The 60,948-nt window shown below is 38.9% G+C and overlaps 1 protein-coding gene across 4 annotated transcripts; it reads right to left on the bottom strand.

Annotated features, from left to right (window-relative positions):
• Positions 1-745: 745 nt before the first annotated feature.
• PI4K2B (phosphatidylinositol 4-kinase type 2 beta) lies at positions 746-29,283 on the bottom strand. 4 transcript variants are annotated; one of them, XR_003520755.1, is made up of 11 exons: positions 28,790-29,283; positions 21,155-21,291; positions 19,296-19,496; positions 18,542-18,673; positions 16,771-16,924; positions 15,157-15,218; positions 13,473-13,572; positions 10,049-10,182; positions 9,415-9,474; positions 8,056-8,206; positions 3,047-3,169 (listed from the first exon to the last, which is right to left on the bottom strand). XR_003520755.1 is itself a non-coding variant. In XM_027598774.2 (10 exons), exons 1-10 carry the CDS (start codon positions 29,097-29,099, stop codon positions 2,996-2,998), a joined length of 1,464 nt encoding a protein of 487 aa, XP_027454575.1. In that variant the 5' UTR covers positions 29,100-29,283; the 3' UTR covers positions 746-2,995. The 4 variants fall into 4 exon arrangements, 3 of the variants coding, with proteins under 3 accessions (XP_027454575.1, XP_027454576.1, XP_027454577.1); XM_027598774.2 differs by lacking the exon at positions 8,056-8,206 and having other exon boundaries at positions 746-3,169; XM_027598775.2 differs by lacking the exon at positions 8,056-8,206 and having other exon boundaries at positions 746-3,169; positions 16,771-16,909.
• Positions 29,284-60,948: the final 31,665 nt, after the last annotated feature.

The following is a 60,948-nucleotide window of genomic DNA, read 5'->3' as shown; positions in this document are numbered from 1 at the left end:
CCTTACTTTGCCTCTGCTCGCTCCTCTAAAACCTCTGTTCCCCTGTGATCTTACTGCTATTGATGGTTTTAGCCCGAACTGCTCAGATTCTGGGATTCACAGGGTTACTTACCACCTAATTTTAGCGAAGATGGTGTCACAGTGTTTTCTTCTTTTGCTATAACATCGCGCCTGGGGGTTTGGGGAGATTAAAAAACCACCCGCTGTTGCTACCATGGCACCTCCTAAAATTGATTCTTTATTTTAAAATAATTTGTATTTTTCTGTTATATTATAATGCCCAGGATGGGGCAGACTATGCTACAGCAACACATAAATTCCAGACTTCCGTGACTCAACACAAGCACTTATTTCTTGCTCACATCAGTCGGCATGCTCTCCTGGTGGTTCGCCAAGCCATGACCGACAGGCCCCGGCTGCAGGCATTCTGCGAATTCTTTGTATATATGCCAACAGGAAGAGAAGAGGTGGTCAATCATGGCCACTGCAGGTGAAGGCAGTGAGTTTTACTGCCAGATCTGGAAGTCACGTTGATCACTCGTCCCCACGTGTCACTGGCCCCGGACGAACTGCGACAGAGGCTGGGCAGAGGTAAGAGCGACACTACGAATCTTTGCCACAACTCTGTACTGTTGCCCAAGCACCTCTGGGAGAAAAGACAGACTATCAAACGTAAGACCCTGCCTAGCTCTTCATGCGTCTGTAAGAGGATTTCGGATGTAATGTGATTAAAGAACACTCGCTATCTGTTTTTAATAAGGCTTTAATTCCATCAGTACAGAACTTTAAATAAAAAAAAAAATTGTGACTCAAACTGTTTTCAAGTCTGCAAAAAACCTTCCAAAGGTTTTCCACAGCCTCCAACCACTGACAAATTCAGGGGAGAATAAGAAAGCATATAATTAAACAAAAGTAAAATGTCTCCAATTATAAAGGTTCCAGTTAAATATGGCTTTTAGAATTTTAAAGAATTAAACTATACCACTAATATATGAGGGAAATGGTGGTTTGGCATCATTCATAAACATAAATGTGTTCACAAATATTCTAAATATTCAATATACATACTTCAGGAGAACCGTGACCTTAAGCAATGATTAGTCTACCAAGTTTGACACTATAAATACACTCACTGAAAAAAATTAACACAATATTTAAATAAGAATCAAGTTCATGAAAATTTACAAAATATAACCAATGTACTCTGACTTATGATCATATCTTAAATATTTCAACTTTACTGTTCTAGCCTGATGAGGCCATTTAAAAAATAGTTCCACACTATTTTTAACTTCAGGATATAAAACAGTAGGAATTTACTAAGTTTTCCATTATAAAAATTAATATAGCAATTCTCAAAATACTAAAAAAACCATTTTATGAAAGCAGTACTCACATCATAACAACTTATTTAAGAACACATCTTCAAAAGGCACATTTTAATCACTAGTATTTATCTGAAGATGGTAGTTGAGTTTTGAATTTCCAGTCAGTTTCCCATGCTCTCAGCATGAAGACGGCAGGAGCTCAGGGGAGGCAGGGGACCATGAGTGTCCAGGGGGCGTGTACTGAGGCAGCAGTGTTCTTACTCGCCACATCCACAGAGACCAGGAGAAAGAGGTGAAGGAAGGGGGATCTGCAGACCTGTCTTCTGCCCTAATTTAACCTTCATGAAATATTTTTTACACGAAAATATTTAATTAAAAAAAAAAAATCACAAGACAGAAAGCTAAAAAACCAAAAGGCCCAGACCTCAAACTGCCAGTTTAGTTTGAGTGGTAATGTTACTTGTTTGTGGCCTGAAGAAAAGAATGAAGCTTCTGGTTCCTTGTAATCAAATCTTTGGACTGGGCTCGTCTCAATTTAAATCACTTGGTGAGTTAAAGGTGCTACAAAGTCCTAGGATGTCTGGTATACTGATTTTCAAAGTCAGATATAAATGACTTTACGGTTATCTTTGTCATGCTCCCCGTTAGTTAGGGCTGATATTTTAAAGTCGACTGTTAATTAAACTAACACTGGTAATTTCAAATACCCTACAATATGACTGTTATTTTTAAGGACTTACGCCCTAGAACCCCAAAATGCAATCCAATATACACTTTGAGGTATGGTTTACTTTTCAGTGAAGTTAATACCAACTGAACTATAAACTGAGTAAGATCAGTACTCTAAAGTACTAACTGATTGCGTAACTGATCCCATACAAGAAACAAAAGGGACTTTTAATGCTATTTTGGAATTTCAAAATATTGGAGATCTGCCTTAATTTCATGTTAGTCCCCTCCAGTCTCAGTTGAGTGTTTCCATTTTTTTTTTTTAAAAAGGGGGAATATCTTTAGATTTGTTTCCTTACTATAACAAAATAATTGACCAAAAATATTCTGAAGTACAGAAAATAAAATGGTCACTTTTTACTCAACGAAAATATAACTTTCTGGTCCCTAACAATGGTCACTTTAGGGACTTATTCAAGTTCTAAAATAGCAGCTTTTTCAATTAAGGCAACATCGCTCTATTCTTACCTGTTTTTCTATTAACCACTTATTAAAGTTCGTAAGAGCAGTTTCACCCTCAAAGGCCTTTTATAATGTAAGAAGAGTGAACATGAACATCCTTCTCAATGTTTAAAAAAGAATATAAAAAGTTATTCAAAGTCAACAAATACCTTATTTTTCTACTTGGAATTCTAAAGTAATTACAGTCATTTCAGAACGTATAAACCATGAAATACCTTTTAAACTAACATCAACAACAAAAAATACAATTTTTCTACAAAAATACATATAGGAGATTTATCACTGCTTCCCTGAAATAGAAATTTAATATTTGGACAAAAAGACTGTAAACTTTTGATTACATTCAAAAGATAACCTTTTAAAGACTTACATTATTTGAGGTTTTGGCAATGGGAGCTCTGAACAGCAGATTTGCATTACTGTATTGTTTTAACAATATCGTGCCAAACGGTTTGTTTCTTTTACTCTTACATCTGCTACCAGGAGGAAAAGAATGGCTTCCTGCAGTGGACAGTCTGGGTGAACGCACTGCTCAGATGCACGATTCGACCCTGACTTCCACCTTGACTGCGTTCCACAAGCACACACGGCATCTGCACCAGTTGCACAGGACTCTTCCTGTCTTTCAGTGCCTGGGTAAGATTTAAGATCTGTGCAAAGAAGAGATATTTTCACTAGTTCATATAAGATAAAAAAACCTTCCTTCAGTTCAATGACACGATTTTAACCATTTATTCATAACTATAATTTTTATTTCATCCATTTATGCCCAACAGACCGAATAAAGTAAATGGCTCCACATTATCCATTTGACATAGAAGCTAAACGAAGACTGGTCTAAGTTGTCTGCTTGTTCCATAATTTGGCTATTGTTGATAGTGCTGCTATAAACATCAGGGGGCATGTAACCCTTCAAATCAGTATTTTTGTATTCTTTGTGTAAATTCCTGATAGTGCAATTGCTGGGTCATAGTGTAGTTCTATTTTTAACTTTTTGAGGAACCTATGTACTGTTTTCCAGAGTGGCTGCACCAGCTTGCATTCCCGCCAGCAGTGTATGGAAGGAGCCCAAATGGCCACCGCTGATGAATGGGTAAAGAAGATGTGGAATATATACACACACACACACACACACACACACACACACACACACACACACACACACACAATGGATTATTACTCAGCCATAAGAAAAAATGAAGTTTGCCATTTTCGGCGGCGTGGATGGAGCTAGAGAGTATTATGCTAAGCAAAATAAGTCAGAGAAAGACAAATACCATATGATTTCACTCATATGTGAAATTTAAGAAACAAAACAAATGATCATAGGGGAAAAAAAGAGAGAGGCAAACCAAGAAACAGACTCTTAACTATAGAGAACAAACTGATAGTTACCAGAGGGGAAGTGGGTGGGGGCATGAGGGAAACAGGGGATGGGATTAAAGAGGGCACTTGTGATGAACACCAAGTATTGTATGGAAGGGTTGAATCACTCAATCGTATACCTGAAACTAATATTACACTGTATGTTAGCTGGAATTAATAAAAACTTAAAAACAATAGTCTGCTTTTAACTACATACTTGCCTTATCCACTCATCCAACAAAATAATTATTGCATGCCTACTACGTGCTAGGCTCTAAGCGCTGGGGCTACAACAGGAAAAAAACAAACAAAATCCCTGCTTCCATAAGGCTTACATTTTAGCAGGGGGAGGAGTCACTAAGCATGAATCAGTAAATTATACCAAGTATTACAGGGGAAAAGTGTGATGGGAAAGCATGAGGCAAGGCAAAGGGGTTAAAGATTTAGGGAAGGTAGCCATTTAAAATAAAGTTTCATTTAAGAGTTTACTAGGAAGAATAAAATATATTACATTCCATGTTTAAACATACTCAGAATTGCTACTTGAGCACATAAATAAGGTTATGAAACTCAATGCATAGCTTACAGCCTATTCTACTCTGTTCAGATAAAATAAAATTTTAATAATTCATTTTCTTTTTTCCTGCATATCAGGTAAAAAACTCCCTTTGTTACATACTTTAGAAACAAAGATGTCTCCTTCAGGTATTTGAAAATATTTAATATACAGATAGTATGCATTTTAGTGGTTCTTGTAAAGATTATTTAATAGTGATAGCATAAAGGTTTCAACATAAAGCCATACTAATAAATAAAATTCAAATACTTTGAATAGTATAAAACTGACGGTTTAGATCCTAGAAAATCTGAACTATTTAACACCTCAGGAAATAAACCTTTACTAGCTATAGTAGTTACTCACTGTATTTATGTTTTAGGATCCCTTTCAAGTTCTTCCCTTAAAATCCCTTAAAATCTTCCCTTAAAAAGAGTGCCAAAGGTCCCGTGGCCTGTGCTCTAACTGGCTATACTTGGATAATAAGACACAAAGAATTCATGAAATTCACATTTATAAGCATTGTTTTTATCATGAAAATACATGTGGGCACATTTATTAGTTTCTTCTTCTGGTTTTAAAAATTCTATTCTAAAAATGTTAGTCTAAACACACTAATTTAAGTAATATCTAATATTTTCCTGACTCTAAAGACATGATTGTTGTAGAGAATCTGGAAAACAAAATGGTATAAAGAAAATGAAAGTCATTCTACAAGCTTAACAATTTTTAAATATATAACAGCAAAAATTACTCAATCCTGAAACTATTCTAAATATTAATGTTTCTTTGAAAGTTGAGAAGACACTTGATGATCTTGGATTTATTTATTAAAGAGACATCTACAGAGCATGCGCTGTGCTGGGGCAGAGAGAAGATTGAACAGGAGAAAAAAACCCATGTGAGCCCTTAAAGTACACACATTCTAGAAACAAACAGCCAGATGAACAAATAACTAGAATAAAAAGCAATAAACACTTTAACAACAGTGGACCTATGCCCTGACTTAAAATCTGACCCCCTCCCCTAGATATCACCCATTTTTTCATTTCTGAAAGAACAAACAAATATATTATTATATATATAAATCAGAGAAGACTATTTTTAGAAATAGACTAAGCACTGCAGGCAAGGAGAAACACTCTAGTCTCCATCGATGCCACATTTGAGAACTGGGATGTGATGGTTAGGCCAAAGGCAGATGATATAAACTCACAGACTTCCACATACAGACTTTGCTCTCCTTTAGACTAGTTCACTGGTCCTCAAATTTTTAGTGGGTATAAGAATTACTGTACTATCTAAAACCACACCTATTTTCTGGTTGATTTTAAGCGATAGTAAGCAATAGTAATATGCCCAACATGCTGTTTTAACATCTGATTTTTGAGTCAAGGCTGACACCAGTGTATTTCCAGGGAACGCTGCAGAAAACAGAACTCTGAGCCTAGGAAGATAGGGCTGGAGCTTGAAGGAAAACCGTCCTCCAGAGGAAGAAGAAAGGGTAACTGAGGAGTGGTAAGAAGGCACATGAGGGTGCCACTGGGAAATGGGAAACGGGAGGGAAGGATGGCTAGGAGTGGCCAGGCTTAGGAGAAGCCACCACTGCCCAGAGATAAGGCAGGTGCATGGGATGGATGCAGGAAGAGTGCCAAAGGTCCCGTGGCCTGTGCTCTAAGTTGGCACTGGAACCAATGCACACCCAGGAGTCATGGAGTCGTACGTCACAGGAGACATGATCAGATGTGCTTTCAGAGAGATGGTTCTGGACTACTGTGAAAGAGAGACAGGAGAAGGGGTCAGGATACCACTTACAAGATCATTACATCCAGAGAAGAGATGGGAAGGGTCGCAGGCAGAGGCAATGCCCAAATGTAGCTGATGTGCCAGACGAAGAGCTCCTTATTTTACAGACTCAACATGTTACTTAACCCCGTTGAGCCAAGCTTCCTCCACATAAAACGCAGAGAACTATGGAGAGCTGCTGTAAGGATAAGTGATACCAAACATCACAGGGGTAAAGTACTCAGGAGCTACTCAAGTGTTCGTTTTCTTTTCTTCAACATCAATTATTACTGAGTCTGCAAATGAGCTTCTGGTTTAAAAGTCACTGAATAGGTGTTCACTGTGTATTCCTAGGGCAGTTTATTATTTCTGCCATTTTTTCAGACCACATGTAAAATACATTTCACATAAATATGTCCCGAGGTCCAGTGTTCCCAACAGGCACAGTAATAGTAATATGCCTGGCACAGATAGAACACAAAATGAATGATCTTAGACTCTTAACGACAGAGAACAAACTGAGAGTTGATGGAGGGAGGTGGGTGGGGGATGGGCTAGATGGGTGATGGGTATGAAGGTGCGCACTTGTGATGAGCACTGGGTGTTGTCTGTCAGTGATAAATCACCACACTCTATTCCTGAAACTAATATTGCACTACATGTTAACTAACTAGAATTTAAACAAAAACTTGAAACATAAAAAATAATAAAACAAAATGAATGATCTTACTGACCCTGATCATGACTTACTGTATTTAAAGTAACATTCAAAATCTTTAACTTTAATAAACATTACCAGTCCCAGACTTAAAAAAAAAAAATGCCTTCATATAAGTTCTTAGTTCCAGTCCACATCTTTAGGAGAAGAATTAGAACATGTCACTGATTATGTGTGCAAAACTAAAAAACTTACCATAAACTAGGGCAAAAGATTTGGTTGTACCAAAGCACAAATCTGAAGTTAAGTGGAAAACTGGAGGGGGGCAAAGAGGTTTAAGGAAAATTATAAACAATAGAAATAAAATAAGTATTTCGACTTAGTTAAGGAACCGGCTGAATAATGATTTTGTTGCTTGGAACATAGGTTGCTTTTATTTGTTTTTGTTTGTTAGGCTTCTGTTTCAAAACACTGATTTACTTTAGGACATAAAATACTATCTAACTCTTCAGACAACCTTTTTTTAAAAAACAGCTAAAACCAAAAAGCTATATATATATAATCATGTACATGGTCAGGGTACCTTATTCTTTTTGGCTATCAGAAAGACAAAACCAAATTAAGATTTAAAAAAACTAAAACAAAATCAAATTAAAACATATAGCCAAGGCATCATTTTATCTTTTTCTTTCCCCAGATCTTGAGCTTGTCATTTTTACATCTTATTATACACATTTGTGTAATACCTTAACTCATTTGTGAATGAGACAGGACATGAATAAATAAACTTAAAATAGCAGGTAGCCTCTGGTCTAGCTTTGTGACAAGACCTCAGAACTGGAATGTCCCCATATCTTTTCAGACAAGCATTTTAAAATTTATATTTAAATTCCTCAGGTACTAACTTTAATCCACAATTAAAGCTGACACAATTATTTACAGCTTTTCCTTAAAAAGAATTCCTAAGATATATCTTTAGGGATAAGAGAATTCTTGAAGATGGAGCATACTGATAAATCAATTTTGTTTCAAGCGAATGGGTCAACTTAGGGCATAATTATCTATGCCAGAAAACTTAGCTCAATTATAGTTTGGGATGGTAACACTCTTCAACATAATTATAATCACCAATCACTTGAGCCCTTCATACATGCCTGAATTACCTCACTCACCTCCCTGCAAGGCTCCCTGGCTTCAGCCGCCTCTTCTGCTGAGCAAATCTACACCTCACTGTCCAGCCTCACCTTCTGCAGTGATCCTTAATCTTTGTTTGGGTTAGAGACTCCTTTTGCTGACATATAAATCCTATTGCCTGTCCCCACCCTAAAATGCACATATAAACAGAATTTAGCAGAAGTTCAGGGAGTTCACAAAAGCAACCCAGGAGATGTCCTCTCTAGAAATATTGTCTCATCACAACGTTTCTGAATGGTAATCTCTCATGGCTCTAATCCCTTCCACATGGAATCTGTATTCTGGTACTCACAGCCTCCAAGATCTGGCTATAGCCTACTTCTCCAGCCATTTCGCTTACTATTTAAAACTTATGATTCCAGCAAAGGACTGAATACATACAATGGAGCACAGAGAGGTGTATGAAGTAATAATCCATCTCTTTTCCCTGACTCCTGGCCTCGTCATCACAGCACATGCTCCAGGAAAGAAGGAACCAGGTTTTGCTCATGGTTTTATTTCAATCACCAGAACACTTTCTGGCACTAGTTCTGTCAATAAATATTTGGTGAATGAATGATTTTCTAATTTAATTATATATATTTGTTAAAGTTATATAATGTAATAATCAGTACAAAAACTAGACTTCTTTGCCCCAGGTATGCATGCAGCAAACAGCTACCTTAAAATTAAATGCATACTTTAGGAAGAAAAAGTTAATTAGTAAGTCACTAAAAGACAATGTTTACAGTAATTTATTTGTTTACAATATTTACAAAATTATTTACATTAATTTATTTTCATGTCAAGTCTTCCTTTTGGAATCTAAATACTACTAATAGAGTGGAAGGACCAGACATTATCGGTAGGTCAGCCAGCCTACAGGTCCACACCAGCAGACCTAACACCTTGTATCCCTAAGTAAAGGAGGTAAGGAGTGACACGACTGAGTTACAATCAGTACTTTTATGCCTCAATCAGTGCTCAACCTTGGTGACGTGGTGATTCACTGACTGCTCCGGGAAAGGCCAAACACATTCTATGAGAAAGACAATCAACAGGCAACGGAACTTGGTATTGGAACATCCAAGCAAGTAGATAGGAGGAAAAATATAGTTAACACTGGGGAAAACAGTTATCAAAATGAGGACAAAGAATTCACAGGAGGGGAAACTGGCTAACAAACAATAAACAAAAAGGTCAAAAAATATCTAATTTAGAACATGAGGAAAGCCGCTACTGAAATCCACTTCATTTTTAATCACACGAGCTATTTTGGTTCAGCATAAAAGAACTGCATCTTTGGGTCACCATGGAGAAAAAAGTTAATGAACAAGATCATAAAAAGGTTAACTTACCTGACCCCTCATCACAGACATCTGACTTTCAAAAGTGGCTTTGTTAAATCTTCTGTCAGTCTTTTGTGGAACAGAAAAAAACCCCCACATTATTATAATTCCAAAAATCAAGATCTTTGAAACAAATATTTGAAAAGAAATGAACTCTTCAACTCAGCACGTAAGGCCATTCTGACGCCTTCCTAATAGATAAAATAACGTTTAAAAAGTATTTTTCCTTGATTTATTTTTGGATGCCTCTAGAATGACAAGAATAGTTTATTTATACTCCAACTGGTTCCAAAAGGATTTAAAATGACCTTCCAGCCAATGGGTTTAGGCTCTTTTGAGAGGACTCAATCATAGCAGCTCACCAAGCATTTATTATAAATTATAGAGTACTTTTGTAAAAATTCAACTTTTGAAGAAAACAACTTGTCAAGTTTTAATACAATTTCACTTCAGAGAACACTCATAATCAGTGTAACTTCACAAATTTATGCTCCTGTAAGGTAAAACTGTTAATTCCTTTTTAAGTCAAGTTCTACTGCAAGTAGTGATACCAGAAGCAGTAAATTGCCAATTAGCTCTATTAAGAAAATCTCCTCTAAGATTTATTTCATTTTCCACAATAATTAACTAAAAATTTGTTTACCTTAAAAAGTTCATGAAGATCTTCACATAAATCTTGCACAAAGTTCATGTCAGAAATATATGGTAGAATTAAGTTTCTTATTTCCTCAGAAAAAGGGACTTTGGCTTGAGGAAGCCAAGCCCAGTGAAATGGATCTAACAAAAGAGAGAGAGAGAGAAAGAAGTTATCAGAGAATGATCACCTGATTCCAAGTTTGGTTGGTCAATTTAGATGGTAAAGCACAATCACTTCTTAGCCTTTTGGCTAAGATCAAGTGTAGACGGTAAGGCACAGGAAGGTATTACTGGAACTAATTAGGTTCCTAAGTTTTAAATAGTAAAGAGTAAGAATTTCAATAATGAGTCTATCTCAAACAGCCCTACATCAAAAATATATCTGAATCTCTGGTTCCTGAGTTTGGAAATTAAGGGACACCTATAATTTGTTCACAGCCCCAGATCAAATACCATGGCTGACATTTCCCTGCCCTCTTACTCACAAATCATCAGGAATTGACCACCTGCTTTTACTTCCAATCCCTATCCCTCAGTTTCTATTATCACCATTCAAACTCTCTCACCTAGGGGCACCTGGGTGGCTTAGTTGGTTGAGCATCTGACTCGAGATTTCAGCGTAGGTCATGATCTCAGGGTTGTGGGATTGAGCCAGGCATCAGGCTCCGCACTCAGCACAGAGTCGGCTGGAGATTCTTTCTCCCTTTCCCTCTGCCCCTCCCCTGCTCAAGTGCACTCTTTCTTTAATAAAAAAACAAAACAAACAAAAAACCTCTCTCCCCTAAGACCACCAGTCATTTCGTAAGAGTCTCTCCAAAGGCCCATTTGTTCTCATGCTACTTAATGTCTCTGTATCAAGTAGTACTGTTCTTGATCATCTCCCTCTGTAAAATTCTCTATGTGGCTTTGGAAATACTACTCTTTCAAAGTGTACCTTCTATCTTTTAAGCCACTTCTCTCGTTTGCTGGCTTTTCCTTTCGTCTGCAATGACACCAGTCCCCGTTTCTCTCCTTCATTTGCTAAACATTCATGAAACATTTACTGAGTATTTCTGTATCTCACATTGTCCTAGTGATGGTATTTGCTCACCATGACCTCCCTGGGCAGTAACCACCACCACGGTGACAGTTTAAAAATTATATCCTCAACATCAATTCCTTATTTAAGTTCCAGATCCTTAATTCTCATCTGCATACTTGGCACAATTTCCCAGATGTATTGTAGGCACCTTAAACTTAACACTTTTAAAATACGATTTGCATATAAATTCCAAACTATTAGAGGAAAAAAACCAATGAAACAAAGACATCTTAAGTCAGTTCAACAAAAGATAGGAAAGGAAAAAAAACAACTGGAATTTATGGTCAATAGAAAAAAACAAGATGGCAGGAAAAGTTCAAACACATCAGTAATTTATTGAGACTTTAACTAGAGTTGAGTATACCTATTAAAAGAATCTCAGATTGGGTAAAAAAAATATCCAGTTAAGTGTTGTTTATAAGTCATATACTTAAAACAATATGATGGAAGTAAAAAATAAAAGTATAGAATAATACCAGGTAAATGCTAATAAAAAGAAATGAGGTGTAGCAATGTAACAACAGATAAAATAAGAAAAATAAAAAACACTGAGGGATAAAGTGGGATATATTTCACACTAATAAAAGAACAAGCCACCAGCAAGATAAAATGCTGAGCCTTTATGTATGTGAAATACACAGCAAAAAAACGTATAGAAATGCAATAAGAAATTGCCAGAATCAATCACAGTGAACTTCAACTCTGTCAAAAATTAACAGATCAAAAAAAATTATGATTCGACTAACAACTAACAAACTTTAATTAATAGACAGATGCAGAACTTTGTGTTCACACACATTCTTTTCAAGTGCCTTCAAACTGGCCATCTACAAGATGATAAAGGAATTACTAACGAATTTCAAAGAGAATTCACGCAGCTGCATTCACAGATCACAAAGCAATAAAACTTGAAAATGACAATGGCCGATTCTTTTTTTTTAAAATCAACTGACATAGAAAATGTAAAACCAAACAAAATCTTCCTAAATTACTCCCGCCAAAGGGTAAATCTGATAGTATGAATATGCAGAGCAGAACAACAGAGCAGCCCCTACCTAATCTATGGCTTAGCCAAAAGAATACCTACAGAAAAATATATAGGCAAGCAAAATACGATGAACACAACAGAAGAAAAGAACAACGATGGAAAACACAAATCAGTGAAAGAGAAAAAGCAAACAAAATGAAAACCTGATCAATACAAGGCCAATTATACGAAAACAATGAATCGTGGATCACTACATCCAAAACTAATGATGTATTGTATGGTGACTAACATAACATAATAAAATAAAAAAAAATACAAGGCCAATGATCTTTGAAAAAAGTAGAAAATAAGTAAGTGTAATAAGGCCAATGCTTTAGACAAGTCTGTGGCAAGCCTGATTAAAAAAAAAAAAGCCCACTAATAAACAGTAGGAATTTAAAAAGGCACAGTCATAGCGATTATTTATTTTGTATTTAGTTTTAAAGTAAGCGCCACACCCAGCATGGAGCCCAATGTGGGGCTCAGACTCACAACCCTGAGATCAAAACCTGAGCTAAGGTCAAGAGTTGAGTGCTTCAATCGACTGAGCCACCCAGGTGCCTCAATAAAGGGATTATTTAAAAAATATATTACATATATTTCAGAAATATAAAAAAATTTAAAAACTAGTACAATGAACTCTTATATTTTGAATAATCTAACTATTCCCAAATTTTTACAAAACGTGTTTCACCTATCCCTGTCTTCCCTCCCCCTAAATATTTTAAGGCAAATTAGATATCATTTCCTTTCACACCTAAATACTTAATATACATAGAGGGGATTTTTTAAAATTATAAGACAATTCTATAAAAAACTTTGTACCCATAAATCTAGATCTCAAGATGGCATGAACAATTTTAAGCAAAATAAAAATGTCAAAAATTAGCTCAAAAAGATGTAGCAAACCAGACCAGTAACCACAGAGAATGAACAGGTAGATAAAACACTACTCACTTGGAAGGGGGTAGGTAAGTCTAAACTGTTTTGTAAGTGAATACTACCCAACACATTAAAGTTAAGTTCTACCCAAATATTAAAATAGATGATTCCCAATTTGTAAATATTTAAAAACTTATTCTAGAAGACTAACACAAGCCAAAAAACCAAAACCAGACCCAGTCATTCAAAGCTAAGCAAACAATACATGGCAAGGCCCATGCAATACACATTTCTGTATCCCCAGACTCTAGACCAGAGCCCTAATCAATGGTTATCCTTCACCCAGGTTTTCTTCTCCTTTTTTGATATCTGTAATTTTTGTTCCCTTCTTATTCTGGAAAAGGCTAATCATAGAATCTATAGGTGGTTCTAAATACTCACATGTTCTCCATTCATCAGGATGCTTAAAAGGAAATGCCAGACCATTATCAATTGCAGCTATTTTAATAAGTGATTCTTTATTATCAATCCACTGCGTTTCCTAAAGAAGAAAAAAATGGTCTGCTGATAAAAAATTTGTATGAATATTTCCAAAAGATCAAGTATTAAATAAATTTTTAAAAATTACTAAGGTTTAAAGACATTTTATTTGAAGAGCTTATAAAAATAAAAAATAAGTTGCCAGAAAATACAAATTTTTACCCTCAAAAGGAAGAAACTGTCTTATAAATCAGTAAGAATTTCATAATCACTGTTTTTTTTAATTTGTTATTATAAATTTAGATAGTAATGGTTTCATTTTTTTTCCTCTTTGGGGAAGAGGACCTGGAAATGCTAAGACTTAACAATATATTGTTCCAGGTAATTTATTGCTATATGCACTGCTTAAATGTATGACATTTGTAAAATACTGATATTTTTAAGAGAACTTAACAAACCTACCTTATTAAAAATTTAGTCTTTCCTAGGGTCCCCTAGAAATAATTAGTCCAAATACAAAATGTTTCTAAATAAAATTACCCAAAGACCAAATATAATAAGGTCCAGTAGAAGGAATCTCAAGATACTATTCATTACAGAATGTAGGCCATTCCTAACTTCTACATTTTTCCATAGCTGAAACAAAGACCTTGAGAGCAAGAGGGTTTTCATGTTAAGGAGTACTTATTATGTAAAGATAGACGGCTGCCATTATTAAGTGCCCAACATAAAAACAAAAGGTGAAAAAGATAAAATTAAAAGTATTAGCATGAAGGTCTGTTTGACATATGTCTGGTTAGTTTCTTTTAGCTTATATCAAATATCTGACCTCAACGAAAATGCACAAAATACTTAAAAGAATGAAGTTTTCAGTAAAATCTAATTGCTTAAGATATACCAATAAAATATATTTAGAAACTATTATGAATGTGTATATTTATGTGTGTATTTTAAACCCATTTCTGCTACAATTGCCATTTTTTTTTTCTATTTACAACTTCACTGAGGTATAATTTACACACAATAAACTTCACATATTAAAGTATACAATTTGATAAGCATTTGCAGATGTGAAACCTTCACCAAAAGTTTCCTGGTGTCCTGTGCAGTCCCTCCTTCCCTCTGCCCCACCTGCAGGCAACCATGGTCTGCTTTCTGTCACCAGGGATTAGTCTGCAGTTTCTAGATTTTTATGTAAGTGGAATCAGACAGTGTGTTCCCTTTTTGTGTAGCTTCTTTCACTCAGCAGGATTTTTAGATTCATCCACATTATTGAGTAGTCATAAGACTCAGAAAGAAGCGAATTACTAAAATATAAACATGCTGACCAAAAATACCAGAAGCCTTTATTTTTATTACATAAAGGCAAAATAAATCTAGTGGTTCTACAACAAATTTTACAAGTTCTAAAAAAAAGTTGTAAAAAAATACAACATAAAAGCTACATAGATTTAGAAAAATAGAATTTAAAAAACACAATGTAAACAGAGGAAGGAAAGAAAAAAAGATGAGAAAAACAGAAAAAGGAGATAAAATCAAGGATCTAAATGAAGGAAATGAAGAAATGAAGAATAACATAAAATTTAAGGAATCTTTTACAGAAATTGATTGTGCCTGTATGGGTATAATTTTGAAATTTCCTTACCTTAATTTCTTTTCCCTGTTTCTGCTTTTCATATCTGATTAACCAATTATCATTTCCCCTGTCTTTCAAGACAAAACAAATCTGTTACTTCATTTTTTATGGATATCATAGCTTAATAGAAAAAGGAATAATCTAGTCACCTTTTGATTTTTAAGACCTTGATTGGTTATCTGTGGCCTATGTTTACATATTAAAAGCTCTAATTTAACACACACAAACTAAAAAATACTTACAAATGTTAGCTAGCACTTTTTGAGAGTTTACTCTGTGCCAGGCATTGTTGTAAGTACTTAACATGTACTAATTCATTTAATCCTTACAACCACTCTGTGAGGTATGTATAATTATTATCAAGAACTATCAAATCAGGGAGCCTGGGTGGCTCAGTCGGTTAAGTGTCTGCCTTCTGCTCAGGTCATGATCTCAGGGCCCTGGGATTGAGCCCCACCTCAGGATCTCAGCTCAGTGGAGAGTCTTCTCCCTCTCCCTCTGCTCCTCTCCCCTGCTCAGTGCCTGCTCTCTCTCTCCCTCTCTCTCTCTCTCTTGCTCTCTCTCTCTCAAATAAATAAATCTTAAAAAAAAAAAAAAGAACTATTAAATCAAGTTTGTTAAAATCAAGGATAACTTCTCTTTACCTTAGGAAGAAAAAACATCTACCTCTATTGCCAGGCAAATTTCTGGGTAGATTCTCACCTAATGTCTATAGAAGTTCTCTAGTCTCTACATCAATTTTAACATTAATCCAGGACCATATTAATTAAGAAGGTAACTCTGGAAAAGTATAATAATGCTTTTTCAGAAATCAATATAAATGAGCAAGCATTTTGAGCCAGAACTTCAGAGTGCATCAGAATTATCTGGAGGACATGTTAAAACAGACTGGTGGCCACCATTTGCAGAGTTTCTGCTTTAGTAGGACTGGGGTGCACTCCTCTGAGAAGATGTAAATGTAACAAGTCCCCACATAATGCTGACCCAGTCGGTCCAGGGAACCACATTTGGGAACCACTGTTTCAGATTATCGACATCACTGCTCCCTTCTAGAACAGAAAAAATTAAGAGTATAATGTATTTATAGACTATACTAACAGTCACCTAACATCAAAAGAAGCATCTAAAGTAATTTACACAATCAAGTTTTTAATTATTCATATTACACAGATAACATTTCTGGCTTTGACCTACTGCCCAGAACTTCCCCAGTAGGGACAGGAACTGACCTCTATCACCGGGGCAGGAGCCTGCTAGGAGTTAGGCTCTCCAGTACAGGTTGCCCAGGGGAGTCAGTACTACATCTCTGTTTTCCAAGGCAGATAGAGAAAAAGTAGCCTCAAGACTTCTGCATCAAGAGCTGAATACGGGGACACCTGGGTGGCTTAGTCAGTTGGGCGCCTGCCTTCAGCTCAGGTCATGATCTCAAGTGTCCTGGGATCCAGCCCAGAATCAGGTTCCCTGCTCAGCGGGGAGAGTCTGCTTCTCCCTCTCCCTCTGCCCTTTCCCCTGCTTTGCTCTTTCTCTGTCTCAAATAAATAAGTAAAATTAAAAAAAATAAAGAGTTGAATACAATTTGCAAGCTAACAAGATTTGAGTGAACGAATAAGAGAACTTCAATACCTGTATTTCTGATGATGTAATCCAAAATAACCAATCTTTCAAACTGTGACTGAAATTCTTTTCTAATATTCTCAGGCAAAGGGTCAGCTTCAAATTTCCTAAGCCAATATTCAGCCTCCTTGTAACCTTCAACAAATAACTGAAAGGAACCAATCTATAATTTTAAGAACTATAGTTAGAAAAGAAAGTACAAGAAAAAAGGGATTACTTTTTCAATTTCTCAGTAGTATCATCATAAAATGTTATATAAACATGGTAAGAAACAGAGTTAACACTAATTTAGATAAGCCACATTTACCAAAACCATTTTTATACACTAATTTTAAATAATCACATAAAGAATACATAGCAAATTAAAAATGCTCAACCCTAGGCTTTTGAGGCGCATAGAGACTATTTTAGGATAATTAAAAAAGAAAATGCCTCTCAAGGTGATAATCTCAACTCAGAAAGCTGTTTTCTAAAAATATTCATTAAAATGACTTTAATTATGGAAGCCAAATAGTACAGCTATCCTGGTCATTTAATAACAGTGCAATTTTATCTTATGGAAGAAATACTTTAGGATTTTTTCTTTACAACATAAAATACAGAATATAGCTTTATTTTAAAAAAAGAATGCATTGTTTGACTCTGCAGATTACAGATACTGTCACAAATTTTAAAGAACTAATCAATCAATCATAAACTCTATAGTGGTTTTTAAGAAAATCCTTTCCTCGAAAATACGTCCATTTTAAAATGCATTTCTGTCACTAAAATTACTATATGCATGTATTTACAGCACAGGACATACAGGTCACCTAGTTGGTCTCATAAATACAAACTACCACAAAGAAAATCTATTTCTTATCTTAACACTATGTTCTTGTTGTTGGCATGAAATTTTAACTATTGCTAAAAGGTTTTCTTTAAAGCACTTATAAGTCCTAGTAGTCATAAATATGGAAATAATAATATCCTTCTTTAGTCACACTTAATTTCAGCATATCCAAGGAATAATAGGCCTTGTAAAAATTTCCAAACTTCCTGCTTACCTGGAGTACAATTTTAAAAACAATTTATGTTAACCATGAATTTTTATTCAAATTCTTTTATCTAGACAAATGCATTGCAACCACAAAAGAAAATCAAAAATATATTAAAAAAAAAAGCCTAAAGTTTTTCTAGAATGCTTTCCCATGAATCCTCCCCACTCTTGCTTAGTTAGCTGCTAATCATTCCTCAGGTTTATTTAAAAGTGGTAAGAAAGAACAAAATCTAGTATGTAGCCAGTAACATAATTACTACCACTTACTACACTGTGTGCCGGGTACCATACCAAGTACTTGACATGAATTTCTTCATTTAATCTCACAGCCCCAGGAGGTAGTTTTTCTCACCCCCGTTTTATAGAGCCTAGGGCTTAGAGAGTAGGGGACTTGCCCAAGGTCTCAGAGCTAACTGGTAGAGAGGCTGGGAGGGAAACCCAGGTCTGGTTCTTGACCTGTGCATTTAGCCTTTACTTTAAAAAGCCAAAGGTGCAAACTCCTCTTGGAAACACTCCCTAACCATCCAAACTGAGTGAGACAACCCTCCCCAATCTCTGACCTTCCTGCATTTAACCATCCTAACAGCTTTATCATATTGCACTGAGATGGCTTATTCATTATAAGCTCTTTGAGTATGAAAAACCCATTTTATTTACTATACTATCTGCACCTACAGCACACAGTGCTCAGGTAATACATGCTGAATTGCCCCCCAAATAAAACTTAGCACAGTAATTTACCTTAGGAGGGAGTCCTATCCGATGGAATTTTCTACCTACTTTTGGCACTTTCTCTAAAGCATACTTTTTGCCTCGAGATTTTGCACGGTCAATTGCACTGTAGTTAAATGTCTCACTGACAAGCCAAACCACCTAGAAACACACAGTTTTAGAAAAATGGTTATTAGAATTTGCATTGCAGTATTTCTACTCATATACTACATGAAATGTACTCTAAAACTATAAATTAGCAGAGTTTAACCCTATACTAAATGTCTCAGATAATCTAAAATAGAAAGGCTTAGGGATTTTGCAAACTCAGTTAAATGGCATATATTTCTGGGAGGGACAGCCTAAAACTGGCCAGTGGAAGCAAGAAGTAATCGTCCAGAGATGTTGAATTAGGAACGAACATTCTGAGGAAGTCTTCAAGTAAAAATTTATAAAGGCTAAAAAGAAAAAAAAAAGCAGTCCTTTGAGCACATTAGTTATCTCTACCTTCAAGAGAGTATCTAGAACCTCAGTATTTTTCTGCTTTCTAAATTTTAGTTTTTTTCCCTCTTGTCAGCACCATCGAAGCTTGTATGAGCAGGGGATATTCCCCTTGGACACTATGTGGATCTCCACTAGAATCAATTTATTAATTACTCATGACTCTGGATTACCAAAACAAGTGCTCAACTTTAGGCTCTGTCATTAGAAATATTACTAAAGTGTTCACAGAGAAGTAGACTATAAATTAGAAGTACATAATTAAAAACAATTTCTCTTTTACCTTTGTTTTAGGTACAATGCCCAGATGAAGCTTTTCATCCACAAGGGAGGCACCAGCTTCAGAAAGGTATCCCTGATTAGGAAGCAGGCAGCCTCTACCAAAGCAGCAAGGGCAGCAGACCTTATGAACATATTTGGTCCATTTCGGATTCAGTTGGCCATAAGGCTCTTCTGATTTGGGTTTAAACACACCAATAATTTTCTATATAAAAAAGTAGAAATTTTGTTAAGACTTTTAATATAGAGAGACAATAATCCATAAAATGCATGTTGAGCAATCTTTTTGTATTTCTTCCCACCAGATTTGGGCATTATCCTTACCTATTAAGAGGTTCAGTTTTAATTATGTTTTTATATTCATTCTCATTCAACAATCTAAAATCAATAATCCTTTGGGCTAGTAGTTTTCAAACTGTGCTCTGAGAAACACTAGGGAAGGTGAGAGTGGAGATGAGAGAGGGCTCTAAGACCCCATGCCACTTAACTAGATCAACTCTGACTTCATCTGTTTTGTTACTGTACTTCCAAGTTATGAAAGGGTTACACTGATTTACAATGTTTGAAAACCACTGCTCTAGGTCAAACGATGTTATTATTCCGTATCTATTAAATATCAAAATTATATGTTTGTTTATCATCTACTTTCTCATTAGATGTACATTCTAAAGGACAGAGACTTTGCTTGTTAGGGCTGTATCCCAAGTATTCAGTACAGTGCCTGTACACAGTAGGCATTCAAGCATTTGTTAAATGACCTAATAAATCCAATGACAAAAAGTAGTCTCTAAAATACAAAGGTAATGATAGCTACATGTGAACATCTATGCTGTGAGATCCTCCTACCCTAATCTTTTCCCATTTTTTTTTTATGAATCAATTTTAAATAAATTCTCTCCTCTTGAAAAAATTGCTCATGGATATCTCAAGTCTATAATCTTTATTACTGGTCTGATAAAATATATTCATATTAAATTTAGAGGGTGAATTATCCTTAGACAAGATTTAAAATTTTAAGTATATAATTGCTTATAATTTTAAGTACATAATTGCTTTATAATGTAATAAAATCTAAGTCTCTAGTAAAAAAGTCAACAAGAACAAATTACAAAATCATACTTGGAATAAAGGCTGATAGATTGACATTACCTACATATACATTTAAAACTCAAAAAAGACTTTGTTTTTTAAAATACATCTTCAATCTTTGCAAAAAATATTAGGATAAAATCATAATCTTTTTTACTCCTGAAAAAAGAACTGCTGGCTATGTAACATTCAGAAAGCTCTTAGAGATAATAATATAGATTTCTGAAAAATTCTAGACTAAGTGGAACAAAGTCCCATATCAACTTCTTTCTTCTGCCCTAGAATTATACTTTGGTTCATTTCACTATGTCACATTCCAATGTCTTCAATCTTCAGACTGCCCAGGCTCCTCTGGCAAAATGCAGGAAAAAATACTCCTAGGGCAAAATAAGCCTTTGAAAAAGATCTGGAAATGACATTAAATACGTTTTGAAAGTTTAAATTTCTACTTTGGTTGGCTAATATAGTTACTGTAAAGTAAGGACTTATGAATATAAACTCAACAAATCCTTTGCTGAATATGAGTATTCCATAAATGCCTGAAACCAAGTATTAAAATAGTAGGACACCAAACTATGACTTAAAATGAAGAGCTTTATTTCTAAATAGTAGAATGCTTTAGTTAAAAATAACAAGAACCTGATCATTATTTTTGAAAAGGGTGCAATCAGATTTATTAGGAAAATATCTTCAGAACCTCACAGTGATTTCACATTCAAATTAGTGTTTTCCAAAATTTCTGTTATGTATACTACAGATCTGTGAAATTCTCACCCTCTTAGGATCCTTCACAAAGTAACTTCCACTTGAACCTTGAGAGATTCTTTCTGGAAAAACTCCAAATTCTATTGCTTGCTCTGCTTTCAACACAATATCAGCAAATTCAGGATCATCCAAGAATGTATTCAATGCTGAAGAATCAACAATTATTGCATTAAAAAAAATCAATGTTAATATAGAACATGAAGAAAAAAGAAAGGCCAGCTATGAGAATGCTCATGACAGGGACCTGTAATACTGGGTTAAGTTATTAGCATTAGGATATTAAGGTACAGAAAAAAAAAATGTAATCAAGCATTGTATGGGTTGCTTGGCTCCTTCCTTTTTTTCCCCCTAACCCCACTTCTCTTTAAACTTCAAGTAATGACACATGAAAAACAAAATCCCTATTTGTTGAAATAATCACACTAATGAATATCTCACATTACTCTGGATTCCTCTCTTCCAGTGATTTTGTTCTCCAGCCTATCTCAACTTCCAACTGCACAGTCATACCTCAAATCTGTCATTACTAATACCTGCAACCTCTCTATACCTTTCAATTTCAAGCACCTTCTATCTCCTAGTTCATTCCCTCTGGTACCGTAAATCCAAAAATTCTTCCACCCCCCTAGGGCCTACAAAGCACTGATCTACCATGTTGTCAACTGATCTTTGTGTCCTTATGTCCCTCCTTGGCCAGCTGAAATTATGGTCAGTCGGCACATAATCACTCTTCCTTTCCTCCCTCCCCTCATCATGGTCACCTGGAAAAATACCAGTCCTGATTAAACTCAACTGTCTGCTGAGTATGCCTAGGCCCGGAGAGCTAAACTCAATTAGACAAACATACACAAACACAATGCCCGATAGCTCACTTTAATTTAAATTCATCACCAGAAATCTCAGGTGGGCCCTTCATGGTGCCTGGGGAGCATACTACATTCCTGTTATGAACAGACTGTCCTCCCAAAATATGTTGAAGCCCTAACTCCCAATGGAATGGCATTGGGAGACGGAGTCTTTGAAAGGTAATTATGTTTAGATGAGGTCATGAGGGTAGGGCGCCCACGACAGGATTAGTGCCAAGGGCATGCTCTCTCTCGCCCTGTGTCACATGAGGACACAGCGAGAAGGTGGCCATCTGCAAGCCAAGAAGCCAGCCCTGATCATGCCAGCACTCTCATCTTGGACTTCTCAGTCTCTGGAACTGTTAGAAATAAGTTGTTTAAACCACTTCGTCTATGATATTTTGTTCTAGCAGTCTGAACTAGGACAACTCCCGGTACATAGTCTCTCCCACTGTTCTGGGCAACTCTCACACCCTGCCCTCTTCTCAAATTTCCAACACCTCCTCTCTCTCAGATGAGCCTTAAGAGATGCAATCAGAAAAATCTATCATCAGCCCTCTGCACCACATCTGCCCACGACATCCTCTGCCTTCCACCTATTACTATAGATGAACCACCTAAATTCCAAGATCAGCTCATTCATTTTGTGTACCAGACCCTATCTCTTCCTGCCGACTCCTGGGCATTTCTTCAGCAGTTCTTCCCTACATCAATATTTCCCTCTTTACTGGATCATTTCCATCACCATACAAAGCATGCTGTAATTCTTCTCATCCGAACTCTAACTCCCACAATACTCCTAGACATTTCCTCACTTTCTTTGACCCTCTGTATAGCAGAAGGCCTCTATAGTTATTTATATTTACCATCTCCAATTTTTCTTCCCTGATTTTCTCTTGAACCCATTTAAATCAGGCTTCTGTCCCAACCATTCCATTGATAAAACTTTTGTTGGGGTATGTAGTCGTCCATATCACTAAATCTAACCTTAGAACTTACCTTCCTTGCCCAACTCCAAATATGACCCTGTTGGTCACTCCCTCCTTCACTTGGCTTCCAGGATCCCCCTTCTCCAGGTTTTCCCACCTCATTGGCTCCTCTTTTTCAGTCTCTTTGCTGGCTCATTTTTATCTCCCTGACAGGTTGACTTTGCAATGCCTCAGATTCAGTTCATGGTCCTCTTCTCTTCTTCATCAACACTGATGACTCCCAAATTTATATTTCAAGACTGGACTTCTGCCCTGAACTCCAAACTACTATACTCAACATCTCTACTTGGATGTTTAATGGACAGCTGAAACTTTACTCCCCAATACTCAATTCTTATCTTCGCCACCCCTCCTGACTGCTTCCCTCCCAGGCTTCCCTATTTCAGTTGTTGGCAACTCCAAATCTTTCAGCTGCTCAGGCCAAAAACCTTGGAATCATCCATGATCTTATACTCTCACCTCCGACATCCAAGCCATCAGCAGGTTGCCTGGCTCTACCTTACATAAACACCCAGAATCCAACCATCTCCATTCCCCTGATGTGATTCAAGTGACCATCAACTCTCACCTGGATAATTATAAGTCTAACCACTCTCCGTCTTTCACCCATGCCTTCTCTATACTCAACAGAGAAGCTATAGCAGTAATCCTTTTAAAACTTGTCAGATCTGGGGCACCTGGGTGGCTCAGTTGGTTAAGCACCTGCCTCCGCTCAGGTCATGATTTCAGGGTCCTGGGATCGAGACCCAGTTGGGCTCCCTGCTCAGCGGGGAGTCTGCTTCTCCCTCTCCCTCTGCCCCCCCGCCCCATCCCCTGGCCCATGCTCACTCTCTCAAATAAATAAAATCTTAAAAAAAAAAAAAAACCAATGTCAGATCGTGTCACTCTTTTGTATAAAACAGCCCAATGGTTTCCCATCTCACTAAAAGTCCATGTCCTTATAATGGCCCCAAGGCCCTATACAATCCTCCCTAACTTCCACTTTATTTTCCTGTTTAGCACTTATCACCCAATACATAATTTATTTTGTGAGTTATAAGAAGACAAGGATTTCTTTCACTACTGTATGCCCAGAACTTTTACAGTTCTTGGAACATAACAGGCACTCAATACACACTTGCAGAATGAATTAACAATTAATCATTTAAAGTGACAGACAAGGCAAAAATTATTCATACTTTGGAAGGTATTTAAAGGGCTATTACATGCATTCAACATGATGAAAATTCAAAACATAAATTTACCTTAATTTAAAATTTGCCTTAATTTAGGCAGAAATAAAACTGCTATTTATTTTTAAAAGTATGTGCTAATGGGGCACTTGGGTGGCTCAGTCTTGAACGTCTGCCTTCAGCTTGGGTCTGGGATGGAGCCCCGCATCGGGTTCCCTGCTCGGTGAGAAGCCTGCTTCTCCCTCTCCCACTCCCCCTGCTGGTGTTCCCTCTCTCGCTGTGTCTCTCTCTGCAATTCAATAAATAAAATCTTTTTTTTTTTTTTTAAAAGTATGTGCTAAGAAAAATACTACAAAAAGGGCAATTGGGCATATTTAACTTACTTAAAAGAAGAATAAATAATCCAAGTATTGTAGTCATGCCAATACAATTGATATGCTAATTCCTAATCATTCTCATTTACCCCATGAAAGTAATTAAGAATGGAGAAACTTTATCTTTCTTTATTCACTGTATATCCCTGGCACCTGGATGAGAGATCAGCATTTAGTGGGTACCTAATATATATTTAATTGAATAAATGAAGTATTGTTTATGTACTCCCTTTCGGTCTCCTCTAAGATGTGGTGACCTTCTACTCAAGTTCCAGTCCTATATGAGCTCCTCACTTTTCCTAAGATATCCAGCACATCCTCTCAACATTTGCCTATGCTATTCCCCATGTATAGTCCAAGCTTCCTCCCCAGGGCTAATTCTTACTGATCCTTGAACTCCATCTCCTCACTTGTAACACTTAAAAAAAAAAAGGATCTAAGTTCCAGAAGGGCAGAGATCTTTGTTTTGCTCTCTGGTATATTCCAAGTGCTTAAAAACAGTGCCTGGTACATAGTGGGCCCTCGATAAATCTGACAATTATTTATTAACAAACTATCCCCTTGACCACACTTAAGGGTTATCACTGGTCCTTTAGTAACCAGACTTGAAAACAGAATAAGAGAATCCATTTTACAAATCTTTTATATGGGTGCGTGTGATAATTATCAAGTTCTCATTTCAATAAATAAGCCAAAATGAGCCCCTACTCACTTGAGGGGGTTGGGATTCTATCTTACCCACTGACCGGAATATTTTTTAAAAAGAAAAGTGGTTAGCTCACTAGTTTGGTGATCAGAACCCTGCCCTTGGGAGTTCCAGGGCCAGCCATTTTTCAGGTCTCAAATTGGATACTATTTCCTCTGCTAAGTGTTCCTTGGTCCCTAAATCCAGGGCACAGTTCAATGGAACCCTCAGTTTTCCCCATCCAAATATACCTGCTGTTGGAACTGTTTTAATTGACCATTTCCACTATTAGGCTATAAAGCTATGTGGGGACAAGGCGAGTGACTGAACGTGCATCTGCTATCTGGTCACTACTGTTTCCCCAAGGCCTCAATTTCCACGGGCACCCAGCAGGCACTCAAGCATTTGAGAATGATGTATCTCGGCAATAAATGGAAAACGAAGAGTAGGTGTCTTCTCATTACTGGTTGAAGAATGACCTCTTGACAGGGAGAAGTGGCTGCTCACTCACTATCTTTCAAAAGCTCAGCTATGGAGAACTGTCAAGACACACAGGGCATCTACTCTTCTCATATCTTCCTCTAAATTCAGCCAGCTTATCAGTGTCTAGAATACGGATCCAGCAATACTGATAGCACCATCCATTAGAATTTTCTTCTTTTAAAATGGGTTTCAGGGAAGTTACAAGAAATGCTCCTATGAAACTCATCACTTTTATTACAAAGATACTATTCATCATATAGTCTCTTCTCCAAAAGATACAAGACAGGTTTTCCTTTGTCTGTTTTGATTCAAATAACTAGTTTAACTTTATGGGCACACTGATTGTGCTCCTCTCAAGTTGCCTCCTCAGGAACTTTAAAGAACAGATTTTTGGGCTGCCTGCATCAAGCGTCTCCTGTGCATTTTGTATACTCCTATTCCAACCACCATCTTATTTTTTTCATCACCTTATTTCCCACTCACATCTTTCTTCCTTACTTCTAAATGATGTTATTTTGTTCACACATTTATAAGGCACCATGAATCATTAAAAGGTTTATACATACACACTTCCTTTTACTTTGGTAGTTCTTTGTGTGTTCTAACACCATTCTCTAATAGTAGGCTCTCCAACAAAACTGTTAAGTGCTCCTGGTTTGTATTAACTGGGACCTTGAGAAACCACTTCATTTCTCTGTGCTTCCTTAAAATGAGAGTAACAAATAGTAGTCACTTCATGGGATTGGTTATGAATTAATATAAGTGAAGCTCATAGAACTCTGCCCTACATATACTGCTACATAGGTATTATCATCTTTATTACTCTCCAGCTCACTGAGTAAAATGACAACTAGAACAAGGAATGCCACTAATCTTTCTACTTTGACACTGACCCAACAACACTATGTTTATGCTGGTTCTAGACTTTGTCAGTGTCTTGCTCAAGTGAAGGTTACAGACATTCTTCCACTGGCTAGAGTATGTAAAGCTATTTACATAAACAAAATAGTTAAGCATAAATGCATATGCATTAAGCATAAGATAAATAATGTTAATATCAATCTAAAGGTAGGAATTTCTTAGAACTAGAGAGGTGGCTCCATGGGAACTGGGTGGTAAAGGGCAAAGAAAGTTAATGGACTCATTAAAAAATAACTTAAAAATCTAGTTATATTACTCAAAAACTAACTTTTTAGGAGACTGGTTTGAAATTTTTAAAATACTTTTTACAATTCAAAAACTATTTTTAAATCCACAAGTAACAGTTATTTTATAATACTTGGGATCTACAGCAAAATGGAAAAATGCAGGACATAAAAAGAAGAACTAGGCTCAGTTCTGGCTTTACCACTTCCTGTATACTTGACTTTTGGCTCACCGCAGAAGTTCTATGACTGACTAGTCATTACAGTTTTATTCATTTTCAATCCTCACAACATGGATGAGGGTGAATAACAACCTGTTGTGCTGTTGTGAGAATTAATGAACTATACAAAAAGAGATCTTAGCAAACTGTAAACTGTGATACAAATAAATTATTACCATTTAAAAAGGGAGGAATTCTCTTTAGTAACCCATTTGTATTCTGAGTACTATATTCTATTCCACTGTTATTTTTTCTAGCCTTAATACTTTTTTCTTTTTTTTACAAAACCTCACTTTCACAGAATAAACACACTCAAGGTTTTAGGTTCTTTTAAAATCTAGCTACACAGGTAACTTGAGGGTAGAAAAAAGCAAGCTAGCCACACAGATCTTAGTTACTTTACAGAAGGGATTCTAGGTAATACTGAAACAAATTACGCAAGTAGGTGAATGTGGGTCTATTTGTGATCATCATGTTTGTTCTGTTCAATGTTATGCTGTCAGTGCACCTGTTAGCTAACATAATGGCATAATGCATGTCAGACCAGTGTGCTAAGGCTTTATTCATGAAACACGTGAAGGGGAAAGTTTGGTTCTCTGGGGCCTCTTCGATTTACCTGCCTGAGCGGATGTTTGAATGTAAGTTCAACTACAACTTGAATAATCTATTCTATCCCAAATTCCTTAAATTGTAGGAGCTCCATTACTGTACCGGTAGCAGGACATGTACAATCTAAAAACTCCAGGAAAACTAAGCAGCATTAATTAAAGTGACATTGTCTGTGGCTTTTCTTCAAGCCATCACATATGGAGTTCTACTACAGGCACAGTGCACATACCACCTCGCTTAAACCATCCCAACCACCAATAAACAGATGTTATCATAAGTTTATAAACTAGCCCATCTCATCTCCAGCTACGATTCATACAAGTCCACCCCATTTTACTATCAAAGTAGCCTACCTCGACTCAACCTGCCAAAAAACTTACTTTATCAACAAATACTCATGCTTGCAAGAGCATGCCTACACTTTTACTAGTTTTCAACATCATATCATATCAATTACCCTCTTTTCCACTTGAGGCTACCAGTCCACCTCTTATAGTATAAGAATAGAAATGACTCAAGAAAGAAAACTTTGCAAGAGAGTTGGCAGCTAGAGAAATTCAACTGCCTCTGTCCCCTCTGGCTAACGTCACAATAACATTAACCAGAAAAAGTTTTGAAAACGCGTCCCAATGGCACCTAGATATTCTTGCTGTGCATCTCTCTGCTGTCATCCATCTGCCTTGCAAATTCACAACCCAGGGAACTTTCCTGATAGTTCAGGGTTCTTAATCCAAACCTCAAGTCCAAACTTGAGCAAACTTACGTCATTTTACCGTGCTAAGTTTTTCTCCGTGTCTGATTTCAAAAGTTTAGGCTTAATCTTAGGGGAGGCCCCAAGGATCAGTCCCGTGACAACCACAGGCCTTCGGTGAAGTGGCCTATGCCCCCTGGAGAAGGTGCGAGGAAACGGGGGGAGCAGAGAGAAAGGCAAGGGGTCCAAGGTTCGACCGGCGACGCGCCCCCTGGCCGGTGCTCCGGATGGGAGGGTTGCCCGGCTGACTGCCTTTCCTCCCAGGCAAGTGCTGGTTGTGGGACAGAGATGGGACCCGGGAGGGGCTGGGCGGCGACGGCGACGCGCGCGCGGGGAGGGCTGCGGGGTGGTGGTAAGGGCCGGGTCGCACCTGCAACTCGGGGGCGTTTCCGTTTCGGGCGGGTCGGCGAGCTCCGGAGGACACTCACGCTCCGGGAGGGCCCGCTGGGCGCGTCCCAGGACGGGAGCAGCAGTTCCTTGTCTCCAGCCTCGCGAGGGGAGGCCGCGCCCTCCTCGCCCGCAGCCTCCACGACCCTGACGGCGCTCCCCGGGGCACCCTTAGGCGACTGAGCCCAGGCGATCCGAGGTAGCAGCGGCTCCCGCTCCTCGTCGTCCTCCTCTTCCAGGCTCCCGCCGCCGTCCGCCGACGCCAGCCGCCCGGGCTCGGAGGACTCCGCCATGGCCTGCCTCCGTCTGTGCCTTCCGCGTTGAGACCGGCTCAGAGAGGCGAGCTGCCCGGGTCTGGCCTCAGCATCGCGGGGGACCGCAGCCGCCGGGTCGGGTCGAGGACACCTCACAGGCGTACCACCCCGCTCCGTGCCAGCCGGGCGGTTGTCCCCGCGCAGCCGCCAGTCGCGCCCCACCTCCCGCCAACCCTGCGCCTGCGCGGAAGCGCGGGGGGGTGGGTGGGCGGGGCGCGGGGCGGGGCCGTCACCTGCAGCGGCTGGAGCGGGAAGATGAAAGGTGGGGTGGATGTCTGCGAGGAGCGCCTGGGTTAGCGTTAATTTACCTCAGCCCAGGAGCTCCCGTCCTACCTAAATCAGTCTCTCCTCCACTGCAGAATTCCTTCATAGAGTTTACCACAATTCATACCCACACATTTATTTCTGTGACTAACATTTGTTACCCCACTCCAGGCCCACCAGAGTAGAGACCTTGTCTCTTGTTCAGACATCCTGGACATCGGTTGTTTGTATATTGTCTCTTTTTTTCCCGGACTGATTTAGCGAGAAGTTTATCATTTAAAATTTTTTTTTCACAAAGCTGTCTTTGGGTTCCAATGATTTTCTGTTTTCTAGTTCATTGACTTTTGAGTTTTATTATCTCCTTCTTGCTACTTAATTTGTATCTGATTTCCTCTTCTTTTGCGAGCTGCTTAGAGTAGAAGAGTGTATTGATTTTGGACCTTTCTATTTTTAAAAACTATAACTATTTAAAGCTATGCTGGGTTGCCTGGGTGGCTCAGTCATCAAGCGTCTGCCTTCAGCTCAGGTCATGGTTGCAGGGTCCTGGGGTGGAGCCCCACATCGGGCTCCCTGCTCATCGGGAAGCCGGCTTCTCCCTCTCCCACTCCCCCTGCTTGTGTTCCTTTTCTTGCTATGTCTCTATCCGTCAAATAAATAAATAAAATCTTTAAAAAAAGAAAAGGCTATGCCTTTCCCTCTAAGCACTGCTTTATCTGCATTCACAATTTTTGCTATTGTGTTTTCGTTTTCATCATTTCAAAATAGTTTTTTATTTCCCTTATGCTTTCTTCTTAGACTCACTTCTTCGAGGTGTGTGTGTAATTTCCAAATATTTATGGGCTATTCTAGAAATTAGTATTTATTTCTAATTTAATTCTCTTGTGACCAGAGAAGATACACCAAGATTTAAACATTTTTCGAAATTTATTGAGATATTTCATAACCTAGTATATTACCTACATTAGTGAACAGTCTATGTGCTCTTTAAAAAGAATGTGTAGGGCGCCTGGGTGGCTCAGTTGGTTGAGCGACTGTCTTAGGCTCAGGTCATGATCCTGGAGTCCCAGGATCGAGTCCCACATCGGGCTCCCTGCTCAGTGGGGAGTCTGCTTCTCCCTCTGACCCTCCCCCCCATGCTCTCTCTATCTCATTCTCTATCTCAAATAAATAAATAAAATCTTTAAAAACATAAAAAAATAAAAAGAATGTGTATTCTGTGGCTGAGTGGGTCTATAACTATCAATTGTTTCTATAAATATCAATTCAGTATTGATAGTGTCATTCCCATCAGGTATATCCTTATGGATTTTTTAAAAAGATTTTATTTATTTGAGAGAGACAGAGGGAGAGAAGGGGGAGGAGCAGAGGGAGAGGGACAGGCAGACTCCAGGCTGAGCACAAGCCCCACGTGGGGCTCAATCCCAGGACTCTGAGATCATGACCTGAGCCAAAATCAAGAGTCAGATGCTTAACTGACTGAGCCACCCAGGCACCCCTATCCTTATGGATTTTTACATTTAGTTGTTCTATCACTCACTGTGATAAGGGTTACATTCTATGATTGTAGATTTGTCTATTTCTTCTTTTAGTTTTGTAAAGTTTTGCTTTATATATTTTTGAAGTTGTGTTATTAGGCGCATACACAGGATTTTTATGTCTTCAGTTGGGTTTTAATTTCTACCTGATGATTTGATTTGACCCTGTCCTTTCTTTCCTTCCTTCCTTCCTTCCTTTTATAATGAACAGTCCCTCCTTATCTCTCCTAATACTCCTGCCTTGAAGTCTATATTGTCTGATAGTAATATAACCACTCCACTTTTCTTAGGCTTACTGTTTGCCTGATAAATCTTTTTCCATCCTTTTCAATCAGTTTGTGTCTTTATGTGTGCATGTTTGTAAATATGTATCTCCTCTAATAGCTTATAGTTGGTTCTTGATTTTATTATTTACATTTAGTCTGATAATTTCTGCCTTTCAATTAGAGTTTTTAGTCTACTTACATTTAATGTAATACTAATGTGGTTGGATTTAGATTTACTGTCATTTGCAATCGTATTATATTTGTTTCATCCTTTTTTTGTTCTTCTCTTCCTCCTTTCTTGCTTTCTTTTGGGTTAATAAATATTTCTTCATATTTCATCTTAAATCCTCTATTGACCTTCTGCTAAATCTCTTTACAATAATTTTGAGTGCTTATTCTAGCACTTACTGTATACATCCTTAAATTATCTCAGTGTATATAGAGTTTATACTGTAGTACCTGATGTAAAATATAAGAACCTTGCAAAAGTGTTGTTCTATTTATCCCCCATACATTATGTTATTATTGTCACATATATTAGACCCACATATGTTTACATAAAGTGAATATATTTTGTCTTAAACATTTACATGTCTTATAAAGAAATTAAGAAACCAAGGTATAGTGTTTTATATTTACCCACATATTTACCATTTCCAGAGCTCTTTTCTCCCCCCAGCGCTCTCATGCCTTTCCAAAGATCTGAGTTTCCAACTAGTATAATTTCCCTTCCCTCTGAAGAATTTTTTTAAAGCATTTTTTGTAATAGAGATCTGCTGGTGATAAATTCTAAGTTTTCATTTATCTGAAATTATCTTTATTTCACCATCATTTAAAAAAATATACTTTCTCCAGATACAGAATTCTGGATTATGTTGTCCCCCCTGCTCCCCCTCCAAGTTCAAGTCTAAACATGTAATTTCATTGTCCTCTACGCTTCATTATTTCTGGATTCTGTCCCTCCACCGACCCACCCAGTTTGCACTGTCATTTTCTCTAGTTGCCTTTAAGATTTTTTTCTTTATCCTTGCTTTTTCAATAGCTTGAGCATGATGCTCTTGATATAAGTTTCTTTATATGTATCCTGCTTGAGTTTTCCTTGGGTTTCTTGGATCTGTAAATGTATATATTCCAACAAATTTGGAAAAATTTCAGCCATTATTTTTCCAAGCTTTTTCCTGTCCCATTCTGGGATTCCCATTATATATATGTTAGACTTTTTAATATTGTCCTAAAGGTAAATAGGACTCTGCTAATTTTTTTCAATAGGTTTATCTCTGTTTTTCAGATTATATAATTTCTCTTAATCTGTTTTTAAATTTGCCAACACTTCAGCCATTTCTTTTTTTCTTTTTTTTTTTTAAGATTCTATTTATTTATTTGACAGAGACAGAGACAGTGAGAGTAGGAACCCAAGCGGGGGAGTGGGAGAGGGAGAAGCAGGCTTCCTGCTGAGCAGGGAACCCAATGTGGAGCTTGATCCCGGGACCCTAGGATCATGACCCAAGCCGAAGGCAGACGCTTAATGACTGAGCCACACAGGCGCCCTCCTTCAGCTATTTCTAATTGACTGTTAAACCCACCTTGTGGGTGTATTTCAAATGTTGTACTTTTCAGTACTAGAATTTCCATTTGGCTCTTCTTTAAGAGTTTCTATATATCTGTTAACATTTTCCATCTGTTAGTTTATTATGACTATATATATTTTTAAGTCCTTGAATATATGTAAAGTGTTTGAAAATCTTTGCTAATTCTTACATCTGAATTATCTTAGAGTCAATTTCTATTGATTACTTTTTTTCTTGACTATGGGTCAAATTTTCCCATTTTTTTACATATTTGTTATTTTTTAAATTGTATATTGGATTTTGTGGATGATATATTGTAGAGCCTCTAGATTCTATTTTCTTCTGATGAGTGTTAATATATTCTAGTATGTAGTTAAGTAGTCTAGAGTCAAATTTCACCTGAAATTTTTGATCATTTCTTTCAGCAATCCTGATGTTGCTTTTTGCTGGGCTCCTTGGAGTCTCCCTCATGCAGAGTTCAGGAGTCAACCAAGAATTTGGGTAGGGTGTATGTGTAGATTTTGGAGCTCTTTCCCTCTGTTACTCCTTCCTTTTCAGGATTTCCCTTTTCAATTTCTAGCTGTTCTGGTAGCCAGACTCCATCCTTAAGCCATTAAGACTGTGGCTTTCTGATTGACTTCCAGGTGCCTTTCACAGTACAGACTGAGTAATCTCCCCACATGAAAAGATGTATAAGCACAAATCATACTTGTTGTATTTCAATTCTTTGAAGAGTGGCCATCCTTTCAATTACTGCCTGCCTGATTTTGATTTCTTTCCAGTATCTTCAAATAATTGTTTTTTTATTTTCCCCAAAGTTTAGCATTTTTATCCATAAAGGGGTTAGTCTGATATAACCTCCTTTGACATATTTTACTGGAACTGTATCCTTTAATGAGATAAATGGTACTATATTTTTGTCAGTAGTTTACGTGTTAGTACTGGACTATTACTTATTGCTTCATAAGGCAGGATTCAGCATGAGTTCTATTTGTAGTTTTAGTTTTTATAGACATAAATGCTGAGAAAATCTGTTCAAATAAAGAGATGAATATAGTTATTTTATAATAACTATGTCACTCAAATCTTTTTTATTTTTTATTTTTTTATTTTTTATTTTTAGATTTTATTTATTTGAGAGAGAGAGAATGAGTGAGAGAGAGCACACATGAGAAAGGGGAAGGTCAGAGGGAGAAGCAGACTCCCCGCCGAGCAGGGAGCCTGATGTGGGACTCGATCCTAGGACTCCAAGATCATGACCTGAGCCGAAGGCAGTCGCTTAACCAACTGAGCCACCCAGGTGTCCCTGTCACTCAAATCTTTGATCTTTCTTTCAAAATATGTGCTAAAAATCTCAGAGTATTTTATCTTATTACCAAAAATTCTTTTTATGATCAATCATCAGATACCTCATTTAGGTCCTCCTTTGAGTTTTTCACTTTCTCAGTTTCTTTCTTTTTTTAAAATTTTTTTTAAAGATTTTATTTATTTGACAGAGAGAGACACAGTGAGAGAGGGAACACAAGCAGGAGGAGTGGGAGAGGAAGCAGACTTCCCACGGAGCAGGGAGCCCGATGCGGGGCTCGATCCCAGGACCCCGGGATCATGACCTGAGCCGAAGGCAGATGCTTAATGACTGAGTCACCCAGGTGCCCCTAACTTTCTCAATTTCTGAGAAGTATATCAAAAAGGCTTTTAAAGATGTATCCAATTATTAATAATTGCACTGTAACTCACATCAAGGCACCTTTTTTTTAACTCAGAATTGGAAAAATAAAAATATTAACATTTTTATAGAACTTTTGCCAATACGATATTATTTGCTAAAATGCTTTTATCTTATCAAAACCTTGGAACTATAGGTTTTACTCATTCAGTGTATGTAAAACATCTAACTTAAAAGTTAATTGGTAAAGCCAGGCTGCAATAGATCAAAGCAGACTTCTAAAAATTCACATGAATATGGTAAAATATGTCCCTGTGTCAATATCTCAGTTTTGAAGTCTCTGTTACCTTCAGCATTTCTCACAGATATTTACTTTGTTTCCATGGCATATTCCCTTAGGGGGGGTTCATTTTTCGATAGTAGTAAGGTCTAGAAGAAGCAAGATCTTTAAATGAAATTTGTCACAATTCCCACAATCTCATTCTACAATATCTATGTATTCAGAACATCCTAACACAGGCCTAAATGCACCATGTCTAATGTCGCCATCTCCTTTAAAATGATGCTCCTTTAATAAGAAAATGCAGGAAGCATTGCTGCTATCTTACGGGGCCTTTGTTTAAGGAGGCTTTTCCAAAACCTGTATTTTAAATCTAATCTTTGTTGGGAGCCTCAGGTTTTTTATACCCTGAAGCAAGGAGGCTTTGGATGTTTCAGGATAGACATTCCTATACCAACTGGTATACCACAGTTCAATTCTGGCACTAACCATCCTGAGTTAGCAGAGATTCCACAAGCTAAGGGGTCAGTCCCCCATAAAACTGCCCTCATTTCAAATGCCAGCCTCATTTCAGGGGGCCCCTGGGCCACTTGCATTTATGACCAACTGTCTACAAATTTGGGGGATCCTATGACTCCCCCAGATTCTATAATTTGTAGAACAACACACAGAACTCTGCAAAGGGCTCAAGGTTCTTCCCCTCATGGAGATTATGAAGACATGGAACTTAAAAAGAAACAGGCAGTTACAATACAGTATGCTAAGTGCCATGTGGAGGCTACTATGAAGTCATGTAGGAGGGGCAAAGATCAGGATAGATGGTTAAGAAAGAGAATCCAGGAGTAGGGGAGAGACTTGGCTGGAGTAAAATCCCACCTGAAATTGCTGACATTTCTTTCAGCAATCCAGCTGTTGCCCTTTGCTGGGCAAATAGATGACAGGGGAGGCCCTCAGGGCAGATGACATTTAGTTTTGTTGTTGTCGTTGTTTTTAAGATTTTATTTATTTATTTGAGAGAGCGAGCATGAGTGAGGGAGAGGGGCAGAGGGGGGAGCAGACTCTCCACTGGGCTCCATGTGGGGCTCGATCCCAGGACCCTGGGATCATGACCTGAGCTGAAGGCAGATGCCCAACCGATTGAGCCACCCAGGTGCCCCAAGGGTGGATGACATTTAGAAGGAGACCTGGGGGCTGAAAAACAGCTGTTTGTGAAAAGAATGGGGGAAAGAGCAATCCTGGCATAAGAGGCAGCTTGAGCAAAGGCCCTGAGGAGTGCCCGTTGTGCATTAGGCACCAAAGAGAGAACAGAGTGGAGGTGTGGTGGTGGTGAGAGAGAGAAGCACGACACTGGGTTCAATAGGTAGTCTAGGGCTTCATTGTGTTGCCTTTCAATACAAATCTCATGCCAACATTTTCACCCTTTTACTGAAGGTCCTGACCACCCCTCCGCTCTCTCCAGGGTGGAGAATAACAAAAGATGAGATTAGAGACTTAGGGCATTTATGAAGCTGGGCTTTGTGAGTCTGAATAGAGCTTGGATTGAATTGGAAATCCAGTGAGTCCATAGCCCTCTCAAAAAGGGTAACAACTTTTGCTTAAAGGTATTTTAAGGATAGCTTAAAGGATTTTAAACAAAAGTTTGATTTTTCTAATAAGTGAACAAAACACATAACTCTAAGATACTGTTGAAGATTAATCTTAAGTACATATACATGCATTGAATGTTTTTGGAAATATACACAGAAGAATGATAACCGTGGTTGCCTCTGGAAAGGGAATGTGAGATTAGAGTTTGGGGCGGGCAGAAGATCTGCTTTTTTCTCTATACACGTGGCAGGACCGTGGGGGGCTTGTTGCTACTGGTTGGGCTCCATCAGCAACCTTCTTTCCTCCAAGGCACCCCAGTCTAAGTAGAAAACCATACTTACTAAGCAAACACAGATTCAAAACGTCCTAGTTCCTCCATTCATTCATTCAACAAAAACTTATTCCCCTACTGGGTGACAGGTGCTATTCTAGTGCTAGAGTGAGAGGAGTGAACCCATCTCTGGTCTCAAGAAGCTCCCATTCTCATGGGGGAGATAAACAATAACAAATAATGAAGAGGATTTAGCATATAAAATTATAACACATGCTATGAAAAAGGACAATGCAGGAAAGGGAATACAGAATGATGGTGGTATGAATGGGTAGGTGCTATCTCACATAAGGTAGTTGTAGTGGGTTTAATGGTGGTTCCCCCAAAAGATATGTCCACATCAAATCCGTGGAACCTGTGAATATTATTTTATTTGGAAAAAGGGTCTTTGCAAATGTGATTAAGTTAAGAATCTTAGGATGAGATCATCACAACAAACGTGATTAAGTTAAGAATCTTGGGGTGAGATGATCTTGGTTGGCTTTAAATCTAATGACAAGTGTATTATAAAAGAAAGGCAGAGGGAGGTTTGAGAGAGAAGACACATGGGAACAGATGCGAAGATGAGGCACAGATTGGAGTGATGTGGCCACAAGCCAGGGAAGCCAAGGGATGCCAATAGCCACAATAAACCAGTACAATAGTCAAGCACTCCAGGAGAATCTTGATGGAATTGAGTGTGATAGTGATAGCTATTAGGTTAGCTGGGAGACTGTTTCAAATACACCAAATTCTTTCTATATGGAAATTCTGAGAAAAAAAAAGGAAGAGATTCTGGAGCTTCTACTTTTGTATACCTTTTCACACCATTTGCATTTTTTTAACCAAAAAATTACATTCAAAATGATTTTAGTGCATTACAAAGTTTTTATAGCAATGGGAAAAAAAAACAAGAACTATTTGACTGAGGTGAAAGCTTTAATTAGATGTGATTTTAAAGGTCGTGGTTCAACTGCTGTAAGTACAGAAAACAGAGAACACTACTGTTTGAGTAAATCTGATAATAGCCACTAGATTGATAATCTGTTTTTGGCTTTGTTGATCTAGCTGCAGTGAACTTTTGCTTCATAGGGAATCTATTATTACGTTGAGAAAACACAGAGATTTTCTAGATGAGCCCTTCAATCTGTATTCTGCTTCACTTCAATATTTACATGTGTATGTTGTGATTTGAATACAGATATATTTAAGAAAAACTTAACTCCCAGTTTCCTGTCATTTCCAAAATTTATCTTATACTAAAATTGGATCTTGCTTTAAGCAGAATGTGTTCTCAAAAACTTATGTACAAATAAAATGCTGCTTTAGTGCAGTATTAATGAAGGCTACAGTTTTTGAAAATCAGCTACTATTCCATGTACTTTGAATTTTTAGCATATGCACCCTCACAGCAACTTATAGAGGCAGGGGTTCTTATTATCCCCACTCTACCAGTAGAAAAACTAAGGCATATAAAGTTTAAGTAATCTGTCCCAGATCACCCAGACATAAGTGACAGAGTTAACACCGAATACAGGGGTCTGGCTTCATCTTCTTAAGCCACTCTATTATGCAGCCTCTCTTCACTTAGGATACCAGTGGAAAGTTCCTTCAGAATCATAATTCTGATCACTGTCACTAATTTCTAATGCTATCCCGTTGCTCGTCAAAACACAAACACAAAAACAAACTAACAATTTACTATGGTATGTAATTCCTCCCAAACACTGGGCTCTAGTCTCTGACATAAGCCTTATGTTTTACCTCATCCCAGCTACAGCTCTCCTCAACTTCTCCCTCTCTCTAGAATCAGTTATTTCATGTCTCTGTGCCTATCCTTGCTGTCAGGATATCCTTACCCTCTTCTTCACTTGATCCACATCTACCTGGCATGTAAATCCTAGGCATGTCAATTCCTTTGGAATACTGTCCCCACCAGTTTCCTAAACAGAGATCATCATGTCTCTGCCTTGTATTCTCCCCAAACCCTCGCTCTGACCTCTGATGGAGCCCTCTCCCACTGAAGTTGGATTATGTCCCTATTCAAAGGTGCCATGAAGATGTGAGCCCCTTGCAAAGAGAGATACGTTGTTCTCTTCTCCATAGTTCTCTCTCTCTCCTCCTCTAGTTTCCAGTAGGAGAGTGACAAGAACATAGTGTGTGCTTGACAAAAGTTTTGGAAATTAATGAACAAATGAATGAATGAGTAAAATTATATTTAAAAGAATTCTGTAAATGAATTTTGTAGTAGAAGCCATCACCCCCAACTCCTCTTTGGTGGCATTGATAGCCGCTCTCCAAATATCACCAAGACAATTTGTGTTGGAGGTTCCCAAGAGCACCCCCAGGTTTGATGATTCACTAGGAGGACTCACAGGGCTCAGTATATAATCATACTCATCATGACTTATTATAGTGAAAGGATACAAAGCAGAATCAAGAAAGGAAAAAGATACATGGGACAAAGTCCCGAGGAAAGCAGGCACTCATTTCCAAGAGCTCCCTCCTTGTGATATCACACAGGACTCTCATACCTTCTCCAAACTATAAGTATGACAACATTTTTGAAATATTGTCTCTGAGGGAACCTCATTAGAGACTCAGTACCCAGGGTTTTTATTGGGGCTGGTCATATAGGCACCCTCTGCCTAGCATCTATCAAAACTCCAGATCCCTAGAAGCAAAGCAAGTGTTCAGCATAAACCATATTGTTTCTGCAAGCAGTTTGGGTACAGTGAATCACTCTTACCAGGAATGGTGGGAACTCTCCCAAAATCCAAGTTCTCAGATGTCAGCCAAGGGCCATGATGACCTTTTCAGAGATGATCACAACTACCAAACGAGAAGAGGAGCTCCTGCAGGGAACGATACAGCTCAGCAAGAAAAGAGGGAGGGGGTTGGTCAGCCCCGTGCTCCTGAATGAACAAAAAGGATACAAGCCTAGTTCCTCAGGGACGAACTCAGAAGGGAGTTAAGAAAAGAGTTGTCAGATTAGCTTTTCCAAAATCCTGGTTTGGGATAGGGATGGGGATTGGTTCACGGGGTGCATAGCTGTGGTGGTTGTTAAAAATTCATGTCCTTCATTAAAATGCACTGGTACTTCCTGTTTGTGCAACTTATATTAAGAAAAATTTAAAATATTTTATAACTGTATAGATGTAGACAACTCAAATTTTGTTTTTTCATTTCAGCAGAGAAAAAGCTAAAATCCCCAAGTGCCAGTTTAATTGCATTCAGCCTTCTCTCTGCGTATCTTTGTGTGTCTTCTCCTCTTCTTATAAGAATACCAGTCATTAGATTGAGGGCCTTGCCTAATCCAGTATGACCTTATCTTAACTAATTATATCCGCAAAGACCCTATTTCCAAATAAGGTCACATTCTGAGGTTTTGAGTGGACATGAATTTTGGAGATGGGAGGGTTGAGGGGAGCTATGCAATCCACTATAAACTGCCATCACAGTAACTTGCACCTGTTATTATCAGAATGAAGTTTCCCCCATCAAAGCCTTGGTATGTGTATTAGTACAGCTTTACAAAAAAGGAAGACATTAACAAATCTAAAAAGTAGTCACAAAACAGAGTGAGCAAAGGCAAAACTGCTTCCGGTATGTGACCAGATTTATGCTTTTTTCCTTGGATGAAAAGACCATGATTCTAAACTTCACAATGAAAGCTCTTTGTTGAAGGAAACCTGCCAGAAAATTTGCCTCTGAAACACCATGAGCCAAATTTGGTTCCATTCATTTTTTGGGACATCTCGAATGCTCTCCGAGCTTCCTCACACAGTGCTCCCCTCACTGAGTGTGTGACAGGCCCACCTGCTGGGATCCAGGTGCAATCAAAGGCTAAGGAGGGAACAGGATGCATATGCCCGTAAACATATCCAAACCTGTCCAAGCCATCCATGAAGATGCCCCACCTATGCTAAATGACCTCCAGCCACCCTCTTCTAGAAGCTGCTCCTCTGCTAGGCTTTCTCATTAAGCAGGCCTCAGAATAAAGGACAAGTTTATTTGTTTGAGAAAGCTCTGGCCATTTGGAAATGGTCACTCTCGGCTCTGAGGAAATCCTTGAGAGTGGCTGCGTAGTCATTTCTGCTCCCAGTTAGACTTCTGGAGCCTGGCATCGATTAACAAAGAAACTTACGTGCTGATACTATTTTTAACTTTGACCTTAGAGTTTGTATTGTTGGCCAATGAATTAGATGCAAAAGAAGCTCAGAAGTACAATGCAATCATTTGTGTCCCACAAGAAGTTTTCAAATGACATATTAAGCTATTAAGAAATTAGCATAGGCTAAATGTGTTCTGCCAAAATTCATATGGTGGTATCTAATCCCTAATGTGATGGTATTTGGAGGTGAGGCCTTTGAGAGGTAATTAGGTCATAAGGGCGGAGCTCTCATTAAAGGATTTAGTATTCTTACAAAAAAATATCCCTGAGAGCTCCGGGGTCCCCTTTCACCACATGGGGACACAACAAAAATGGCCTCCCATGGCCCCTTTCACCACATGAGGACACAACAAAAAGATGGCCACCTATGAATTAGGAAACGGGCTTTCACCACATGCCAGATCCACTAATTGGACTTCCCAGCCTCCTGAAGTGTGAGAAATAAATTTCTATTGTTTATAAACCACCCAGCATATATTTCTGTTACAGCAGCCCAAATGGACTAAGACAGTCATTGTCAACATGGACAGCACTTTCCTAATGATTTAATCTATCCATCCCTCCATCCACCCACCCTTTACCCTGTTGATTCTACTTTTGAAATTCCTCCTAAGTCATCAACTTCTCTTTCCCTTCATCACTCCCAGCCCCGTCCAAACCATCATCATCTCTGTCTTGACCACTCCAATAGTCTCTTAACTAGACTCGTATTTCTACTCTAGCCCCCCAAATAGTTAAGATGTCATGGAAAGCAAAAACAGAAATCCCAAAGCAAACTGGTTTCAAAGAAATTCATTATCTTGCAAAGGAGGAAGGCCAGCAAGTGAGCAAGTTTGGGAGCTGGTTGACTCAGAGACTCATCACTGTCGCCAGAGACCCGGGTTCTTTACCATTTTAGCTCGTGCTTAGTTTGTTGGCTTTACTCTCAGCCTGCCACCCTTATGGGTGAAAATGGCTATGCAGCTGTTGTAAGCAGCTTCAAACCCAGACATGGCCATATCCAGAAGCAGGAAGAGACTGTCCCCTAGTGCATTCCTACAAGTGAAAATACCTTTCCCATAAGTCTCCCACGACTGACCTCCCCTCAAAGCTCATTGCCAAGAACTGGTTCACATGCCTACAGTGGAACCAGTCTCTGACAAGGAGAATGAGACCATGGTACTGACTTGGACAATCATAATTTATCCTTGAAGTTGGGAATATGATCCCACTTTCCTGAGTCACCTTGAAGAGATGGACACCAGAGCAAAGGTAAGAGGTAAGGGAGGAAAAGATACCAGCCACAGGAGGTGTCAGCCAGACCTTCCATTCCATGTCTCTCTTCTCAATTTGCATTTGTAATTATGTTCCTCCTCTGCCTAAAGCTTCGGTGGCTTCACCTGATACTTAGAATGTAATCCAAAAACCTTATTTGGGTTGACAAAGCTTTGCAAGCTCTGGACACTTCCCTCTCCACTTTCTGTAGCCCATCCTTCTGGTTTCCTCTCTCAGGGCTTGCACCTGCACCTGCACATGGACTGTATCAGTCAGGGTTCTCCAAAGAAACAGAACCAAAGGGATAGAAAAGATTTATTTTGAAGAACTGGCTCATGTAATTGTGGGGGCTGGCAAGTTTAAAATTCGTAGGTCAGGCCAGCAGGCTAGAAACTCAGATAGGAGTTGATGCTGTAGTCTTGAATTTCCTTTCTGGGAAACTTCAGCATTTGCTCTCAGGCCTTTCAACTGATTGGATGAGACCCACCACATTATGGAGAGTAATCTCTTTCACTTAAAATGAATTGATTATAGATGTGACCCATATCTCCAAAATACCTTCACAGCCACACCTACACTAGTATTTGATTAAATAACTGGGCACTGCAGTCTAACCAGGTTGACACATAAAACTAACCATCACTTGACCATTCTTCTCCTCCTGTCTAGCCAGAACATGCCCACTTCCTCTTCCAGGTCTCAATTTCCCGGGGAAGACTTCTTTGCAGGCCTCCTTCCCCAAACCAAATAAACTCTCTAACTAGCACTAACGTCATCCAATATTGTAATAACCTGTTTGTCTGTTTACCAACTAGAACATAAGCCTAAAGAGCAAAAACTGTGCTTAGTTCTCTGTCCTACCCCCATCAGCTAGTACAGAACTTGCCACATAGCATGTGCTCAATAAATAGCTACCAAGGGAACACATCTGGTGCAACACCATTTTATGGTTAAAATAATAGGTTTAGAGATGAAAAACACCTTACTTGTGATTACCCCACAAATCAGTAGCAGAGCTTGATTAGACCTCATGGCTATAACTTCAGCCTCCTCTCCCCTTTGCTCCTCCTTTTTGTGCAGGGAGGTTAAGGTCCACCAGATGTGACAAAGTTTAGTTTTTAAAGGAGTGTGTGTGTCCAGCTCTTTTGTATTAAAAAAGGGATTCACACTCAGGTTCCTGCAATAGGGCTTTGTGGGTTTGTTTGTTTCTCTTTTAAGTGTATGCATGATGATAGGAAGCTCATGTGACAGAAACTACAGTCCGGCTGAATTTGAGGGAATCCCGGCTAGGAAGTAGCTTCTGTCTCTGCCCCCCAGCAGCAGGGGGTCACCAATTCCTGCCATCCTGCTGATTCAGCGCTGCCTGATCTCATCTGTTCTTTTCCTGCTACCTGCCCACTCCTCATCTGGTCATGCTTTCCGGACCTCGTGGCCCCTGCCAATGAGTACTATGGGCTCACTCATGCCTTCTCCTTGCAAGTTTCCAGAGTCTCTTCCTGTCGCCCAATTGACTCTCTCTTCGTGTTTTCTAAATCTAATTTCCAACAGGGCACTCTGGTTGGCTTCTTTGTTACTATCTTTCCTGGTTGGATAGTTTTTCATGCCTCATCACTTCAAAGTTTAGCCCATGAATGGGCTGCTTTTAGGTCCAGTCAGTTGTGGTAGAGGAGGTCTGGAGGCAGGCATATCACATGGCACAGAACATTCTAGAGACTGCAAGGGGGCATTTTTTTTTTTTCCAGTGACCGAGAGTGAGGCAGTTACCTTCACTGACCTTTCAAATACAGCAGAAAAGAGATGGCCAGAATTTTCGGATAATGGTCCAAAGTATTATCTCATGGCAAGGTACGGTAGTATTTTAAAGAGGCTCAGGTGCCCTCATTTCTGGCACATGGTGGCTTTAGATTTTCCTTTTCAGGTTAAGAGCCTGGGAGTAAAACATGCTGGGGGCAGTGTGAAGAAAATGGGGAAAAAATGGAAAATGGAAAGAAGTAAAATAATCCTGAGATTATAACATTATTTGACTTGGACAATAACAAGTTAATTTAAATTAAGCTAGATCTCAAAGTGATTTCTATGAAAACAGACAACTACATTTTATTTTTCTTCCTTTTTTTAATAAAGGTTTTAATGTAATCTGGTAGAGTAGAAGAAAATAACTCAATGTTCTGAAAATAAATTTCCCAGAGGAGGCCATTAAGGCAGGCCTTTTGTTTCCTGTCATACTCTGAAATCAGTTACAAGGACAAACTCTATTTGTTTGGGTACATTAATTTTGCTCAATGGCTTTTCTATAAAATGAGCATCAGATTGATGGGACTGGACCTCAGCAAAGAAGAAGTTCCAATTTTCTCTGGATGGATTATTCTGGATGCGCAGTGGAAAATTATTATTAATAGCGATTCATGTTTACTATCCAGTGAGCATGGGAGAAAGGAGTTTAGAAACACAGCTGTATCCAACTAAGCACTGAGCATCATAGGACAAATTACTAGGGAGTGATGACCCCAGTCTTTGGCTCCTGTGTGGCTGGTCTGTCTGGGCCACATTTGGTGTGTTAGATCATCGGTTTTCTCTGACTATGCCTTGGTTTGGGGACTTCAGGGAAGTAAGATAGGTTTTTGATATGATCTAGTCATGTGAGTTGTCTTCTTGCAGATTCCATGTGGGGCTTATGCTCTGGATGCTTCCATGTGTATATTTCAATCATTCAACTGAGCTGAACAGACATGCTCCCTTCCCTCATGGAGTTGATATTTTAGTGATTCAATTTGGTTCCTAGGTCTTTCTGATTCTGATTTAGCCTTCAAAGATCAAACAACAGCAGAAACACTTCGTGGCTTTGGATTTTCCTTTCCAGGTTAAGGGGTTGGGGGTAAACCATGTTGAAAGAGGGTGTGAGGAAGGAAATACAAAGAAGTAAAATAACTCCATCTTCTTGGGGCTTAATCAGAACCCAGCTAGTCCCTGTGGTTAGTGGGGTATGGAGAGTTACTATAATGCTCATTTCTCATAAATGCATATGCCTTTGTCACCTTTGCTATTTGCATTCTGTGCTAAGCTCTCTCGAGTTTATTTTTCTTTCTCTTCTGCAGAATAAAGACAAACCAAATGAGAACAGGCAAGGTGTCTTTATTTAGAGCTTGCTATAGCAAAGGAGTCAGCCACCATCATTTGCACTTTGGCAGAGACTGAAAGGCAGGCAGAAGAGCGGAAAGTTTTATAGTGAAACAAAGGGAAGGCTTCAGGTATGTCCTGATTGGAGGCTGTTGGCATGGGGAAGCTGGGGGTAGACTAACCAGAAGGGGACATTCTATATGATTGGTTAGGGGCATTCCATGTATTTGGGCTGTCTTTGGCTGGTCCAAAGTTAAAAAATTAGGGAAGTTCACTTACTAATCAAGTCCGGGCTGTTTTGGGTCAATTGTTACAGAGACTGTTGTCTAGCTTAATGGCCAGTTGACAGAAATAGTGATCTGACTTATAGATAGAAGTTTGGCTTCCTGGGTTAGTTACTATAGATAATAGGTTGGTTTCCCAGGCTGGTTGCTGCAAATTGTCGGTCAGAGTCTGTTTTTATATATGGTCTGGCCATTGTCTGTTTGTATAGTCAGTCTCTCATTCATTTGTTTTACTTAGGATGCTTCATCTGTTTTAACTTTTAAATCCTTTAGTTTTTACATATTTATTAGTAGCCATCAATTCTGCAACCCTCATCGTACATTTCCAAGAACTTTCAATGAACAAAATAATGCATGTTCATTGAATAAAAGGTTTTAAAATAGAAATAGGAAATGGAAAAATAATTTTATAAACTCCCACCAACCATGTTCCTACTGACAATTTGCTATATATTCTTCCTATGCATATATATCAGTATAATCTCATAGTACTTTGTACATTCATAACTCTCTTATAAAGAGTAGTTGGTGTGCATTTCTCCCACTGAGGTTTTGCAGAGATGGAGTGTATTTCTCATTCAACCGTTACTCCCCAAACCTTGCATAGTGCATTGAATAATAGTATTACTATATTACAGTATATATACTATATACAAGTATTAACTGAATATTTTATATTGAACCACATGAAGTTGTCTCTTTTTTAAGAAAAAAATGATCAAATAATGGCAACTCAATGTGGTTAAACCTATTGGATGGATGATTGAATGGATGGACAGATAGACAATGGATGGATGAATTATAATGCCTTTTACCATTGTCAATTCTATTCCGCATCAAAATTCTGGATGAATGTGTTGTGGCCTCTTGACAATGATGGGGAAAATCCTGACTTCTGCTCTCAACTTAGTTATTTCTTCCCTTTGTTTATGACTGTTATTTAGCCAATTACCAAATGGCACTGTCAGTCCTTTTCAGCCATATATGCATTCAACTTTTTTTTATAAGACTTCAATCTCCTTGTCCTGAGTAGATGGATCATTTCATTTTTCAATTATTTGAGCTTCAGTTTAGGATTTTGACTAATGGGTTTGCAAGACATTGATTAGAAAGGTCTTTTTGTTCCTGATTAAAAGCATATATGAAATCCTTTCTCTAGCTCTCTTTTATTTGTATCTAGTAATTGTGGTTATAAATATGGACTCTGGTGATCTGTCACATATATTATGTGAATTTTTCAGGAAGCAAAATCTTTTTTTAAATCATTTCAGAAGATTGTCATTAGTCAGACTAAGGATTCTGGAAGTAAATCTTAAGTAAAATGAATTGTTTTCAATAAAACAGTATAATAGCAAATCACTGCTGCCAACTCCTATTTAATATTCCTCCTACTATAATATCTGTGTATAATATCTGGAGTAGAGTTGCCGTTAAATTATCTTTAACGCTGAGATCCTTAGGGCTTGGTGTTTAAAAACTACAACCAGTTGGTAATTGAGTATAGTGGGTAAAAGTACAAGGTTGGGGGATGCCTGTGTGGCTCAGTCGGTTAAGCATCTGCCTTCGGTGCAGGTCATGATCCCAGGGTCCTGGGATCGAGTCCTGCATTGGGCTCCCTGCTCCCGCGGGGAGACTGCTTCTCCCTCTGCCTGCCACTCCCCCTGCTTGTGCTCTCTCTCTCCCGCTCTCTCTCTGACAAATAAATAAATAAAATCTTAAAAAAAAGAGCACAAGGTTGGCTGTTCTTAGTTCTCTTTTCTTCCATGTCTGTCTCTTTCAAGTCCTGCTACCTCGGGCATGTTACCTTTCCTCTTGGGGTCTCAAGTTACCTCCTCTGTAAAATGGTGCTGCAGTTCAAAACCAGCGTGTTGTAGTTGGAGGAAGGAGTACTTGGGTCCAAATCTGTTATTAGATCTTGGGAAACTTCTGAGCTCTTCCTACTCAGCTCCCCCCTGGGCAAAATGTAGATAATGGCTTCAGCCTCTCTCACCTCCCAGAATTGTTGAGGTGAGAGAGGCTGTTGAGGTTACTTACACCTGTTAGCAGTTTACATACGTTATCAGATCATCAAATGAGATTAACTCTTTGAGTGCCCTTTATAAACTGTCAATGTAGTAGTGGGGATTAAGAATCTTAAAAAATAATCAAACTCAGGTTGGTTTGAAGAAAGCAACTTTTTTTTCTGGTTTTTTGTTTAGAGAGTTAAACATTCCCAGAGGAGTTTTACAACTCTTTCCTGCACTTGGGGAGAAAAACGTATCCACAGCATTTCTGGAAGGCATCACTCTCCATTCTGCTTATTAGTATTAACTGGAATACCTCTTAAAAAAACCTGTACCTGGGTCTCTCACCCCAAGCAATTGCATTGCAGCCCCTGGGGACAGGACGTTTAAAACAGTTAAAAAATCACCTCCAGGTGGTTCTACTGTTCAGCCTGGGCTGGGAAGCACAGCCCCAGGAGGTGTTCTTCTAACGCTCATGCCTGCCTGTGGTTTTGCACATTACAAGTGTCCCACGGCGTGGGGTGGGGGGGCGGTGCTGGTTTGCTCAGCCTCCCTGCACCTTCAAAGGGGGCAGCTGTGGCAACGCTTGAGCGCTCAGGCGGTAGGACAGAGGACCTGCTGCCCTCTGCTCTTACAAATGGCATCTCCAGCATTTCATATGCTTTACAGTAGTTCTAAAATCACCCATAATTGAATTGCTTCACAGATTACAGAGTGCTTTCAAATGCATCATCTCATTGAAATAAATTTATTTTTTTCAGATACAAGGAAACATATGATCATCAGAGGAATTTTACAAAGTATAGAAAAGTGAAAAAAAGGCATTAAAAATCTCTCAGATCCCATTATCCAAAGACAACCATTTTAATATTTTACAAATGTCCTGCCAGCTCTTTTTAATGAGTTACAATCTTATTACAAAATTATGCGTATTGGGGGGTGGAGCAAGATGGCGGAGGAGTAGGAGACCTGGATTTCGTCTGGTCTCAGGAATTCAGCTGAATAAGGATCAAACCATTCTGAACACCTACGAACTCAACAGGAGATTGAAGAGGAGAGTAGCAACAACTCTCTGAACAGAGAAGCGACCACTTACTGGAAGGTAGGATGTGCGGAGAAGTGAATCCGAGGCGATATTCGAGGCGATATTCGGGAGGATAGACGGCGGGGGAGGGGGCCTCCTTCGGCTGCTTCTGGCAAGTGCTAGAGCCGCGGAGCACAAAATCGGAACTTTTAGAAGTCGGTTCCGCTGAGGAACGTCACTCCAGTGGCTAAGTGGGAGGTGGAAACCTCATGGGACAGTGTGGACTCAGGACCCTCCAGGGTCACAGAAAGACCAGGGGTGCCTGAGTGCAGCAGAGCTCCCAGGTATCGGAGCGGGGAAGCCGGCTGCAGAGACGGAGCCGAGGCGCGGGCTCTCAACTCAGGGTTGCCATAAACTGTGATCCGCGGCCCAGTCGGGCCACTGCTCCTCCAGCAGGGACCCAACAGGCGGCAGAGCCAGGGAGACTCCCCTTCCTCCCCTGGGAGGAGCGGCGCGGGAACGCACCGCAGGGATCTGCTGGGTTTGGAGACTCCACACGGGGTCGGGTGCCAGAGATAGAAACGCTCGGTCACAGGCCGGGTGAGCACGGAGTGCGGCCGGAGATCGGGGACACGGGAGTGACTGCTTTTCTCTGGGGGTGCACTGAGGAGCGGGGCCCCGAGTTCTCAGCTCCTCCAGGTGGAGATTGGGAGGCCACCATTTTCACCCTGTTTCTCCAAAGCTGTACCTAGAGCTTGCTGGGTACAAAAGCTCCTGAGAGCAAACCCGAGCAGCTTGCTTAGCCCGGATCGACAAGGGCGGGGCAATTCAGCCTCTGGCAAAGACATTTGGAAACCACGGCAACAGGCCCCTCCCCCAGAAGATCAGCACGAACAGCCAGCAAGCCAAGACCAAGTTTACCGATCAAGGAGAACGGGAGAACGCCAGCGCTAGGGGAATACTGCACATAGAATTCATGGCTTTTTTTTTTTTTTACCATGATTCATTAGTTCATCAAAGTTAATTTTTTAACTGTTTTTTTTATTTTTCTTTTTCCCTTTTTCAACCAACATCTTGTCAATCCCTTTTTAAAAAAAACATTTTTTATTTTTCATTTTTAGAGTCATATTTTATCCCTTCATAGTAGTTACCCTTATTTTTGGCATATATATATAAGTTGTTCTCTCTTTAAAATTTTGAGATACAGTTTCTTCTAACAGATCAAAATATACCCTAAATCACTAGTGTATGGCTTTGTTCTAGTCTCCTGCCTGATCACATTCTCTCCCTTTTTTTCTTTCTTTTTTTTTAAATCTTTCTTTTTTCAAACAACTTCTTATCTTATCAATTCCTTTTATAAACTCTTTTATAATTTTCATCTTTACAGTCATCTTCCATCCCTTCATTGTATCAACCCTTATTTTGTACATATATGTCTTTCTTCCTTTAAAATTTTAGGAGGCACTTTTTTCTAACAGACCAAAATACGCCCAAAATCTAGTGTGTGGCACTGATCTATGCACTAGCCTGATCATATTTGATCAAATTCTGCTTTTTTTGTATTGTTCTGTTTTTGTTTTTATCTTTTTCTTTTTCTTTCTCTTTCTTTTTTCTTTCTTTCCCTTTCTTTTCCCCTGGTTTCAGGTCTTTTCTGATTTGTATAGAGTATATTTGCTGGGGACGTTGTTAACCTGTTAGCATTTTCTTCTCTCATTCATCTATTGTCCTCTGGACAAAATGACAAGATGAAAAAAATCACCTCAGCAAAAAGAACAAGAGGTAGTACCGTCAGCCAGGGACCTACTCAATATGGACATTAGTACGATGTCGGACCTAGAGTTCAGAATCATGACTTTAAAGATACTAGCTGGGCTTGAAAAAAGCGTGGAAGTTATTAGAGAAACCCTTTCTGGAGAAATAAAAGAACTAAAATCTAACCAAGTTGAAATCAAAAAGGCTATTAATGAGGTGCAATCAAAACTGGGGGCACTAACTGCTAGGATAAATGAGGCAGAAGAGAGAATCAGCGATATAGAAGACCAAATGATGGAAAATAAAGAGGCTGAGAAAAAGAGAGAAACAACTACAGGATCACGAGGGCAGAATTCGAGAGATAAGTGATACGATAAGATGAAACAACATTAGAATAATTGGGATCCCAGGAGAAGAAGAAAGAGAGAGAGGGGCAGAAGGTATATTGGAGCAAATAATAGCAGAGAACTTCCCTAATGTGAGGAAGGAAACAGGCATCAAAATCCAGGAGGCACAGAGAACTCCTCTCAAAATCAATAATAATAGGTCAACACCCCGACATCTAATAGTAAAACTTACGAGTCTCAGAGACAAAGAGAAAATCCTGAAAGCAGCTTGGGAGAAGAGATATGTAACCTACAATGGTAGAAATATTAGACTGGCAACAGACCTATCCACAGAGACCTGGCAGACCAGAAAGGACTGGCAAGATATATTCAGAGCACTAAACGAGAAAAATATGCAGCCAAGAATACTATATCCAGCTAGGCTGTCATTGAAAATAGAAGGAGAGATAAAAAGCTTCCAGGACAAACAAAAACTAAAGGAATTTGCAAACATGAAATCAGCCCTCCAAGAAATATTGAAAGGGGTCCTCTAAGCAAAGAGAGAGCCTAAAAGCAGCATAGATCAGAAAGGAACACAGACAATATACAGTAACAGTCACCTTACAGGCAATACAATGGCACTAAATTCATACCTTTCAATAGTTACCCTGAATGTAAATGGGCTCAATGCCCCAATCAAAAGACACAGGCTATCAGATTGGATTAAAAAACAAGACCCATCCATATGCTGTCTGCAAGAGACTCATTTTACACCCAAAGACACCCCCAGATTGAAAGTGAGGGGGTGGAAAACCATTTACCATGCTAATGGACACCAAAAGAAAGCTGGGGTGGCAATCCTTATATCAGACAAATTAGATTTTAAAACAAAGACTGTAATAAGAGATGAAGAAGGACACTATATCCTCCTTAAACGGTCTATCCAACAAGAAGATCTAACAATTGTAAATATCTATGCCCCTAACATGGGAGCAGCCAATTATATAAGGCAATTAATAACAAAAGCAAAGAAACACATTGACAACAATACAATAATAGTGGGGGACTTTAACACCCCCCTGACTGAAATGGACAGATCATCTAAGCAAAAGATCAACAAGGAAATAAAGACTTTAAATGACACACTGGACCAAATGGACTTCACAGACATATTCAGAACAATCCATCCCAAAGCAACGGAATACACATTCTTCTCTAGTGCCCATGGAACATTCTCCAGAATTGATCACATCCTAGGTCACAAATCAGGTCTCAACTGGAACCAAAAGATTGGGATCATTCCCTGCATATTTTCAGACCACAATGCTTTGAAACTAGAACTCAATCACAAGAGGAAAGTCGGAAAGAACTCAAATACATGGAGGCTAAAGAGCATCCTACTAAAGAATGAGTGGGTCAACCAGGAAATTAAAGAAGAATTAAACAAATTAATGGAAACCAATGAAAATGAAAACACAACTGTTCAAAATCTTTGGGATACAGCAAAGGCAGTCCTGAGAGGAAAGTATATAGCAATACAAGCCTTTCTCAAGAAACAAGAAAGGTCTCAAATACACAACCTAACCCTACACCTAAAGGAGCTGGAGAAAGAACAGCAAATAAAACCTAAACCCAGCAGGAGAAGAGAAATAATAAAGATCAGAGCAGAAATCAATGAACTAGAAACCAAAAGAACAGTAGAACAGATCAACGAAACTAGGAGCTGGTTCTTTGAAAGAATTAACAAGATTGATAAACCCCTGGCCAGACTGATCAAAAAGAAAAGAGAAATGACCCAAATCAACAAAATCATGAATGAAAGAGGAGAGATCACAACCAACACCAAAGAAATACAAACAATTATAGGAACATATTATGAGCAACTCTATGCCAGCAAATTAGATAACCTGGAAGAAATGGGTGCATTCCTAGAGATGTATCAACTCCCAAAATTGAACCAGGAAGAAATAGAAAACCTGAACAGACCTATAACCACTAAGGAAATTGAAGGAGTCATCAAAAATCTCCCAACAAACAAAAGCCCAGGGCCAGATGACTTCCCAGGGGAATTCTATCAGACATTCAAAGAAGAATTAATACCTATTCTCCTGAAACTGTTCCAAAAAATAGAAATGGAAGGAAAACTTCCAAACTCATTTTATGAGGCCAGCATTACCTTGATCCCAAAACCAGACAAAGACCCCATCAAAAAGGAGAATTACAGACCAATATCCTTGATGAACATGGATGCAAAAATTCTCACCAAAATACTAGCCAATAGGATCCAACAGTACATTAAAAGGATTATTCACCGCGACCAAGTGGGATTTATCCCTGGGCTGCAAGGTTGGTTCAACATCCGCAAATCAATCAACGTGATGCAATATATTAACAAAAGAAAGAACAAGAATCATATAATCCTCTCAATAGATGCAGAAAAAGCATTTGACAAAGTACAGCATCCTTTCTTGATCAAAACTCTTCAGAGTAGAGGGATAAAGGGTACATACCTCAATATCATAAAAGCCATCTATGAAAAACCTACAGCAAATATCATTCTCAATGGGGAAAAGCTGAGAGCTTTTCCCCTAAGGTCAGGAACGCGGCAGGGATGCCACTATCACCACTGCTATTCAACATAGTATTAGAAGTCCTAGCCACAGCAATCAGACAACAAAAAGAAATCACAGGCATCCAAATCGGCAAAGAGGAAGTGAAACTCTCACTCTTTGCAGATGATATGATACTTTATGTGGAAAACCCAAAAGACTCCACCCCAAAACTGCTAGAACTCATACAGGAATTCAGTAAAGTGGCAGGCTATAAAATCAATGCACAGAAATCAGTGGCATTCCTATACACCAACAACAAGACAGAAGAGAGACAAATCAAGGAGTCGATCCCATTTACAATTGCACCCAAAACCATAAGATACCTAGGAATAAATTTAACCAAAGAGGCAAAGGATCTGTACTCAGAAAACTATAAAATATTCATGAAAGAAACTGAGGAAGACACAAAGAAATGGAAAAACGTTCCATGCTCATGGATTGGAAGAATAAACATTGTGAAGATGTCAATGCTACCTAGAGCAATCTACACATTCAATGCAATCCCCATCAAAATACCATCCACTTTTTTCAAAGAAATGGAACAAATAATCCTAAAATTTGTATGGAACCAGAAGAGACCCCGAATAGTCAGAGGAATATTGAAAAAGAAAAGCAAAGCTGGCAGCATCACAATTCCGGACTTCCAGCTCTATTACAAAGCTGTCATCATCAAGACAGTATGGTACTGGCACAAAAACAGACACATAGATCAATGGAACAGAATCGAGAGCCCAGAAATGGACCCTCAACGCTATGGTCAACTCATCTTTGACAAAGCAGGAAAGAATGTCCAATGGCAAAAAGGCAGTCTCTTCAACAAATGGTGTTGGGAAAATTGGACAGCCACATGCAGAAGAATGAAACTGGACCCTTTCCTTATACCACACACAAAAATAGACTCCAAATGGTTGAAAGACCTAAACGTGAGACAGCAGTCCATCAAAATTCTAAAGGAGAACACAGGTAGCAACCTCTTCCACCTCAGCCGCAGCAACTTCTTCCTAGAAATATCGCCAAAGGCAAGGGAAGCAAGGGCAAAAATGAACTATTGGGATTTCATCAAGATAAAAAGCTTTTGCACAACAAAAGAAATAGTCCACAAAACCAAAAGACAACCAACAGAATGGGAGAAAATATTTGCAAATGACATATCAGATAAAGGGCTAGTATCCAAAATCTATAAAGAACTTATCAAACTCAACACCCAAAGAACAAATAATCCAATCAAGAAATGGGCAGAAGACATGAACAGACATTTTTCCAAAGAAGACATCCAAATGGCCAACAGACACATGAAAAAGTGCTCAACATCGCTCGGCATCAGGGAAATCCAAATCAAAACCTCAATGAAATACCACCTCACACCAGTCAGAATGGCTAAAATTAACAAGTCAGGAAACGACAGATGTTGGCGGGGATGCGGAGAAAGGGGAACCCTCCTACACTGTTGGTGGGAATGCAAGCTGGTGCAACCACTCTGGAAAACAGTATGGAGGTTCCTCAAACAGTTGAAAATAGAGCTACCATACGATCCAGCAATTGCACTACTGGGTATTTACCCCAAATATACAAATGTAGGGATCCGAAGGGGTACGTGCACCCCGATGTTTATAGGAGCAATGTCCACAATAGCCAAACTGTGGAAAGACCCAAGATGTCCATTGACAGATGAATGGATAAAGAAGAGGTGGTATATATACACAATGGCATATTATGCAGCCATCAAAAGGAATGTGATCTTGCCATTTGCAATGACGTGGATGGAACTGGAGGGTGTTATGCTGAGTGAAATAAGTCAATCAGAGAAAGACATGTATCATATGACCTCACTGATATGAGGAATTCTTAATCTCAGGAAACAAACTGAGGGTTGCTGGAGTGGTGGGGGCTGGGAGGGATGGGGTGGCTGGGTGATAGACATTGGGTAGGGTATGTGCTATCGTGAGTGCTGTGAATTGTGCAAGACTGTTGAATCACAGATCTGTACTTCTGAAACAAATAATGCAACATATGTTAAGAAAAAAGAAAAAGAAGATGATAGCAGGAGGGGAAGAATGAAGGGGAGCAAGTCGGACGGGGAGACGAACCATGAGAGATGATGGACTCTGAAAAACAAACTGAGGGTTCTAGAGGGGAGGAGGGTAGGGGAATGGGTTAGCCTGGTGATGGGTATTAAAGAGGGCACATTCTGCGTGGAGCACTGGGTGTTATGCACAAACAATGAATCATGGAACACTACATCAAAAACTAATGATGTAATATATGGTGATTAACATAACAATAAAAAATTATGCGTATCACTGTGAAAAGTCAAATGCAGAGTTTATAAAGCAAAAAAAAAAAAGTACCTGTCCTCTCCCTAACACCCCACCCACCCCAACTCCAAAAACCACCTTGCCAAATCACATTCTTCAGAGGCAGACATTGTTAATGTTCTTTAAATGCAAACACTTCCAGACTTTTTCTTTCTATAGGCCTAAGTTAAAAAATTTTTGCTATTCATGGTTGTATTCTTAAAGCAAATTCAATTTCTATTCCATTTCAGCCCATTGAAAATTACATCATAAGCTTTCTTGAGCATAATTTCTAATGACTGCCTAATATTCTACTGAATATATGTATTATCGTTTGCTTAATTATACGCTGTTGGATAATTAGGTTTCCAGTTTTTCACTATTATAAATTCTGCAATGACTATCTTTGTACATAAAGCCTTTTCTGTTCTACTTAGGCAATTTCTATAGAGAAATCCACATTCTGGGAGAGTATTCCTGGGTCACAGCGATGATTCTTTCCATGACCTTGGAAAGTTGGCTATGCAGATGCCTGCACATTTTATAGTAACCCAGAGAAAGGATCATGGGCTTTGGGATCAGATAAACTTGCATTCAAATACCATTTTTGACATTGATTAGCTGTGTGACCTTGGAAAGTAACTTAACCTCTCTGAGTCTCACATCTGCATCTGTAGTATATAGATAGCAATGCCTACTCGATAGTGTTACTATGGAGGTTATTTTGTAAGCACTTAACGTAATACCTTCCCTAAATAAATACTGAGTAAAAAAATGTTTTGGAGCACCTGGATGGCTCAGTCAGTTGGGGGTCTGCCTTCAGCTCGGGTCATGATCTCTTGGTCCTGGGATCGAGCTCTGTGTCGGGGTCCCGGCTCAGCCAAGGTCAGGGGGGATCTGCTTCTGCCTCTCCCCCTGCTTGTGCTCTCTCTCTGTGTCTGTCTCTCTCTCAAATGAATAAATTAAAAAAAATCTTTTAAAAAAAAGTTTCCTATACCTCCTTTAAAAGAAAAATAAAACTTTTTTTGGCCTTAGGAATAATTGAGGCATAACATATACAGTAAGGGGCACACCTGTGAAATAGACAGGTTGACGATGTTTTACGTGTGTATAAACCTACCTAATCACAATTCAGATCAAAATGTAGAACATTTTTATCACCATAGGAGATTCTTTCATGCTCTGTGCCCCTTAATAACCATCCCCACCTCCCAGAGGTAACCACTGAATTCTATCACCATGGATTCGTTTTTCCTGTTCTTGAACTTTATTCAGTTGAATCATGTAATATGTACTCTCATGTGTACAGTGGTTTTTGCTCAATATTATGTCTGTGAGAGTCATCCATGCTATTGTATTAATATTGTTCTTTTATATTGTTGTATAGTATCCCAAAGCATGAATATTCATTTACTTATCCATTCTGTGGCTGGACATTTGAATTGTTTCCAGTGTGAAGGTGTTGTGAACACTTTTCCACATGTCTGTTATAGACACATAATACTTATTTCTTTTGGATACATACCTAAACTTGCTGAGTCACAGGGTAGATGAAGATTTAGTTTGGGTGGATATTTCTTTTATCTTCTTTGAAGACAAATTTTGAAAAGTTAAAACCATTCATTTATTCATTCAATAGAGCTTTGTTAAGTGCCTAATAGGCATCAGACACTGTTCTAAATCCTAAGGTAGGGGGGTGCCAGGGTTAGTTAAATAAGAGCTTCAAAGATGTCATTAAAAAACACTCTTCCTTTTCACCATCCTTAGAGGGTTTTAGAGTATTCAACATCGGGTTTATACCCTCAGTCTCAACAAGGCTGCTGCAGCACCAGGTATCACATCATTACAAGGTCTGATCCACAAACAAGTAGGGAGAAGGGTCTTTCTTGTGTGTATGAATTTTATTTATTATTTTTTATTTTTGCGAATTTTATTTTATGTTTTAAGATTTTATTTACTTATTTGAGAGAGAGAGAGAGAGCACAAGTGGGGGGCAGGTAGGGGCAGAGGGAGAAGCAGACTCCCCGCTGAGCAGGGAGCCCAACATGGGGCTCGATCCCAGGACCCAATATCGTGGCCTGAACTAAAGGCAGATGCTCAACCGACTGAACCACCCAGGCGCCCCTGTGATTTTTATTTTTTAACCAGGGAGAAAACTTTCCTCTAAACAGACTCTCCCCAGCAGACTCTCCTTTAGGCCCTATTGGCTAGATTGTCATATATTCATGCCCTAGCAGGAAAGAAGTCTGAAATAAAGTGTATTCAGAATTTTCAACTTTTTAAACGAGAAGCATGTTCAATGTGTGAAAAAAAAAAAGGAACTAGCTGTTGGTGAGCAATTACAATGTCTGCTGCAACTTTCGTACAGCTGTTCAAACTTGGGTCAATGACTTGCTGTCTTTGAGGCTTGCCCATCAGAAAAATGGGGGCAGTAACACTTGCTCTAAAGGTTCGAGCCAGTATTAAGTGAAATAAAAGAACATGCGATGTGATGGGCAAATAATAGGTGCCAAATAAATGTTAATACTCTCCCTTTAGACTGTTCTTATGCCCATGCCCATGTCGCTTGATGTTTGTGGGGGATTTCAAAAAGAATTTTTAAAATGAAAGATCGGTTGAGAAAAGTGAAGAGGAGAAAGGCAGGGGATGCATTTCATGTGGTGATATGAGTCTATGTAATTTAGAAATTATATGGCTAGGGAAATTGTAGCTTATTATTTTAGGATGCAAAAGAGAATGTGGAAAGCTAAATCAGTTACAAGGAGATCTAGTGCAGTTAGCCACATTTTGTTGCTTCACAAATACATGAAAAAATATGATCACATGAAGGCTATTGGATACCAAATGGGTTTTATTTTTTTTTTCTTTTTGGGCTTTATTTTTAACTGTTTGTTTTAATAGCTCATGAAAATATGGTGGTGCTTTTTATGGCTGTAATGAATTTTAAGGATATGAGACTTCACTTCAGCTTTCTAGTATTAAATCTTTTTAGTAGAGAGATAAGATACTCAGTATGCTGGTATCTCTGCATGCTCCTGGTGGCCAATGCCTCCTTCTGTCGCTATTCATGCTTTTCTAAAAATTGCAGGCGGTGAGTATGCACTTGATAACTGACGCGATGATAACTTCACTGGCAGTTGGTGCCTAGGAAATTGGCCTCATCCTCTGTGAGCCGTACTTGCCTTCTTCAGGTTTATTCTCATTTCTTAATTTTTTTATTTTTAAATATTGTATTTATTTATTTGAGAGAGACAGAGGGAGCAACAGAGATAGTGAGAGAGAGAGCACGAGCTGGGGAGGAGAGGGAGAAGCAGGCTCCCCACTGAGCAGGGAGTCTGACTCAGGACTCGATCCCAGGACCCCAGGATCTTGACCTGAGCTAAAGGCACATGCTTAACTGACTGAGCCACCCCAGTGCCCTGGTTTATTTTGATTTCTTAAATGGGAACTTTTCTCCTTCCCTCTGTAGTTTTCTTTAAGAGCACGAGCTATGGAAGTGGAGTGCCTGGGCTTAAGACCAGGCATTTCTAGCCCTGACCTTACTGGCCGTGTGACTTGGGGCATGTCACTTAACCTCACTATGGCTCAGTTTCTTTACTTGAAAAATGGAGATAATAATAGGAATTGTTGAGAGAATTAAGTGAATAATGCACATAAAAATACTTACATGATAGACTGGATCTCTGATCACCTATATCTAATCATCTAGGGGAAGAATGTATCTCCTCACTCCCCTTTGAAGTTGTGGGGCTCGGCCTTGTGACTTGATTTAGCCGAAAAAATATGATAGGAAGTGACACATGTTCCTTCTGAGTGGAAGCTTTAAAGGCTAGTGTGTGTTTTGACATATGCTGTGTAGCACAGAATTTGGCCTTGCCCAAAGAAAGGACTGGCCTTTGCCCTTAGCTTCGAGGAGGTGCTCAATGTCCTACTTGATAGAAGTGTCTGGTGAGGGCGGGGGTTGACCATACCAGAGAGACCAACCATGTGATTTAGGATGGGGACTTTGGGTCACATGTTACCAGTCAATGATTCAATCAATTGTTAAATCATTCAATTAATCATGCCTCTCTAACCTCAGTAACAACTCTGGACACAGAATCTCAGGTGAGCTGCCTTGGTCGGTAATATTCTGTGTGTACCATCAAACATCGATGCTGGGAGGGTAATGCATCCTGAGGACTGCATAGCTTTGTGTCTGGAAACTTCCCAGGTTCTCTCCTATGTGCCTCTTCCCCGAGCTGATTTTGATTAGTATCCTCTCCCCACAGAAAACTGTAACTGTGAGCATAAAAGCTTTCAGTGAGTTCTCTGGGTCCTTGTAGTGAATTATTGAACCTAAAGGTATTTGGGGGAACCTCTGAACCTGCAGTTGATGTCAGAAGTGAGGACAATCTTGGGGACTGTGCCCTCCAATTTTTCAGTTTTGTTAACTCTGGGTATATGCTTTTGTTTTTTTTCTTTTGATAGGGCACTGGCAATGTTCTGGATGTTGGCAGCTCTATCAGCCTGGCTCTTAGGATAAAGAAGATGATATGCTGAAACACAGTCCTTGGGCCAACCTATGTAGCATGAGTGAGGAATAAACTCTAGTTAATTTTAAATGAAATTGCACTTATTTTGGGATTGGTTGTAGTCAGAGTGTAACCTAACCCATTCTAACGGATGTAGCATGGCACAGGGCCATGCTCAATATTAGCTACTACAAATTAGTACTGTAACAGAAACACTTTTTTGAAACATAAACATATATACAGATCAGCTTTAAATTACAAGAAATCTTCCTACTAGTGTCCGTTCTTTAAATCTTGAGAGCTAAAAATGTATAATTTCTGAACAATGTTCCATAAATAACAAGTCCCTTTTAAGTTCTTTGTACAATGAAGACAATTGATCTTTGGGAGTGCTGAGGATTTAGTATTCCTAGCAGAGTAGCTGTTTTTCCAAAATCCAGAGCCTCCAACCTCCACCCAGGAAAAAATCTGGAGCAGTTTTTTTTTTTTTTTAATTGTGGGAAAATACACATATCATAAAAATTACTTTTTTTTGAGAGAGAGAGAGAGCACACACATGTTGGGGGGAGGGGTAGAGGGAGGAAGAGAGAGAAAACCCCAAGCAGGCTCCACACTCAATGCAGAGCACAATGTGGGGCTCCATCTCATGACCCTGAGATCATGACCTGAGGAGAAATCAAGAGTTGGATGCTTAACTGACTGAGCCACCCAGGCGCCCCATAAAATTTGCCATTTTAACCACTTTTAAGTGTTCAGTTCAGTAGTGTTAAACATATTCACATTGTTGTGTAACCAATCTCCAGAACTTTTTCTTCATGCAAAACTGAATCTTTGTGCCCATTAAACAACAATTCCCGATATACCCCTCACCCTGGCCTCTGGCAACCACCATTTTACTCTCTGTTTCTATTAATCTGATACTCTACCTACCTCATATAAGTGGAATTAAGTGGTATTTGTCTTCTTGTGACTGGCTTATTTCACTTAGCATAATGCCT

Source organism: Zalophus californianus, chromosome 2 (assembly GCF_009762305.2).
Source record: "Zalophus californianus isolate mZalCal1 chromosome 2, mZalCal1.pri.v2, whole genome shotgun sequence".
Lineage (NCBI taxonomy): Eukaryota > Metazoa > Chordata > Mammalia > Carnivora > Otariidae > Zalophus > Zalophus californianus.
Note: the sequence above shows the minus strand (reverse complement) of the source record. Positions and strands in the feature narration are given on the sequence as shown.

Coding starts and splice junctions, on each gene's coding strand:
- PI4K2B (XM_027598774.2), bottom strand. CDS start 29,099: ATGGCGGAGTCCTCCGAGCCCGGGCGGCTGGCGTCGGCGGACGGCGGC. Junction 19,497..21,154: donor TTGTGAAGGATCCTAAGAGG/GTGAGAATTTCA, acceptor TTTTTTATATAG/AAAATTATTGGTGTGTTTAA. Junction 9,475..10,048: donor ATCTTCATGAACTTTTTAAG/GTAAACAAATTT, acceptor GTTCCACAAAAG/ACTGACAGAAGATTTAACAA.